General features: G+C 45.6%; 7 protein-coding genes across 10 annotated transcripts; 1 reads left to right on the forward strand and 6 right to left on the reverse strand.

Moving 5' to 3' along the window:
- Window positions 1–11,412: 11,412 nt before the first annotated feature.
- Window positions 11,413–14,503, reverse strand: LOC140222780 (uncharacterized). The gene is made up of 5 exons (XM_072293914.1): window positions 13,994–14,503; window positions 13,687–13,912; window positions 13,224–13,606; window positions 12,004–12,504; window positions 11,413–11,916 (listed from the first exon to the last, which is right to left on the reverse strand). The coding sequence occupies exons 1-5, from the start codon at window positions 14,501–14,503 to the stop codon at window positions 11,413–11,415; spliced, it is 2,124 nt and encodes a 707-aa protein (XP_072150015.1).
- A 2,749-nt stretch (window positions 14,504–17,252) lies between these two features.
- On the reverse strand, window positions 17,253–20,892 carry LOC117858657 (FRIGIDA-like protein 4a). Its single transcript, XM_034741762.2, has 3 exons — window positions 19,679–20,892; window positions 18,175–18,350; window positions 17,253–17,834 (listed from the first exon to the last, which is right to left on the reverse strand). The coding sequence occupies exons 1-3, from the start codon at window positions 20,850–20,852 to the stop codon at window positions 17,394–17,396; spliced, it is 1,791 nt and encodes a 596-aa protein (XP_034597653.1). The 5' UTR covers window positions 20,853–20,892; the 3' UTR covers window positions 17,253–17,393.
- Window positions 20,893–23,374: 2,482 nt separating this feature from the next.
- LOC117857452 (threonine--tRNA ligase, mitochondrial 1) lies at window positions 23,375–30,841 on the reverse strand. The gene is made up of 20 exons (XM_034740107.2): window positions 30,442–30,841; window positions 30,010–30,247; window positions 29,812–29,871; window positions 29,623–29,712; window positions 29,277–29,351; window positions 29,025–29,153; window positions 28,843–28,932; window positions 28,275–28,363; window positions 28,073–28,169; window positions 27,905–27,991; window positions 27,703–27,787; window positions 26,816–26,910; window positions 26,689–26,721; window positions 26,320–26,406; window positions 25,588–25,680; window positions 24,978–25,070; window positions 24,674–24,895; window positions 24,219–24,290; window positions 23,931–24,002; window positions 23,375–23,781 (listed from the first exon to the last, which is right to left on the reverse strand). The coding sequence occupies exons 1-20, from the start codon at window positions 30,762–30,764 to the stop codon at window positions 23,686–23,688; spliced, it is 2,226 nt and encodes a 741-aa protein (XP_034595998.1). The 5' UTR covers window positions 30,765–30,841; the 3' UTR covers window positions 23,375–23,685.
- Window positions 30,842–37,336: 6,495 nt separating this feature from the next.
- Window positions 37,337–38,142, reverse strand: LOC117855652 (uncharacterized). Its single transcript, XM_034738036.2, has one exon. It carries the CDS (start codon window positions 37,941–37,943, stop codon window positions 37,476–37,478), a length of 468 nt encoding a protein of 155 aa, XP_034593927.1. The 5' UTR covers window positions 37,944–38,142; the 3' UTR covers window positions 37,337–37,475.
- A 2,567-nt stretch (window positions 38,143–40,709) lies between these two features.
- Window positions 40,710–44,116, reverse strand: LOC117854597 (TSL-kinase interacting protein 1). The gene is made up of 8 exons (XM_034736826.2): window positions 43,811–44,116; window positions 42,877–43,054; window positions 42,457–42,662; window positions 42,106–42,344; window positions 41,814–42,015; window positions 41,351–41,728; window positions 41,186–41,275; window positions 40,710–41,074 (listed from the first exon to the last, which is right to left on the reverse strand). The coding sequence occupies exons 2-8, from the start codon at window positions 42,986–42,988 to the stop codon at window positions 40,946–40,948; spliced, it is 1,356 nt and encodes a 451-aa protein (XP_034592717.1). The 5' UTR covers window positions 42,989–43,054; window positions 43,811–44,116; the 3' UTR covers window positions 40,710–40,945.
- Window positions 44,117–44,387: 271 nt separating this feature from the next.
- LOC117857840 (uncharacterized) lies at window positions 44,388–46,987 on the forward strand. Of its 2 annotated transcripts, none has more exons than XM_034740721.2 (3): window positions 44,388–44,701; window positions 45,409–45,456; window positions 46,112–46,987. In XM_034740721.2, exons 1-3 carry the CDS (start codon window positions 44,543–44,545, stop codon window positions 46,484–46,486), a joined length of 582 nt encoding a protein of 193 aa, XP_034596612.1. In that variant the 5' UTR covers window positions 44,388–44,542; the 3' UTR covers window positions 46,487–46,987. The 2 variants fall into 2 exon arrangements, with proteins under 2 accessions (XP_034596612.1, XP_034596611.1); XM_034740720.2 differs by having other exon boundaries at window positions 44,390–44,701; window positions 45,409–45,489.
- Window positions 46,988–47,481: 494 nt separating this feature from the next.
- LOC117857839 (protein GIGANTEA) lies at window positions 47,482–55,936 on the reverse strand. 3 transcript variants are annotated; one of them, XM_072293639.1, is made up of 16 exons: window positions 55,775–55,936; window positions 53,978–54,128; window positions 53,714–53,895; window positions 53,537–53,614; window positions 53,397–53,451; window positions 53,168–53,310; window positions 52,801–53,075; window positions 52,459–52,517; window positions 51,758–51,998; window positions 51,536–51,686; window positions 51,200–51,409; window positions 49,211–50,707; window positions 49,033–49,101; window positions 48,634–48,852; window positions 48,269–48,355; window positions 47,482–48,169 (listed from the first exon to the last, which is right to left on the reverse strand). In XM_072293639.1, exons 3-16 carry the CDS (start codon window positions 53,798–53,800, stop codon window positions 47,858–47,860), a joined length of 3,483 nt encoding a protein of 1,160 aa, XP_072149740.1. In that variant the 5' UTR covers window positions 53,801–53,895; window positions 53,978–54,128; window positions 55,775–55,936; the 3' UTR covers window positions 47,482–47,857. The 3 variants fall into 3 exon arrangements, with proteins under 3 accessions (XP_072149740.1, XP_072149738.1, XP_072149739.1); XM_072293637.1 differs by having other exon boundaries at window positions 53,714–53,818; window positions 53,896–54,128; XM_072293638.1 differs by lacking the exon at window positions 53,978–54,128 and adding an exon at window positions 53,896–53,977 and having other exon boundaries at window positions 53,714–53,818; window positions 55,775–55,930.
- Between the last annotated feature and the right edge of the window lie 12,311 nt (window positions 55,937–68,247).

The raw sequence follows: 68,247 nt of genomic DNA on the forward strand, positions 1-68,247 counted from the left end.
CCAATGGCATTTGAATATAACTGGATTAAGAGGTTTGCACCCATGAAAAGTGAGTTCGTATATTTCTTCAATTCTTCCGTAGTACTCGACCCCATCGGAGCCTGGCGTGAAAACTCCGGTATTTGTGGTTCTTCGATTGGGCCGACTCTGCTCGTGCCTTGTTGTGTGAAACCTATATCCGTTGACGTCATAACCGGCAAACGACCTGACCCTATAGTCACAGCCATCGGCAACCTGTCTCAACTCGACATTCATAGACGCATCGGTTCGGCCCTGCAAGTACGAACAGGGCGGTTCGTTATATTAATCGTATGCACGAGAACGAGAATGTTCGCGGAAATGCAATTGTACCTTCTGTTTGAACCAAGAAATGAAATCGGGCATTCCATTTCCCGCACCCTCTTTAAGAAGAGTCTCAGCTTCGTGCGGGGCCGGTTGTCTTGATTTACGCCAGAATTGACGATGAAATTTCCTATGCCAACGAGAAAGATACGTTTAGGCAAGAGATACCATTAATACGTCGAAACAAGTTTGTCGATGACTTACATCATGTACGGCTCCACTTCAGATAGGTTGGTCAACACATACAGCATGATAGAGCGCCACTCTTCATGATTAAGGGTCTTGCGGGTCGCACCACTTGCACTTCCGAGTTGCCCTCGGAAAATGCTAAGGCTTAATTCATCTTCGCTAGCATTGTAACGAGGAGGTGGATTATGCACGCTAGGAAGGTTGTCAGCGTAGTATTTTGATGTGAAGTTTGACACCTCCTCCAAAATGTATGCCTCTGCAATGGATGCTTCAATTTTGCACTTATTCTTACATTTAGTTCGAAGAACCTTTTGACATCTCTCAATTGAGTAGCACCAACGACCCTGCACAGGCCCCCCCATTCGTGCTTCATACGGGAGGTGTAGAATCATATGCTGCATTGGATTGAAGAAGCCTGGAGGAAAGATCTTCTCCAACTTACAGAGCAACACAGGCGCCATTGTTTCCATTTCTGCAACCACGGTACGAGATAACTCCTTCGCACAAAGCCGGCGGAAGAAATTGCTCAACTCCGCTAGCACCTGCCACACATGCTCAGGGACATAGCCTCGAACCATCACCGGAAGGAGGCGCTCAAGCCATATATGGTAATCATGACTCTTGAGCCCGTTGATTCGCATAGTTGCTAAATTCACTCCCCTCTTCAAGTTCGCTGCATAGCCATCAGGGAACATTAATGTTTGGAACCATTCTAGAACCTCCCTCCTTTGGGCCCTCGTCAGAACGAAATCGGCCTTAGGCTTCCTCCACGACTTGCCAGCTCTTGGAGGCGCCATGTTTAGCTGTGGTCTGTTGCACAATGTCGCTTGATCCACTCTAGCCTTAACGTTATCCTTTGTCTTGTCAGGAATGTCCATTATTGTACCAAAAATTGCCTCGGCGATATTTTTTTCCGTGTGCATTACATCAATGTTATGTGGAACAAGGAGATCATCAAAATATGGAAGCTTCCACAAGCATGACTTCTGCGTCCAAGCATGTTGCTCGCCATATCCTAAAAAACCACCTTCTTCATTATTGAACTCAAGAGCGTCTAACTGAGCACGAACTGCGGCTCCTGTCATCATCGGCGGTGCGGGGGCTGTAACTACAACATCTTTGGTAAAGTTCTTCATGTCTCGTCTAAATGGATGGTCAGGAGGGAGGAATTGTCGATGTTTGTCGAACGAGGAATATTTGCCCCCTTTCGACAACCAAATGAACTTCAAAGATGCTTTACATACTGGGCATGGGAACTTCCCGTGAACACACCATCCGGAGAAAATCCCATATGCCGGCAAGTCATGCAGTGAGTACTGGTACCAAACATGCATCTTGAAGTTTGTCTTTGTGGATCGGTCATAGGTCCATACCCCTTCCTCCCAAGCACGGAGCAAATCATCAATCAGAGGCTCCATATACACACTCATATTATTCCCCGGATGCTCTGGAATTATCAACGACAAGAATATATTATGTCGTTGAAATAGGACGCCGGGTGGGAGATTCAATGGGATAACGAAAATGGGCCAACAGGTGTACGGGGCGGCCGCCATTCCATAGGGATTGAACCCATCAGTTGCCAACGCAACGCGTACGTTACGGGCCTCTAGAGCTTTTGCAGGATAAATCGCATCAAAGCTTCTCCAGGCTTCAGCATCGGATGGGTGTACCAGCTTCTCTGGATTATAGCGACGGCCATTTTTGTGCCATGTCATCTGTTTCGCGGATTCTTCAGACATGAAAAGCCGTTGGATCCTCGGTATGAAAGGAAGATACCGTAGAACCTTCACAGGAATTGCGAGCTGCTTTTTCTGACCGTCACCATAGTCAACCTCCAGAAATCTAGACGATTCACACTTCACACAGTATTTTGCTTCCGCATACTCTTTCCTAAATAAGATGCATCCCTTCGGGCAAGCATGTATATGCTCGTATGGCATCTTAAGTGCACGAAGGAGTTTCTGTGCCTCATACATGCTCTTTGGCAAGATGTGACCAACCGGGAGCAGGCTTCCAAAAACTGTCAACATAATATCAAACGCGTCTCGACTCAAACTAAACTGAGACTTCACAGCCATTAGGCGTGCAATGGCATCTAGCTGAGAAACCTTGGTATGGCCGTGAAGGGGTTGCTGTGCCGCAGACAACATTTCGTAATAAGCCTTAGCGGTAGCCTCTGGCTCCTCCTCCCTATGTGCCTCTTCGAAGTGTGCTTCATGAAAGTCATTTAACATGTCTCCCACCCCGGCATCATCATCAAATTCCTCGATTCGTTGTCTCAAGACCTCCTCTCTCCCACGGTCAGATTCACCATGGTAGATCCACCTGGTGTAGTCTGACGTAAATCCATTCTTCACCAGATGTTTGCCCATCTCCAGCTTGGTTTGCCGACGCATGTTTCCACATTTGCTGCACGGACACCAAGTCGATCGAGCTCCATTGACACTTGCAAACGCCCGTTCCAAGAAAGCATCCGTCTTGTCAAGCCATTCATTGGTCAATGTATTCTGACTAGTGCGACCCGTGTACATCCACTGACGATCCTCCATCCTCTACCATTTAAATAAGTAATACAAAATTCACATTGCATATACACGCTCCTATATTGTCTACTAGGTAAAGATAGGTCCTAATCCCACCCAAGGATGTGTAGGTGGGTTTAGTATCCATGGTCTACTCCGACCCGAGATAAAATTTCAGCAGCACCTCCCCGGTGTTCTCCAAATACACGTCCTTGATAGGAGATTGTGTATCTAGAGAACAACAGGGAGGTGCTGCCGAAATTTTATCTCGGGTCGGAGTAGACCATGGATACTAAACCCACCTACACATCCTCGGGCTGTCCAAAAAACGTGGACAATTCGAAACAGATACGATTATAGATATGCAAAGATCTGCATATTTCCAACCGTATCTCTTTCGAACGGGAGACGCCTAACTAGGTTACGTGATATACGAACATTATACGGAAAGAGAGGTGTAGCATGCCTCACCTTGCTATCCTGCAAAGTGACGAGTCGAGGACGGTCCTTGTAAGCCTCTCCTGCAACAAAAGAAACAAAGCACTGTTTAAGTCAAAATTCCGGCAGCATCTCCCCTGCACGGGGAGGTTTCCAAAACCTGCAACATAATAAACGGCACGATGGCCGACAACCACAATCTCACCAAAGAGTTGGCACGATGGCCAACAACCACAACCACACCTCTATTCTTTTCAACCTTTTGTAATTTCTACTATTCCTTCTTCTCGAATTTTCTAAATCCATACCTCTAATTTATAAAATAAATGCTACCTCTCTAGTATTTTCAACATTTAATTTCTAATTTCCAATTTTCATGCATACTCTAATTTATGATGTGTAGCGGCAACATAAACTTACCGGAGGGGTGACGGAGGAGCGGGCGCGGGGCGGCGGCGGGGGCGCGGCCTGGCGGCGACGGCGCGGGGCGGCCGAGGGTCGGGGCCGGGGGTCGGGGCCGGCCGGCGCGGGGCGGCCAGGGGCGGCCGGGGCCGGCGGCGGGCGTGTGCGGGGCAGGCCGGCAGCGGGACGCCCGGGGCCGGCGTTGGGCGGCCGTGGCCGGCCGCGGGCGGCGCGGGCCGGGGGCGGCCGGGGCGGCCGGGGCGGCGTCGGGCGGCCGGGGCAGGCCGCGGGCGGCGCGGGCCGGGGGCGGCCGGGGCAGGCCGCGGGCGGCGCGGGCCGCCGGGGACGGCCGGGGCGGCGTCGGGCGGCCGGGGCCGGCCGCGGGCGGCGCGGGCCAGGGGCGGCGTCGGGCGGTCGGAGCGGCGTCGGGCCGGGGCGGCGCGGGCGGCGTCGGGGCGGCGCGGGCGGCGTCGGGGCGGCGTCGGGCGGCGCGGGCGGCGTCGGGGCGGCGTCGGGCGGCGCGGGCGGCGGCGGGGCGGGCGGCGCGCGGCAGCGGCGTGGGGCGGGCTGTGCGGGCGGCGGCGTCGGGCGGCGGCGGCGGCGTGGGGCGGGCGGCGGCGTGGGGCAGGCGGCGGCGTGGGGCGGCGGCGGCGGGCGGCGCGGGCGATCAGCGGGACGGGCAGCCGGGGCGGCGCGTGCGTGTATGTGTGGTCGTGTGCGTGAGGACTTAGCCGGTTGGGTGGTTATCCGAAACCTTTGCCGAGTGCCCGTGATGTAGCACTCGGCACACCCTTTGCCGAGTGCTAGATCAAGGGCACTCGGCAAAGTGTATTTTTTCCCCGAAATTCGTACTGAGGCTGCCACGTGGACCCGGGGTCACCTTTGCCGAGTGCCCTTGATCTAGCACTCGGCATACCCTTTGCCGAGTGCTAGATCAAGAGCACTCGGCAAAGTGTATTTTTTTCCCCGAAATTCGTACTGACACTGTCACGTGGACCCGGGGTGACTTTGCCGAGTGCCCTATTTATGACACTCGGCAAACCATGTCTTTGCCGAGTGCCCTATTTCGCACTCGGCATATACCTACCTATATTGCATGTGCAACAACACTTTTAGTAATTAAAAGTATGTAAACTTTGTGTAAACCTAGTCAAATTCACTAAACATTGCGTATTCCATTTTTTAAGTAATATTGTACCATTATTTCATGGATTTATAGCTCATATTAAATTTATATCTATTAAATTCGTATACGTGCAATTACTGAATAAAAATTACCAAACGGATCTGAAAATTTCCTAAAATTTGACATGAACCTATCTATGTTCTCTATAGCCTATAAAAAAAAATTTGGACTCAATGAGAATTACATTTATCGATTCATCTCAAAATCTTACCGGATCCTTTGAACTTCTACGAATCTTCTCCGGAGATGCTTCGAATTCTAAACATCATATGTCAAAACTTGTGCGAAACCTTGTCAATTTTTTACCACAGCCTCTGCATACGAAATCATAGCATCTTGCAAAATCTCATGATTTTCAAACTTCGTTTGTATTTTTGAGAATTAAACAATCATTTGGCCACACGTTCGTAGTCGTGTTTCCTTAGCAAAATGTTCGAAATTTCTTTTCATTTTCTGGGTGAGACCTCAATTTAGACTCACTAACATGAATATGATTTTTCCACTCATATTATTCCATTATTCCAACCACCTGCAGTTCAAATTTGACTTAAATCAAAAAATTACTCTAAATGAAATTAATTGATTAAATATAGCAAACAAAACAAAAAATAGTCCATCTTCTACCATGCAGTGCCAAATGCCATACATGTGGAGTGTAAAAAGTTTGGGGGTGGAGGAGGGGAAAAAAAAAATTTTGCCGAGTGTGTCAAAAGACACTCGGCAAACTAGTGCGTTTGCCGAGTGCCAAACATTGACACTCGGCAAAGACTAACGTCCGTCACGGAGTGGCGCCGGCGGCAGCACGGGGAAGTCACGTGGGCGTCAGTTTGCCGAGTGTCAAAGTTTGCCGAGTGCCTGTTGGGTGTTTGCCGAGTGTTTTTTGGGTGGCACTCGGCAAACCGGTCGTTCGCCGAGTGTTTTATTTTTGCCGTGTGTTTTTGATGTTACACTCGGCAAAACGGTACTTCGCCGAGTGTCCGAAAAAAAGCACTCAGCGAAGTAATTACACTCGGCGACGTTAAGCTTTCCCGTAGTGCTACCTTGCTCGATGAACTAGCCTAAACACTAAACTTGATTTCAACATGCATGGTTCCTCTGGAATCATGAATCTACCTACGATATAGCCTCTTCATGAGAGATCTACGATCTGATCATCGATTTCTGTGGCAACTTGAGGTCATCGACCATCTTCGCAAGCCTCACCCGCAGCTCGGAGGCCATCGTCGTCGGTTCGTACATGTAGAGCCTGCGAGCGTCATGCGACAGCACGACCCGCTCCAGGATCGGGAAGCTGGGGATCACCGTCATCCTGTCCGTGTATTCCTTGCCGGGCAGGTGGAAGAAGGACGTCAAGTGGAGACTCCTCAGCAATGGCGAGCTGCGTGCATCGCATGGGCATGCCATGTACCTCGCCAGGAAGTCCGGGCCTGCGGGGCCGCGGTAGGACTCGCACTGGCCGCCGCCGCGGCCCACGGCGGCGCGGGCCATCGCCATCCACACGCCTCGCGGGAGGTTCTCCACGTCGGCCCTCCTCGTCTTGGCCCCGCCGTCGTCGTTGATGTCGATGTGTCGCCACAGCGCCGGCTTGCCGACCGCGATCCGCCGCCACGACGCGCAGGTGAGCTCCACGCCGAGGAGGATGTCGACGTGCCGGAGCCGGCTGAAGATAGCCAGCAGGGCGTCGTCGGGCAGAGCTGCCCAGTCTCTCGTCGCTGGTGGCGCCGGCAGCGTACTTGGAGCTGGAGGGTCCTTGCGCGAGGGCGTACGTAGACGGCGACGGCGCCGGCGGCGACGACGCGGGGGCCAAGACATCACTGGATCATCCTCCGTTAGGGTTTCGTCTTTCCTCTTCTTGGTTTCCATCGGGAAGACGCGATCGATACAAGGGGTTGACAGAGGGAATACGAGGATCTCCTGTTATATATTGGTCTTGTCGGATGATTTGTGCACAGGGCACTTTGAGAATATTTGTCCGCCTCTACTTTGAAGAAGTCCAGATACGACGTGTCCTCAACCGTTGATGCGTTGACAAAAGCTTCGAAACTCCCATGCTCACTCAATTTATTTTTAAAAAATTAGTAAGTGATGTTCTTTTAGTGATAGTCCACGTGAAGTCGATGACAAGGTGCTTCGTCAATCTCAGAATATATCAAACCAATTTCTCTCAGATATGCTCATAAGGGTATTTTTCGTGCACATGTTTATAGAGGTAGGTGTGCATAAATGAGCATAATATGAATATGAATTTCACCAGCTTTATTTTTCAAAAAAGAAAAAAAAGGATTCTATAGGAGCAGTGGAGCACAGGCTATACTAAAGAGGAGCCTTACTAATAGTACTTAGTGAAACAAGACAGGAAAATCGCGACCACTAGTACAATGGGAGCTTGGAGACCTTTGGCCGGATCAAAGGTAGGATGGGTTCCTCACGTCATCAAAGTGGGAATAGGAAGATTGACATGCAACGACTAGGGGTGTGATTGGTTGTCTTCCCTGAGGAGCCTGGCTCGCACCAGGGAACCTGGCCGGCCGGAACCAGGATGTGGGGATGCAATGGGGTCGTGTTTGGTTGTCGTTTGAGTTGAACCAGGCTGTGAAGATACGGTGATTGGTTGCACGTACGAATCTAGAATTCAAAAAACAGACGCTGTTTGGTTGGTCGCATACAGGCAGTTCGAATCACCACTTGCATTGAGAAGGTGAGGTTACCGAGGATTGAGTCTGTCCGATTGTTGCTGGCGCTCGCCGCCCAGGAGGGGTGGCCAGTGCACCACATGGATGTTAAATCCGCGTTTCTCAATGGTGAGCTGAAAGAAGAAGTCTACGTGCGCCAGCCTCCCGGCTTCGTCGTCGCTGGCCAAGAAGACAAGGTGCTGCGACTCGACAAGGCGCTCTACGGTCTCCGCCAGGCCCCACGCGCCTGGAACGCGAGGCTCGACCAAACCCTGCGCGATCTGAGTTTCAAGCACAGCGTCTCCGAGCACGCCGTGTACGCTCGCGGCCATGGCGCGTCCCGACTGCTTGTGGGCGTGTACGTCGACGACCTCGTCATCACCGGGAACGACGACAGTGAGATCGACCGGTTCAAGCACGAGATGAAGGCCCAGTTCAAGATGAGCGACCTCGGTTTGCTCAGCTTCTACCTGGGCATCGAGGTGAACCAGAGGAGCGACGGCATCTGCCTCTCCCAGACGGCGTACGCGCGCAAGGTGCTCGACAAGGCGGGGCTAGGTGACTGCAACCCTTGCTACACGCCGATGGAGCCCAGATTCAAGCTCAGCAAGAGTAGTTCAGCACCGCCAGTCGACACCACTGAGTATCGCGGAATCGTCGGTTCCCTGAGGTACCTGGTGCACACAAGGCCTGATATCACCTTTGCTGTGGGGTATGTCAGCAGATTCATGGAGGGTCCAACTACCGAGCATCTGGCGGCGGTAAAGCGGATTCTCAGATACATAGCAGGAACAATCGACTATGGCTGTCATTATAGGAAGGCCGGAGCTGAAGCAGTATTGCTAGGATACAGTGATGCAGACATGGGAGGTGATGTTGATACTCGGAAGAGCACCACCGGGGTTCTGTATTTCTTTGGATCGTGCGCAGTAAGTTGGCAATCACAGAAGCAGAAGGTTGTAGCACTCTCATCCTGTGAAGCCGAATACATTGCAGGCGCAACGGCAGCGTGCCAGGGGCTCTGGCTCTCACAGCTGCTCTCTGAACTGAAGAGCGAGCAGCGCAAATCCTTCAAGCTGAAGATGGACAGTCAATCAGCAATAGCACTCAGTAAGAACCCTGTTTTTCATGAGAGGAGTAAGCATATAGATGTCAGGTTCCATTTTATTCGTGACTGCATTGAGAAGGGGATGCTTGACGTTGAACATGTTCGCACTGAGGAGCAGCTGGCCGACATCCTGACGAAACCACTTGGGCGAGACAAGTTTTGTGAGCTGCGCGTCCAACTGGGACTTGGCAGGATCGTCAAGGAACATCAAGTTTAGGGGGTGAATTGTTAGCTTCTTTAAACTTGTGTTCAGTAGTATGTGTCTGTTAGTCGGTTAGTTTGTTTCACAAAGAGCCCAACTGTCCGGCTTAACTGGAGGTTGAGCGCGTCCTGTAATCTCGCCGGCGTGCACGCCGTGGCGAGTGATGTCCGGGGTCACGCGGCACGAACTGGTGTGTGGGATGGCACACGCAGCTAACAGATCGTGGCGCGCGCATGCAGGGAGGTTAGCCTCCTTTTTCGTTTTTCAGTTTGTAAACGCTAGTATAAATAAAGGCTAAGACAGAAAGCGTCGCGTGCAGTTTGCGACACCAAGTTCCAGAGTTCATCCTCCATTCTTCTTTGAGTGCTGTTTGATCTTGGCCGGAGTGAGTCCGGCTGAACAAAGTTTGAGGAAAGTAGAGTTTGTAACTAAACTAAAATTACTTAGACTTTGAAACTAAAACCACAATTATTACAGATTGAACTAAGATAATTAAAGCCTCTAATAACATGAACATATATTTACAGTCCCATTGGGCTTTGTTGATAATAGGTGGAGGTTGCGCCGGTAGCTCAGTAGGTTGAAATTTGGCACCATGAAAAGCTTCCATCGCTTCGTCTTTGGTCTTGTACTTCTTGTAGCATGCTCCCTTGAATCCATTGACCTGATCATAGCAAGCCTCCCAACTGCAGTAGACTCCAGTGTGACGACCAACAGTGACAACGTACCACGCCATGTGTTCTGGAAAATGGACGAAACAAAGTATCATTGGCCTTACAAATAAGATGACAACAAGTGCTACATTTCTGAGAACAAGTGCTAAGTATCATTGGCAAACAACAAGTGGTACATTTCAGAGAACAAGTGCTAAGTATCATTGGCAAATAACAAGTGGTACATTTCAGAGAACAACTGCTAAATATCATTGGCAAAGGAAGTAGGTACATGACAACAATTAGCACAGCACAAAGTCGAATTGTATAGTGTAATGAAAACTGACAAGTGCTGACTGAAAAAAAAATGACACATCATTGGCAAAGGGCTAATGCTCAGATTCAGGAACATGTTAGAGGAAGTAGCAAAATGACAGTAATGAGGAAAACACAAAGTCCAACCAAATAACCTGACAAGTGCTAATTTACAGAAAAAAGATTGACAGATCATTGGCATAGGGGTCATGCTCAGATTCAGGTAGAGGTTAAAGGAAGTAGCAAAATGACAGCAATTACAACTCTACAAAGTCCAATTGTACTTACAAATAGTACAGACAACAAGTGCTAAATTTCAGAAAAAATAATGACATATCATTGGCAAAGGGCTCATGCTCAGATCCTTAGATGAAATAATGTTGCAAAATGACATGATTTAGGACATAATTGAGATAAATGACTGAATCAGGAATGTAATGCTGATGATAAAAGGCCAATGACCTGAAATTCTGAATTATATGCAAGAACAAGTGCTAAAATGACATTAATGGGGACAACAGAAGCTATGCAACATCAAAACAGCAGGAACATTGACAAGGCAGCACAAGTACCTGCACAAACTTGGGCATATGGCATGACATGAAAGCAACAAAGAAAGGGCAGGCACTACAGCACCTCATAGGCAATGGCCATATGCTCAGAAAAAAAATGACAGATCATTGGCAAAGGGCTAATGCTCAGATTCAGGAACAGGTTAAAGGAACAGGTTAAAGGAACTAGCTCAAAGTAGCATTGGCCTTAGAAATAACCAGAATGTAGCACAGGTGCTGCATTAGATGAAATAATGTTGCAAAATGACATGTTTTAGGACATAATTGAGATAAATGACTGAATCAGGAATGCACTGATCATGATAACAGGCCAATGACCGCAAATTGTGAATTATATGCAAGTAGAAGTGCTAAAATGACAGTAATGAGGAAAACAGAAGCTATGCACCATCAAAACAACAGCAACATTGACAAGGCAGCACAAGTACCTGCACAAACTTAGGCATATGGCATGACATGAAAGCAACAGAGCAAGGGCAGGCACTAGATCAGCATCATAGCACCATCATAGGCAATGGGCACATGCTCAGTCATCACCAGTCACACAGTCATCACATCTGATGAATCATTGTTCAGTCACAACTCATCTACCAGGAGGCACCTAACAGAACAGGGTCAGCCAGACTGCACAAAAGAATCAAGGAGTGGACCAGGAGGCTCATGCACAAAAAGAAGCCACCATCTGATCAGCAGTCACTGCACAAAAGAATAGTCACTACACAAAAGTAGGCCTGTTCACTAGAGCCTCAGTCCATGTAGAAGTGCTTTGCCAAGTAGGTCTTCAACCACAGCACCCTGTGGGAATCATTCATCTTGACAAATGCAGTACCATGAGCCTTGTTGCCAAGAAGGAATCATTCATCTTGACAAATGCAGTACCATGAGCCTTGTTGCCAAGAAGGTGTTCATAGGCAGACATCAGTTCTTCATCAGTGAAACCAGGCATGAACATGATAGCATCATAGAGATCAGGGTGCACATCCTCTACCTTGGTCTGAATAATGGCATTGGCAACATTGTTAACAGCTTCAGTCATACCTTGCATCACCAAAATGTCCCCCTCACTAAGCATGGACCTCTTCCTCTTGTTCCCTCCTTCTGAACCCAGAGGACCAGCAGGTTGTCCCTTACCTGCCATATCATCCAGCTTAATGTGGTCATTCTCTGAATCTGCAAAGTCAGAAGGGGACCCCAAAGGTTCACTGGATCCCATAACATATTTCCCTGTTGCCAACCCATTCCCAAAGATCACCTCCATCTGCTGGTAGTTCTCAATGGGCTTGTTCAACAGCTCAGCATCCTTTGGGTGTGCCTGAAATGCAAAGAACAGAAGCTATTAGTTCATATTGACAGCTAGCACAAACAATGTATAATAAGCAGTGCAAAAAATGACACTTACCTGCACATGGCCCTTGTAGTGGTCATCCTCCAAAGTGATCATGAAGTTGTCATCATCCCACAGTGCACCACTCAGCTCTCTCAGCTTGATCACCCTGACCCACCTCTGTCTCCACTTCCTCAAGTGGTTGTAGACCTGAGTCCCTGTGACCTCAAGCCCTGAGAACTCAACCACACTCTTGGCAACTTGGTTCAAGTGCACTTCCTTGAACCCTTTGTCAGTTCTGACACCAGTAGAGATCAGTTCACAGAAGCGGCGTAGCACAAATGCTGACATCACATTAGTCCACCTCATGGCAGCCCTGGGTTGCTGCCCAGCACCACCATGTCCTGCAGCCAGGCCTCCAGCAGCTGCTGCAGCCTGGGCACCAGCTTCAGGTGCAGCCTGGGCAGCAGGTTGAGCTGCACCCTGGCCGCCAGCAGCTGCGGCAGCCTGGCCACCAGCATGGATGGCAGCTTGGGCAGCAACCTCAGCAGCCTCAAGTTCCTCCAGCAGGTCAAACTAACCATTCACTTGTGCCATGTCCTAGTAAACATCATTGCATGTTGCCCATTGCCTCAGGAACCAGTAAAACATCATTGCATACAGCCCAATGCCTTATGTACAAGCAATATGTATAGAACAATGCATATACAAACAATAATAACATAGCATCATTGCATATAGCCCAAAGCCTCAAGGACAACTACCAGCAATAACAGATCATCATAGCACATAGCCCAAAGCCTCATGGACAACTACCAGGAATAACAGATCATCATTGCATATAGCCCTAAGCCTCATGCACAACTACCAGCAAGCATATATCATCATAGCACACTTGTCCAAGAGTCAAAGTAAGGAAGAAACAGGAGTAACAGGTCATCATAGCATTGTTGTCCAAGCCTCAAAGTGAGAAAGAAAGAGGAATAGCACAAACATCATAGCATTGTTGTCCAAGCCTCAAAGTGAGATAGAAAGAGGAATAACACAAACATCATAGCATTGTTGTCCAAGCCTCAAACTGAGATAGAAAGAGGAATAACAGATCATCATAGAATTGTTGCCCAAGCCTCAATGTGACAAACAAACAGGAATCACATAACATCATAGAGCAGTTGTCCAAAGTTTCAAGGTACAAAGGGAACATAACATTACAACACAGTACCAAAGTTATCCAATGCCTACAAATGTGCATTACCCCTACTAGCCCACATTTCATTAGCCCATTCATCTCTAACAGAAGCCCAAGCTGCATTGTCATCAACAGGGACCCCATGTCCATTAACAGAATTAGGCTCCCATGTGGACTCAAGAGGAATAACCTCATCAGGTCCATGCCCCAGAATCCAATTATGTAAGATGCAACAAGCAAGGACCAACTTCACTTGTGTCTTGAATGGATGAAAAGGTTTGTTGTCAATAATGCGAAATCTATTTTTTAAAGCCCCAAAAGCCCTTTCAACCGTAACACGCAGACTAGAATGCCTCAAATTGAACAGCTCCCTTGGATTGGTTGGGTAATTTCTACCACCAAACTCATTAAGATGATATCTAGTACCCCTGTAAGGAGGTAGGAATCCAGGACGGCATGCATATCCAGCATCTACCAGATAGAACTTCCCTAGAAAGATTATAAACATGTATTAGTCCTACAGTCAACTAGTTTGTAACTAGGTTTAAGGAACTAATTTAGTTAATTACCTTCTGGAACCCTTAAACCATCCTCTCTCTCTAGTGCATCTGCTAGAATGGTGGCATCATGTGCAGAACCCTCCCAGCCAGCCAACACATAAGTGAACTTCAAATCAAAGTCCACTGCAGCTAGGACATTTTGAGTTGTATAGTGTTTCCTCCCCCTAAATGCTGATTGCATCTTAGCTGGGACTCTAGCATAGATGTGAGTGCCATCTATAGCCCCAACACAATCCTACATAAACCCAACAACACAATCATCTACAAAAATTTTACTGAATTATGCATTATGTGTGTCATAAGGATACTAAGTTACCTTGAAATATGGGTACCATCTTGAGCTGTTTCTAATCTTAAGAGGTGTCTCAGTTGATGGAGCCTTAATGATCTCATGCCTAAGTTCACCAATTGCATACAACACCTCTTTGAAATGTCTACTTACTGTCTCTACAGATCTCCTCCAACTTTGATGGATAACTCTAAACCTTTGGTTATGCCCAACAACATGGAGAAACATAGCAACTTGCTCTTCTACACTGCTATGTATGGTATCTCTAAGCAACTCCCTGCCCCTAAGCAAATTACATAGCCTAAAGAAAGGGGCTCTTCTCATACGAAGCATGTTTACACACTCTACATCATTACAGTTATATATTCTGTCCAAATTTTTTTGCCTTTCCTCGTCCATAGCACTCATGGGGGCATAACTAATCTGCGGACGTGAGGGTTTAGCCAGCCTAAGCCTATTCAGGAAGAATGCATACATGCCAGCCACTAGAGCAGCTGCATGAATAATAAACATGCGTCTCTTGTCTTCAAGACCCATCTATATGAATAACATGCAAAAATAAGGGTCACTGACTTGGGCAACAGATCCTCAGAAGTACATATAAACACATCACTGGCATGGGCAACAGAAGCTCACATAAAAGTATAAACATCATTGGCATGGACAACAGAAGCTCAGATGAAAATGTATAAACATCACAGTCATGGACAACAAGGCTCAGATCAGTATGTAAAGACATCATTGACAAGGACAACAAGGCTCAGGTCATTATATGAAAACATCACTGACAGCACAGTGATGCCTCAAATGACTATTGTAAAACATCAGTGACATGGACAACAATAATAAGATCAACATAGAAGTCATCATTGACATGAACAACAATGCTCAGACCAATCTAAAAACATATCATTGACATGGAAAACATGCTCCTATCCATATAAACGCATCAACCTCAACAACAAGTGTGCTCAGAGTATGCTCACATATCAAACAACACTGGTACCAATGATTTGAACCACCTACTAACCATCGACAGCATGGTTTTAGGGTACCATGCGCATGCACAGAGGGGCAAGGGCTAAGATATTTTACCGCAACAACAGCAACAGGGAGATAAGCGTGTCAGAGGACGGGGAACTCAGCTCCGCAACCGAACCACGAACAGATCAGCGGCTTCCGGAGGAGGAGGGGTGAGATCGGGAAACCTAGCAACCAAACAAAATAAAGATCCACTCAGAACACAACTTCTTATTATAGATCGGGTGCCGAAACTTCAAAAAATAAGAAACGAACCATAAAGAAATCAGATCGGGTCCTTCAACTCAAGAATCGTACCTAGGAACAACCGAAGAACTCAGATCCAGTGGGGGACTGCGTGTGTCACATAAGAAAAGGACCGGTCAGTGGGATCATCGTACCCTAGGGTTACGGTTTTGACGAAATCCGAACAAAGGATGCAAAAAAACTTGCCTGGGCCAACAGATCCGTCAACAACTCCAACCTAAGAACCAAAACAAACACATGGGGGTGGTAGATCAGGCCTCCGCAGATCCGAAAGAACAACGACAGTGGGCAAGGCTGGAACCCTAACCTGCGAGCCGCCGGTGGAGGAACAAATCTGCGCGAGATGGAAGGGGAAGGGGAAGGGTCGGGGTCGACCTTTATGCCCGCGGGATGGCGCGAAATCGCCCGGTAACCCTAGCCAAGGCGCGAAAGCTTCCCGCGTGCACGCGCCCAAAGCTTTTTCGCCCGCCGCGCGCTCGCCTTGCACGCGCCGCCGCACCCGCGGAGCCTGGCTCTGGGGAGAAGCTCGAATCGGCCGCACCACGGGAGCCAGGCTCCCAGGGTCTTTTTGCATCCGCCGAACCAGGCCCAGCGGACGGCCCAGCTAACCAATCAGGCATGTCTCGCACGCGGGGAGCCCGGTTCCGGGTAAATGCGAGGAACCAATCACACCCTAGGTTGCGCTCCAGCCATGCCCTCATTAATTATTTCAAATCCAAAATTAATTAATTTGGATCAAGCTATTTTTTTTCTAACTTGGTTATCTCTATCCAGGTCAAGATCAATTGTAGTCACGGTCGGATTTAGCCCGATAGGCTCGAGATGGGTAGATTTGCTCATTCTAGCTAAGAATCATGGTTGATACCATGACCCCATTCTTTTACCCTTCTTCTCCAGACATTTTCTGTTTTCCTTCTTTTTACAATTTTTAAAAATACTTTCACACAGCATAAGTTAGTTAAATAACCTTTTACAAAAAATAAAATTATTTAAACATTTTAAAAAAATATAAATTACATTTTTGAAAATGCTGGTTGAATAACTTTATTTGATTATTTGGAAAAGTTATTAATGTCATTTGAATAGTTTTTATTAAATGTTATTTGGATAGCTTGCTGCCCTGTAAGAGTTATTTGGATTTCTTTTGTCCGTTTGGATAGATTCTCTGAAAAACGAAGGAAAAAAGTGAGAGGAAGAAAAGTGTTGAAGAAATATGAGAGGAGAAAGACCATGTTCCGGATCTTATATCAAAAGCGAATGAAATGCAAGAATGATGCACTAGGGGCCTGATCGAGCCTAGCTCGTACCTTGCAGCCAGGCCCCTGGTGGCCAGGCTCAACGCATGCAGAGCGGCGGTGATTGGTTACCTACATCTATCAACTGACGCGAGATGATGATTGGTTACCCGCTTGTACATGCCTCCAGGCCTTTTCAACTCACAGCATGCGCACACCGGAGCCAGACCTTGCATCATCGGAGCTACCGTATTTGCGGAGCCAGGCTTAGAGCAGCATTTTGCATCCTGGGAACCCAGCTCTGGCACTCCTCCGAGTAACCAATCATGCACAAGTCGTATCTCCAAGGCCTGGCTGCGGTAAAACCAGCCAACCAATCACCCCCTAGGTGAAGCCCCTTCTTGCAGGAATTACAGGAATAAGCTATTGAAGAAGTTAAATAAATTATGCTTCAGCTGCACAGCACAGCCTGCAGCCCAACCAGCAACAGCCAAATAATACCTGCCCAGCCTCATTTTGTGTCGCAAAGAAAATGCAGAGGAACCGTTGCCCGCTGGCTGCAGCCGCAGCGCAGCTGCAAACAGCTGTTCCGATCAGTTATATTGGAATGAGTTAACACCGAATAGCATCACCTGATGGCCTGGTCCGTCGGATCAGATGTGTAATCCCATGATAGTTGATAGGAAATTATCGCGGCACTGCATCTTCGCCACAGTAATGGACAACACATAGCTCAATTTTATCAAAGAAAACACAGCACGATAGAATGTATACTACACAAGCTTCAATATCTTGCATCCGTCGAAAATCAAGAACAAGTATGCTTGAATAACATTAAGTATACATGATCCATCAGCCAGAAACAAGGAAAATTAGTAACAACTAATTAACAAATACAACCCCTCCTAACGACGGAACGGTTGCTGCGTGCCACCAGCTGCAAAGTTCGGGGATCCAGCATATGATGCTCCAGGTCCACCGTATGGCACGCCGCCTCGTCGCCCAGGCACATAGTATGGTGGCGCGCCTGCTGGGTTTATGTATCCAGCATGAGCTGCGTAGTTGAAGGAACGTGAGACTGGGTTCTGGAAGGATGGGCCAAAGCTTGAGCCTGATCCCCTTGCAGCCTTGGCAGGAGGGAAGGGGTAAGGTCCAGCTGCACCCCGGGATCGCTTGTTTTGGAATCTGCTTGGGCCACCTGGCTTCTTCCTCTCCACCTTCTCTTTCTCAAGCTTTGCTAGTTTCTTCCTTATACCATCGATGCTAAACACTGACTGTAGATGGCAGGATTCAACACATCTGATGACAGACCTGTATGCATTGCCCTCCAGGTTGTTTGCCTCTTCCTGGGAAAAAAAAAATGAGTCCATCTTGAGTGCGCGTAATTAGTTAAAAATTTTAAAGAACACAGAGGTCAGAGGGACTACATGGTTTAATAGTCAAGATTTTCAAACAGAACTAAAGTACTTCCACAATAAAGGGTTTTACTTCTCTCATAATCCATAAATAGACTAACAAGATTACAAGACTCCTCAGTCACAGGTATTCAGGCAGAAATAAGGCCCCCGTGCCTCACATTGAATGATTTGCTAATCAATCAACAACCAAGTGATTGGAACAAGAGCAGTAGAGAAATTCTTACAAACTACAAAGTGATTGGAACAAGAGCAGTAAAGGAATTCTTACAAGTGCAGAACTGGAATGTCTTCCACTTTTCAACACAGCCTGAGCCTTGTCACCGGAATCCCGCATATAAGCTTTGAGGAGAGGCACAGGTGGAAATTTCTCGAGCAAATCAGCCTCATGGGCAACATATATAGCATCTACAGCATTCCCTGACTTGATGAGTTCCTCAACAATATCTGAAAAGAAGCACCAAAGTAGCTTTTGTCAACTCTTATTTGTCATTTAAACCCCACTCATTTTCAGACACAATAAAATGAGTAAAGTACTAAAGGAAAGTGTCAGATATTACAATATCTGCATATATTTTGAGGAAAGGTTTCTTCAATTTTTTCCAAAAAGATTAAAAGTTTCCTTCCATTTAAAGTATGCACTATGCCACTACCTTAGTCTGGTTAACATACTGTGGAAGAACATATTGTTCAGTAAACAAACCTAAGACTGGGAACAGATTATAATTCAACTTGAAACTGTGCTAGCTTTTAGTCCATCAAAAAGCACGCTTCTGAGAAAAGTTATTAAGGGTGCGTTTGGTAGAGCTCCCAGAGCTGATTCTCTGTTGAATCCAGCAGGAGCTCTGCCAAACAGTTTTTCAGAGAGAAGTGATTCTCTGCTGATTCTGTGAAGTGATTCTCTGAAATGAACTAAGAGGCTGGGAACTGGAAAAAGTAGCTTCTCCTGATTCTGTGAAGTGATTCTCCATCCTGATTTTAAGAGTTGGAAAAAGTAGCTTCTCCTGATTCTGTGAAGTGATTCTCCGTCCTGATTTTAAGAGTTTATGCTAGAGAATTAAAGAGAAACACTTTCAGCCATAGAATCACTTCTCTCGGAGAATCAGCTCCCACAGAGAATCAGAATCAGATGGAGCTCTACCAAACAGACCCTTAAAGCATAAGCACAGCTGAACAGCTTCAGTTTAAACTGCGCGATGACAAACTCCAACCATGTTCTGTATACGAAGGACACATTATAAGACACCCTTGAAATCATGATGCTTTCAGTTCAAATGAAATCTCATGATGATTCAAGTAGTTTATATTTGGAATTCCTTTATATTTTTCTAAAGCTCTAAAAAAACTATATCAGTGCTGTTTCGGCACCAATGATAACATGATCACAAAGTAAATTTGGGTATGCTTCACCTTCACGTGATTATTTAGATCCAGAAATCAAAACACTAATGCAAGCACGCAGAGAAACTGAAGCATACTCCAGCTAGGCTGACAAGAATCATTTATAGTGTGGTCTTCATATGAACATAAACCTGTCACAAATTATGGTTACGTCTCTTCCTCATTCTTGAACAAAGATTGTCAACTTGTAAAGTTAACCCAAGAAATAGCTAAAATCATGGTTCGCAAATTTCTTCTAACTAATATAACAAGCATAATTCTGCAACGAGCACACAATCAGTCAATCACAACTCAAAGAACAGCAGTCTGGTCCTGAATCAGATGATAAATCAAACTTATAGTGTAATGAACAAACAAGGTTAATTGATCATCACCTCCGAGACTGTCCTCGAATCCAAGCACGCATGCAATCCTGGCAAGCTCCCTCTTCCGCCCATTCGCAACAAACAGCCTCCTCAAGAATTCCCCATCAAACTTATCCTTCAATCCAAATGCTGCTACCATCTGCAGGAATATCTGCGCCTCTGGTTGCTCCGGTGCACCTTTATGACCATCTCCCTTCTTCCCCTCCTTCGTCTCCTCTCCCACTCCCTTCTCTTCCTCCAGTCCTGTTTTCTCTGCCCCTTCTCCCTCTTCAGACACCTTTCCCTCTGCCTCTTCTCCCTTCACCTCCTTTGCTTCCTTCTCTAGTTCCTCATGCTCCTCTGCTTCCTCTGGGTCCTCCTCCCCTTCATCCCCTGACCCAAGAACCACCTCCTCCGGGTCCTCCTCTTCCTCCTCTTCTTCTGCATCTCCACGCTCTTCTTTCTTCTCCTCTGCTCCTGAATTCCCCACCCCATCCGCTTCAGCCATCTCCACCTCCTGGTTCTCAGGTATCAATTTGTCCATATTGATCCCAAAACGCTCTTGCCACTCCTTGGTGACTGCAACCGCCCTCTCAACCAACGTGTCTCCTATCTCCGGTGGCTTCCGGCTATCGGAATCGAACAATGAGCGCAGCAGCATGCCGAGCACCCAGAATTGGTCCTCGCCGGTGCCCTCTCCAGCGGCTAAGAAATCGCTAACCACGTCGAGGACGAGACGGGGCGGGTCGACCGCGGAGGCAACGGCGGGGCCGGCCTCCCTCCGCAGCGCGGTGAGCTCCCGGCGGCGCGCAGCCATGAAACGCCAGAGCGCGGCGGCGTCCATGCGGCGGCATATCCACCGAAGGGCGCCCCGGATGTCGGCGGGAGGCGGCGCGGAGGACTCCGCCTCGGCCTCAGCCACGGAGGCGGAGAGCGCGGCGGAGGCCTCGGCGAGGCGTGCCGGGATGGCGGCCTCGCGGGTCTCGAGCCCCGCGAGGGACTCGGAGGTGGAGGCGTCGGCGGCGGCTAGGGCTTCCTCGAGGGCGGCGGAGCGGGAGGCGAGGTCCTCGTCGAGCGAGGCGAAGTGCGCGAGGGCGCGGGACCAGGCGCCCTGGCAGTCGGCGAGTAGCTGCTGCTGGGAGTCGAGGTGGGCCAGGAGGCGCCGAACCTCGCCGGCGGCGGCGGAACCCTCGGCGGTCGCCATGGCGGTGAGGGCTGCGGGTCGGGAGGCTTCAGATGGGAAGAGGCAGTTTAATATTTTTTTATTTTTTTTTTTGGAGGGGGAAGAGGCAGTTTAGATGGACTCGATTTCGTTCCGTGGAGATGGAAGTGGGCTTTGTTTTGGATTTGCCTTTGGATCTAAATGGGCCTATTCATCTTGATATTGTTGGGCTTGGGCTTGTCGCGCCGACAAAGATGGAGAAGATGTTTTGGGTACGGCATTGGGCTGTAATGGGCTCTTTCGGGAATAACATTGGGCTGTAAAGAGAACACACTTTGGGCCTTGTTTACTTCCCTCCAAATTCCCAACTTTAGCACTATGCAAAAAGAAGATTCCCCATCACATCAAACTTGCGGTACATGCATGGAGTACTAAATGTAGATGAAATCAAAAACTAATTGCACAGTTTTGTTGTACTTACGAATCTTTTGAGCCTAATTAGTCAATATTTGGATAATAATTCACAAATACAAACGAAATGCTATAGTTGCGCATTTATGGCAAAATGCCAATTTTGCCACTCCCAAATTGGGAACTAAACAAGGCCATGATTTCAAGAACACAGAATATAGTAGGAGTGCAGGCGACATTACTTTTATTTCAAGAACACACTTTTATTTCAAGAACACAGAGTACATTGGAGTGCAAGGAGGAAACAGAGAGTCACACAGCTCCCAAACAAACCGAAAGGCAAGGCCAAAACCAAAAACTACCCACTAGTACTGGCTAAATCCTCAAATCATCTTTTTTTAAACAAACGTTCTCAAAATGACAAGAAAGTCCCCAACTGCAAATATGGCATATCTTTATAAGTTTACCAGATTTGCATCTTTTTTTCTTTTATAACACTGGAGCTTCCATGCCTCGACAAAATGGAGCAACGTCCATGAATAGCCAAATAATAGTGTCCGCTGACGTGTGAGCGCAACAGAATGAAATGGCTGCTAGTACTGCACGCTGAGTCAGCGGATGCCCTCTGCAACTGCAAGCACAGACAGGACTGAGCTAGCTGCCACTGCCATCATAAATTCGCAACGTCATTGCGAACCCTGTTCCCAAGTCTCTTCCACGAGACCATGAGCTGTAGCTGTGATTGAAGTCTCCAACCGTGTGCTCCACAAAAGAAATTATTGAGCAGAAAATCCAGCTATTTTTCCTTTTTCTCCCTTCTTTTTTCTTCTTCAATCAAGAATAAAAAGTTAAAAACCTTTCTGGTTGCTTATCCAACGCCTGAACGCCTTGCCGGGCTTGGGTACCGATTCTGCCTGTCAACTTGGAACCAAAAAAACGAGCTCTTACGAACTACTGGATTCGCCAACTATTAATTCAGAGGCACTTGGTTGTTGCTCCACATTTTCATAATTCTTTAGTCATACAGAGAAAACTGAACGTCCAACAGCAGTGAAGAACCGGTTTGCCCAAAGATGAAATCTTTATGATTAATCTGAACCCATCCAAACACTTCAAAGTTTCTGAACATAGGGATGAACGTGCCGAACTGAACTGACCACGTATCCCCGTCACTTACCAGACAAAAGCAGGACGCTTTACTTGTGTTGTGATCAAGAAAAGGTGCTGATCGATAATGGCTGAGGATTAGAATAAGACCGAATCATCGAAAGGAGCAGTGGATTCATCAGTACATGGCTTTCACATGATCATCACACGAGAGGAGATCGCACATGCTGTATGTGCACCACTCTTGCAGGCATCTGCAGGCAGCAACAGCCGAAGAATTTCCTTATTCATGCAAGTTGCATTTTCTTCACTGCTTTGATGACACTTCGTCAGGATTAGGACAGGCTAAGATTCTGGTCCCTGTAATTTAGAGCTGATGAATAACTGATTAACTGTTAAACTAATCAATCGGTATCTTTTTATTAAAAAAATATCATCCATCGATTTCTTTTTAATAAAAAGAACAGCTTATGCATTGCGCATAAGCTTCCCAGAGCAGGAAATTTGCTTGGATCTTGAAGCGACAATATCACAATACCAATTTACCAAGGGTCTTTCACCAATTCTTGACATATTAAAAAAATCCTATTTTGCTTACGTGTGAACATTACAGCATACGCTGACTTCTACTGCACACTGGGTCAGCCGAGTCAGCTGATACCCACTGCATTCAGAGCTAGCTAGCTGCCTAGCTAGCTGGTAGCTGCCATCATATTCATTGCGTTATCGTCATTTCGAGCCTGTTCCCAAGTCTCTTCCATCTTCCATGTCATGAGCTGCGCCTCCGTCCTCTACAACGAAAAAACCTAGCTTGTTGCCCGTCCGCTTCAGAAGTTGAAGTTGGGATGCCATGCCAAATGCGATGACCATGGTGAACCCAACTCAGGATCCAGGAGCCGCGTTCGAGCGCGCGGTCTGCGCGGGTGCCTCACCTCCTCTTAAATGACGGGCCAGTGCTCCTGGCAACTTTCCAAAAAAAAAAAAGGACCCAGGAGCGAGCCGGTACTGACTACCGACTGAAGCATGCTAACGTTGCCAAATGTTAATTCAGTTCATAAACACGTGATTCCTACTTGTTAAATTGTAGGCACTTGACTGCTCCACATATTCTTTTCAGGCCCTTTGCCCAAATAGGAACTCGCCAATCATCTACAGAATTGAGCAAATAAACTCTGAAACCGACCCAGCCAGGCTTCTGAAACTGAAGCAGCAAAATTGTAGGGGCTAACTTCGAACACAGTCATGTTTGTGCGGGACTGAACTGTGAGCGTAGAATTTGATGCAATTCACTACAAACTCAGTCAAAATCACGAATGGGGAGTTAATGACTTGAGAAACAAATTATGGAGCGTCGTTATCATTTGAAAGCTGCTATTTCCTCCCTGAAACGTGTGATGAGACCATCAAGACTCATCGTGGCTAGGCCATCACTACCTCTTACCCTAACGGATACCTGCAATATACAAGCGAGCCACATAATTCAGCATTTTACATGAACCAGCAAGGGATTCTATTATGCTTGCATCAATATCTGAGGACGCTACTCATATGAAATTATATGGCATGTGTAAGAAAAAGTGGCATGAGGAAAAGGAGACGTACATTTCCAGTCTCTGCCTCTTGAGCACCTACAACAAGAGTGTAGTTGAATTGGGCTACTTGGGCTTCCCGTACCTGCAACATATGAACCAAGTACTTAAACATGAAGAAAAATGACATGAATTATAAATGCTATTACATAACAACCATCTTTTATGCAACACATGAAACAGGCACAGATTGCAACATAATTCCTTATTTTTGTGATTCGAGATTTTTTGTTTAAAAAGGATGAGAAAACGAATATAAAAAAAACAAAAGAAACTGCTAAAAAAGAGTACTGGGAAGTACCTTCTTTTGGATTGTTCTGTCACTCATGTCAATGTCAACATGAAAACCAGCTTCATGTAGCCTGGCAAGAACCTGATATGAGAAAACCAAATGATCAGTCAGCAAGTTTGTAAAATAAGCAAGGTTCAGCTTGCCTAAAGCTGTAAAAGGGAATACATTGGGAACATATATATTACATGAAACCCATATGGATACCATAGTAAGTTAAAGCTATCAAAGGTTGAGTTATAACAAGCATAAATGAAGTTGGTTTGTCATCAACCAACTCAAAGTTAGTAATTTATTGTTTGAATTAGAGACAAAAACTAAGCAACTTCACAATGCTAACTGGAAAGAACCATCTAAAATACTATTTAACCGGTGAGGACCAAGTGGGATATAACTCACAGCATTTTTTTACATTAGCTACCACAGAGAAGAACTAAGAAGTTCAAGTCAGTTTCTAGATAATTTACCTGTTTTGCATATTCCACTGAACCAGAAGATACAGAGCAAACAATGGCCTGGCGAGGGCTTAGCCACAAGGGCCATTTACCATTGTAATGCTCCAAAAGAATGGCAAACATCCTTTCAACAGATCCTAGGATTGCCCTGTGTATCATCACAGGCCTTTCAATTTTGGCTTCATCCTCGGCAGAGTAACTCAGCTTGAAGCGAAGGGGGAGCTGAAAATCCAGCTGTAACAGATAATATAGGTTAGATACAAGATTTTTTTAGAAAAAGTTCTACAGTTAGTGACAGAATAACGTTCAAGGGAACCTGTAGGGTTGCACATTGAAATTTCCTCTTGAGGGCATCAAACACACCAATATCAATTTTGGGACCATAGAAAGCACCATCTCCTTCATTAATCTGCATTCAGACATCTACATAAGTCCTCTGAATACGAAGCAATGCCATGGCTAAACAATTTTGCACTTCCACGTAGAGCAACAGGAATAAAGGAAGCACACTCTTGTATAGGAACTAAAACAATCAGAGTATTAAGCGTGATGGCAAGATTACAATACTTCAGTCACAAGATGAACTGAAAACAACATAGTTTTAAGTGTCAAATTGCTAACAGATACCGACATTAATTTTTTTTTAAAGCTAATAAGACGTTAATGTGATCCATCACCAGAGATCAGCAAGAAATATTAATCCCCCACCCCACCCACCCACCCCACCCACCCCCAAAGGATTGGACTTGCTAGTGTCAGTGAATCCAAAGAATCATGATACACACACGATCAAGTTTATAGGATTTTAAGAGAATAATTTAGTCAAAACCCACTTTACTGCACCAAAATAATGAATAGCATACAGATGCACTGAGGCATGGAAACATTAAGGGGAAAATGGCTCTTTGTAGTCTTTCTGTAGGTACCTGCCATGGCATCCCAAATTCATTCAAGGCTTCTGTCAGTTGTTGCTCGGCTTTGTTCCAGGTTTCAATGTCACCTAAATACTTCTCTGGCCTCTGGAAAAATGATACTATGATCAGAGTATGAACTAAGAACCATCAAGTCTTCAGTGTTATCAGAAATTATTATATCTTAGCACTTTGCCCCAAAGATAGTGTCATAACACGCAATCCAATAGCAAAGATGCAAAAGCAATGGCAGTCACAATGTAACATACAAACTCAGTAATTTTGCAAAGAATAGGTCTTTTGGATCACCATAAGACAATATATCGATCCAGTCAAGCTATCCAGAATTAAAGAGAATAATTCAAATGCTAGAACAGAGATTGGGACATACTATCACGAACTTTGCCAACTCCATGTTATCCATATATAAAAAAGACACAATCAACAACCATGAATATTGAATAAACTAGAATAATTGCCCAGATTTGGTTCTGAAAGAGAAGTATGTGCCCATAGTGACATTGCCACATTGGTATCACAGATTCACGGGTAATCCTTCGATTAGCACATATAAGAAAATAAAAAGGAAAAAGAACAAGGCACCATATAAGTGAACTTCATCATGCATGTTAAACTTGCAGCTTAAAGCCCTCAATGTGTCATCAATTTGTGCCAATTTTAAAACATGGATTCTGATTCCTAACTTATAAATGCATCAGTATAGGAAAAGAATAGAAGAATACATACCGTAGACAACTCCAACTCATATTTGAAGCCAAATATCTCATAAACATAATTGATGAACTCCAAAACACCCTTAACTTCATCCTTGATCTGCAACAAAAACAAACTTTTTAACAAAGGCAACAATACAGGGAAAGCTGTCCAACTAATCAAAACCACCAGAGTCAGAAAAAGGAAACAGTTAGCATACTATACAGCTTGCTAATGCAAATTAAAATGTATGCAGGGTGCTGGTTTTAAACATGTAAAAGCAATTATTATAACAGCATACACGTTTATATAAATTATAGTATGATTAATTACTAAAGAAAAAATGATAAGATTCATTCTAGAGGATAGTAAACACGTATGGTCTAGACAAATAAAGCTTACTTGGTCCTCTCTGCAAAAGATATGAGCATCATCCTGCCAGAAATGTAAACATCAAAATATAAGTTAGTATGGACAGAACAAAATCATTAAATATAACTGAAAACTCACAGAACAGCAATAACCTTACCTGCTGGAATCTCCTAACACGTGTCAAACCTGTAAGTGCACCACTAAGCTCGTTTCTATGAAGAACTCCAAAATCAGCCATGCGAAGAGGCAACTCTGTAGAGCATTTCAAAAAAGAAAGCAAGCATTTCACAAGGTTTGTCAAAATCAACAAATGCATGAGGATGATGAAAAAAAGTATGGTCCCCTCAAAAATGAAGATACTAAAAGAGGATGATTGGAGCAGCAACAATAAAGCTTAAATTGTGCATGTGGTGCCATTTGGAGTTAGCATCAGTGACAGCGCTGAGTACAGACTTCTTTGGATCCAATCTAGCTTTGACCCAAGTTTTCTTAGGCACAAGTTTAATATGAGTTGGTTCGATTGCATAACATTGTTAAGCCCTATCTATCTCATTGAAGGCAAGTCGTGAAATTATATCCAATACCAGAACGGCAAAACCCCCTGTAAGCATTCTATCTTGTTCAACACAGTTCATAGTTTTTGGAGTCGAATACATCAGTTGTTTCAATTGCGACGTGCCCATAGTGTTCCTTACCCATCTAATGTAGATATTTCCATGATTTTGAGTACTTGATAAAACGTGCTCAAATTTAATCTCTCCACAATTATAGAGCTCAAGTGCTTTTACCTAGAAAAGTGAGCCTAAAAGAACATAAAAAATGTGATGTAGAAAAGCTCCAAGTACTAAATGATGATGACACAAAGCACCAAAGATTAATAATAAAATACTGAACTAAGGATATAACAAGGAAATAGACGAAGCGTTACATTTGGCAGGAAACATTAATTCAGAAAGGAGAAGTTTTAAGGCATTATTGTGAAGCAGCATGCTTCACTTAAAAAAAGCAATTTAGAATACAATATCGAATTAGGAAGACCCTAACCTCTGTATGAACGAACTCTATTATTAAACATTAGACAGTGGCCAGGGCAATTCATTGGCTTCAGTCCAAACTCCTGTTTCTCAATCTGGAGAATCAATCCGACAAGCAACCAGCAAGAAGTTAGTAATTCAGGAGTCTATGACAAATGTAAAATAAAATTTGACACTTATGATTCTGCTGTATCAGCTGTGAATGCGCTTACCTCAAAAACGAACATATTCTCCTTGTAGTTTGCAGCATGTCCAGAAGTTTCCCAAAGTTGCATATTGTAAATATTTGGGCTCAACACCTATAAGACATGCATAAGGAACAGAAATAATGGAATTACACAGCAACGCCTATAATCTCACCGAGTAAATAACCAACATACCTCTTGGTATCCTCTATCTCTATACTGCTGTCGCATAAAGTCCATCAGTTTGTTATATACCCTAGCACCATGTGGAAGGAAGAAGCAGCTTCCAGGGCTGCATAATTGTAAATACAATCAGCAATTCACCATTAACCGAAGATATTGGATCGAGATATGAAAGAAAGAGAAGAGAAAATCATAAAGGGGTGATATAAGGTACCTAAGTGGATGGAAAAAGAAGAGTTCCTGCGCCAGCCCTAGTGTCCTATGATCACGTTTCTTAGCCTCCTCTAAGAAATGTTTATATTCCTGCAAAGTATCATGTAATAAACATAGATGCAAAAAATTAGAACAGTGAAATGAAAAATGTAAATATATCATTCAGGGACATATTATCATGATAAAAGATCAACAAAATGTGTCCTATCTTCATATAATCATATTAAAACAGATATTTTATCTGAACTAAACTATACTAGATTCATGCTTCACAGAGATATGCTCACTAACAGTTTTACAAGATTACCATTACAGCATGTTGTGCAAATATCCCCAACCCTAGGCACCAAAAGCCACAAGGAGATCATAGATAAAGTTTTAAGGTACCGATTGTCATATCATCATGAGTGTAAAACTTTCTTGTTTAGTCAGCTGCAACAAATAATTTACACTGGTATCTAAAATGAGAAAATAGAGACATGTTCAGCAGGGTTATAGATTAGGAATAAGTTTACAATTGTCCATATCATTGGCGATAACATTATAGCAGGAATTATATGCTGTAATACCTTGAGGCGTTTAGAATCGGGGAAAGAAATTCCATATACTCTCTGCAGGCTTTCGCGGTCAGCTTTTCCTCTCCAATATGATGATGACGCCTGAATATTTACATGCAGGTTTAAATCTGAAATGGCCAATTCGACTAAAAAGAGAATTTGGAGGTTAGTGCATAACCAAAGAATCATTTTACCTTCAGACAGGCGAAAGCTTTGACGAATGAAGTATTCGGGATGTGTGGTCCACGGCATAGATCAACTAAAGGACCACATCTATATACTGTAATGGTCTTGTCCTCGGGCAACTCATTAATGATTTCAACCTAAACATGTTAGATCAATTTAATTTTATTTTTAGAAACGAATGGAGCTTACATAGATTTGACATAAGCAGCAAAAAAGATATAGAAGAATGGAACAAACAAGACAGGAGCAAGGAAGGTTGCCTTAAATTTATTTTCAGCGAACATTTCAAGAGCTTCTGCCCTGCTGACCTCAATGCGTTCAAATGGCTGCTTTTCCTGCACCAAGTAAGCTCTCATAGTTTAAAAATACAATGTTTCTTGCCAGAGTACTTCACTTATGCCAAAAGAAAAACAATGCAATACATGATTACCAATTCCAAAATTTGGTATCCAATTAACACAACATTAGAAATTCCATAATTTGGAATCATCATATGTACTTTTTTATTCACAGAAGGTGCATTGAAATCAAGCATCCAGGTAGATAGTGCCCACAAAACAAGCTCAACATAAACTTAAATGAAATGAGTTAAAGCTCACAGCATACCGCAACAGCCTTTTGAGCTTGGCTTTCAATGATACCAAAGTGCTCCTCATTCAATGTCAGATCATTGTAGTAAGCATCATAGTAGAAACCCTTAATATGTTAAGAGGAGACATTAGAAAACAGTTCAACCACTGAAAAGATGGTTTAGCTAATTTACTAAGCTGATTGATCCTCAGATCATTCTCATACCTCTCCTCTTGTAGTGCAAGGCCCAATGCACAGCTTGCAGCCATATACTCTCTCAAGAGACTGCAAATTTACATATGTAATTAGTGATAATTGAATTGTCACGTACAGATACTGAAACTCATTTGACGAATAAGCATACAATAACCATGTGTAAATAAAAGAACATGCTCAAAGACGACGTGCAAAACACCAACCCACCTCTCCAAGAATATGAGCACTTGAGTGCCAGAAGGTGTCACGGCCTTCATTGCTATCAAACTTGAACAATTGCAATTTACAGTCACCTTCCAGTGGCCTCCCCATATCCCAGAGTGTTTCGTCCACTTTAGCTATCAAACAACTAGCTGCCAATCCACTTGATATCTCCTTAGCAATATCCATTGGCGTTGTTATCAGCTTCTTCCCTTCCTTGATAGCGCCATCAGGTAGAGTTACCCTGAAGAACATAACCCCAAACAATGCTCAATCAAAAGTGAAAATCCAGGCGTAATATGAAACGAGCGAACAACAGGGGAGTTCATGTTCCATAGTGACATACGAATTTCCAAAGTAAACTTAAGTGCGAATTATGGCTCAAGCCATGGCTCTAATTCGATAGCAATCACGTAGGCAGATCGTGAGAGCACTCACTTGATAAGCTCGCCGCCGATGTTGAGCCGCTCGAGGGCCTGCCTTGCCTGGATCTCCTCGAACTTGCGGATCCTCGTCTGCGTGACGGCTTCCAGGTAGGAGTCGTCGCGCGTGACGACCAGGGCCGAAGCCGCGGCGGGAGCCTTGGCCTTGGCCTTCCCCTTCCCCTTCGCGTCCTTCCCGGCTGCAGAGCTCTCACCCATCCCGTCGGCGGCGGGGAGGTGGTGGAGGAAGAGGCGGGCGGGACGGAGAGGCGGCGAGGGGAGGAAGTGGGGGGTGTGCTGCCGGACGAGCGAGAGGCCTCGCCGGAGGCACACTAGCATAAAGTGGATTTGAGCGGAGGCGGCGGCGGAGGCGTCGACCTAGCGGATGCGTAAGCTCCGCGACCGGTTTCGGACAGGTTATGTAATTGCATTTAGGTCGTAAAATGGCCCTATTTATCTTTTTTTTCCGAACAACAATGGGCCTATTTCTTACAGGGTTTATAGCTGTGAAAAATTGGGCTTGGATGTTTAAGGCCCATTTCTGGCCAAGCTGGCATTACGGGATTCTATCCATCTTCGAGAAGAAATTATTCAACTTGTCTTCCACTGTTTGAGATTCGTGCGCAGTACAACGAGCGAACCAGATCGGAGTGGACACTAACACACGAGGGTTTGGGTGGAGCTGTGGATAGATGTCGGTGCATGGGTGGGTGGCTCCATACATGGTTGGTTGCTTTTGCATGGCGGTGCATGAGTGAGATTTCTTTTAGATTCAAAACTTTCATCTCATTTTTCTCCTAGACTGTAAATGTGTTTTAGATTCCGATTGAACCATAATATTTGTTGGAATTAATACTATAAAAGATCCAGTATAACTATGTTTTTTTGTATTTTTAAAAATTAATATTTTAGATGAACTATCTCAAAATTTTTAAGTAAAAAAGTTGGTGAACGTAAAAAAAATGTTTGCATTTGTTGGATAAAAAAAATTGGTGCGCGTAAAAAATTGTTGAGAAATAATGTTGATAAGTGTAAAAAGTTAACAAAAAATATTGGTAATATTTTTTGTACATATTTTTTTATAAAGTGTTGATATATTTGTTATTTAAATCAACACTCAAAAAGCCATATTTCAACATTTTTATATTATTTCAACATTTTTTATTTCAACATAAAAAATGTTGAATCAATTTATATTAAATATTGAGTTTGATTTCAACTATTGTTGAATGATCATAAAAATGTTGAATTATTTTAGTTGAATGAGATTTCAACTATTGTTGAATAATATAAAAAAAATGTTGAATAAAAATGTTGAATCAGTTTACATGAGTAGATTTCAACTATCGTTGAACCAGATCAAAAAAATATTGAATAAAAATGTTGAATCAGTTTACCAAGTATTTTTTTAATCAGATTAGAAAAATATTAGAGAAAATGTTAAAATAAAATGTTGAGTTACATCTCAACTATTGTTGAATCGGATCAGAAAAATGCTGAATATTATTATATTGCTCCGTTGCGCTGCCTGCATGCACTCCTACGCTGCTGACTGTGGGTTAGCATTAACTGGATCTTGTTTGGACTTTAAAGGTAATAATCCTATCTATCTTTTGGAAGACATATAGGAGCACCCGCTGGCATTATCGTAATCTGGGAAAAAAATACTGACACCGTCTTTCAGATCTTTGTAAGTAATTTTAAGACCTCTGGATCCCATTTTTTCACGTATTCAAAATTTAAAAATCGGCATATTTTCACGCCTCGACAAAAAGGAAGCAAGTAAGCAACCACTATCAACACTGTTGTGGTAGCAGACAGAAACACTATTCGCTGACGTGTGAGCATAACTGAATACGCTGGCCGCTAGCACTGCACACTTATACCCACTGCAAGCTCAGGATAGCTGCCATCATAATCCGTTCTGTTCCCAGGTCGATCTCTTCCATGAGCTGTACCTCTCTGACTGAGGTCTTCAAAGGGAAAACCAGCTGTTTTTATTTATTTCTTTTTTTTGAAGAATAAATCTATCTGGTTGCTAATCCAACTCATTGCCGGCTTGAGGAATTTCAGATGCTATGATAAACCCAGCTCACTCCTTGCGACTGTTTCTGCCCATCAGCTTGGACTAGATGAACGAGCCAGTGCAAACTTCCGAAACATGAGTTGGAGTTGGATGGCCTACATTTTCAGAATTCTTCCGTCATCCAACCTGAGAGTGATGCACATGAACACAAATCTGCAATACGACTGGGACCTCATCCAACAATTTCAAAGTTTTTAAAACCGCACCTTTTCGATCCCTTTTGAATTTCTTTTGAACATGGCCATGAATGTGTGTAGAGCTGAAGTGGGCACTAAGCCCATCAATTACCGGTCAAGAAGAGGGCACTTTCTTCGATCAAGGAAAGGTGGGCGAGGATTAGAATACGATGGAATGGATCAGGTGGGCAGGCGGCGGCCGAATCATTGGCGATTAACGTGTTGCCCACAAGCCGGCCAGCGAGTTTAAGGTATCCAAAGGGGGCAGCGGACTCATCAGCACAAGGCTTTTCACATGATCACATGAGAGGAGATCGCACAAGACCACTCTTGCAGGCATCTGCAAGCAGCAGCAGCAAAAGCATTTCCTTGTTCATGCAAGTTGCATTTTCTTCACCGCTTTGACGACACTTCGTCAGGAGTAGCACAGCCCAAGATTCCGATCTCTCTATTAATTAGAGCAGATGAATAACTGCTAAACTGATGACCGGTATTTTTCTTTAAGAAAAACCATCGATCCAATATTTCTTTTTATAAAAAGATAAACTGATCTATCAACGAGGGCTTCTGCATTGCGCATAAGCTTCCTGGTTCCAGAAAACGGCGCGCGATACGCACCTATAGAAAGATGTTAACCTGAAACAATAATGCAATGCGAACTTATTATCTTACTATGCTCAACGATCATTCGAGCACTGTATATTTTTTCTTATAAATTCAGTAGATATAGCTAATGAATTGATGTGCAATATTAAGCTGATTCTTGATTTTGATAAAAATCTATACCTAATATTAAAGAAAGGATGTTTCTTTCAACTGTCAACCGTCGTGAACATTTTGCAAATAAGCGTTTCGTGAAATCAACCCGCAGTCTACATCGTCCCCATTTTGCACAAAAACCCCTGACCTTTCGTGAAATCAACCCGCAACCCTTGGTTGTTCCTGTCATATTTTACGAAAAGCCCCCTAAACTTTCATCGAATCAACCCGCAGTCCCCTCTCCTTTTCCTCCTCTCCCCGGTTGTAGGCGCCTGCCGGCCGCCCCACGCCCGGCTCCCTCCACACGAAGGACAGCGATGGGGAGGAGGGCCGGATGCCGTCGAGCTAGCGAGGTAAGGAGAAGGCCGGGCGGGCCGTGCCACGCGAGATCCGGCTCGACCTCGGTTGCGGGCGAGCTCGACGTAGTGGAGAAGGGGCTTCGGTGGGCGAAGGCGATCGCTGCCGCCGCCGACGGCCGCCCCACGCTCGGCTCCCTCCGTACCTCTCCATCGCACCCCTTCCTCCTCCCTCCGGTGACGGCGCCCCTTCCTCCTTGCGCGCCCCGCATCCTCGGCGACCTCTTCCACGACAGGCCGACGAGCAGCGCAGCTAGGGGCGTGCTTCCCTCGCTAGGTTAGGCAATGAGTGGCGTGGCGAGGTCGCACGAGCAGCCACCAGAGCCGTGCGGCGGCGGCTCCGACGTGGGCCGCGGGTGGAGGAGCCAGGGGAGAAGAAAGAATCAAGTTTTGGGGAGAAATTGCAGTGGCGCCGGAGAGGATGGCCATCTGCAACTGTCTTGTTTCGATTGGGAAGGGCAGAGAAGGGAGAGGAGCTGATAGCACTTGCGGCTGCAGCTGATTGCTGCTACCTGTCAGAGGACTCCCGCGCGGCTGCGCCACCTGCTCGCCCGCCACGGTCGTCCGCGCTAGAGCTGCCTCAGCCGCACTGCCGGCCTGTACGAACCAACCTCCAATGGAAACCAATCTGAGAGAGGGAGCAGCTCGTCGTCATCGCCGGTTGTCGGCCGCAAGCTTCCGAATTTGGACGAATAAATCGGAGGTGGCGGAATGAGCGGGTGAGGTCTGGAAAGGAATGAGTGGTGAGGAAGAAATGCGACGCAGGGGGAGGATAAGGTTTGCAGAGGCCGAGATGGGGCCGTGAGGAACAAACGTGCTGCTTCGGGGGGATAAGATTGTACCTTGTGTGTGATATATCCATAAGATGATAAATGAGTATACGGCCGTGCAGTCCGAAAAAAAGCTGGTTAGTTAGGGATGTTTGGTTTCAGGCATAAATGAACGCTAATTCACGAGACGAATATATTAAGCCTGATTAATTCATGATTGACCGCTCAGAGCTGTGCCCGTCCCCGCTTCCGTCGGTTCCATGTGTGGGTCCTACGTAATAAACAGATGGCATATATTACTATACTTGCAAAGAGAGGACTACTAGGAACAACGCACCAACATATTGTGAAGCGAAGCCAACATATTAGGAACAAGCGAATAATAACATGAGAGAAGTAAGAATCCGTAGCAACGCACGGGTATTTTTGCTAGTATAAAATAAAATTAGCAATGAAGGAATAATTCAATCATATTTTATTTTACGAGTTTATGACTTGAAAGCAAAGTTTTAAAAGTAGTAGGGCTACCACATAGTATACAAGTTTAGTTATTATTTTATACATTAGGAAAAAATTAAATATATTTTATACTTTTCACACAATATAACTGCAAATAATAGAAAAAATCCGTCATTGATATTTAAAAAAACATCAGGATCCACTCAATAGTACCACGGATCCCACCTAAATAGTGCATGGGTTCCACGTGGATCCTACCTAAATAATGCGTGGGTCCCATGTGGGCCAAGGATGGATGAGCAGGCTCCGAACCTAGGAGTTCTAGTATGTGTATATAGATTTGCATGAAGCTTGAAGGGACAATTGGAAAGGATCTTTCACCATTTCTCTTCTCGGCAGATAAGAAAAGTTCAACAAAACCTAAAGTTCGCATGGTCTTAAAATATGGTTCCTTTTTTCTGAATCAATCTGGCTGATAACAATGTGGCCCTAAGCTAGTTGATGAAAAGCAAAAATGGGTGAAGAAAGTTGGAAACGCCATGGATCTTTCGTAGGCAATCATGGATGGCGCCGCGCTGATTGCTGATGCACGCGATCAAACATTCAACAGAGGACACCCCCTGGCTCCCATGTGACAGCCGCCTGATGACCACCTGCTAAACTAATCCCAGATCGTCGTCTTCCCCAATCGATTTCCTTGTAGTGACGCAGAGATGCATGGGCAGACGCATGGTCACATGCACACCAGTGTGGCACAGGTACTTGCAATGCAACTCCATCATGGCAAAAGCTAGTAGCCAGTAGCCATTGACATGGCTGGTAGCTCTGCGTGCACTTTGCTACTAGCTTCCTAGCAAGTTCTGTTTTGGCCTGGTTCTAGTTGTCATCTCTCATCTAAAGACAAAATAAGGAGGAGGTACACATAGATGTTAGCTAATTGATTTCAACACAAGTTATTTTTAACAGATGAACGACATGTTTCCCGTTACTAGTCTCGAATACTGTAGCTGGACTTACATTATGCAAGATGTCTTCGTATATGTCGGGATCGACAATTCGGAACTGTGCAGTGAATCACTGTGCAAATACATGCATGCTTCTTGTTCCTGTTTGGTTCACTGTATCTGTATAGAGTTCATTGTGCTGTCGAAGGCAGCAACAGATTTGAGGTTAGAACAGAGGGTCGACAGAGGAGGGATCCAATGAACCTGCAAATATAATATTATATTGGATCAGGATCAGTGTAAAGAGTTAACTGAAAATGCATCAACTCAAAGCTGCAGATGTTAGAACTTGAGATATCCTCACTCCTGGTTAAGATGCCCAATAACTGGCAATGCAAGATGGTGCCAGTTTGTGGGGATAAAATATGTTGTCCAACAGTTAGCTTGCTCAATGCATGAATCCACCACTTGCCTTAAACAAAAGACAGGTATAGAACAATTGCACGAAGATGAAGTGCCTACGAAAAGAATGCTGAAAGATTCCTTCTTGTTGCGTTGCGTATGTCTTTTTAAGATGATGGGCACACCAAGATTGCTTCTTCTAGAATATAGGCTGTGACCTCTCGCTGTCAAGGAGAGAGGGACAATTGGTTAAGCAGCAACAATGGCGTGATGCTAGCCTCACATCACGTCACGTCTCATGCGGATGAGTTTGGACACATGGATTTTTCTCAACGAGATTACATTTGGGTGAAAACACTTTCCTGTCCCTTCTGCAATTTTTTCCACTCTACGCTGCGAAAATGGGAGCTACACATCGCTCTTGATTTGAAGGTGATGGCGTGTGGGGTTTTCCCTGAAAATGGTCAAATTCTGGCAGCATCTTTTTATGAGATTCTTAGTATGGTCAAATTTGCAAGCGTTTGGTGCATTGAAAAAGGGGCAAACGGGGGGCAGAGCAGACTCCGATCAACTTCACATGCAACGACAACATCGCCTAATGTCCAAGAAATATGTTTGACCAAGCAAGTTTAGAATACTATGCAATTGGATTAGCAAGTATATACTAGTATATAGGTACTTTGAATTTGTGATCTTTTGGATCTTATCCCAAAAGATCCCTAAAACTGACAACCAGTTTCTGGTAACCTTCAGTAACAAAATGATCTTTTCAAGATTCTTCTGAAACGAACTTAACTATCATTCACATGTTTGGTTATCAAATCCTGGGGTTGTGAAACCTATTCACATGTTTTCTGTGATTTTGCTGTGTCCATAAATGCGTGCCATTGGGTGGTTTTTAATAAATGGAAAAGTACAAAATTTGGCCAAAATCGATGAAAATTTGTTGGAGAAATCGATGGCACGAAAAAACTGACTGCATATACAGATGGGATCGATGCTTCTGTTTTCACAATTTACGGCTCCAAAATTGTCAAAGACGAAAGAGAAAAGAAAAAATCGAGCCGCCGGCGACCGGCCGGCGGTTTGATAAAGCCTCTACACGGCGACCCTCTGCAGCACCCTGGAGGGGACGGCGAAGCGCGCGGAGAAGGATCGCGAGAGGTTCTCTGGCTCCACCCACGCCGCGCCGTCGTCGAAGTTCTGCGCGTAGCTGTACGCGTCGTAGGGCTCCCGGTGCGGCGGCGCCGCCGCCGGCACGCAGCCGGTGGTGCAGAGCAGGATCCGCTTCTTCTCCCGCATGATGCGGCGCCACAGGCCCCTCAGCCTCGCGCGCGCGGACAGCCGCTGGGTCCCGGCGGGGTAGTGCCCGTCGACCTTGTCGTACGCGGCGGCGCCGCCGCCGGAGGAGGAGTGGAAGATGTCGTCGTAGTAGTAGTAGTCGTCGCCGTCAAGGTCGAAGCCGCCGCGGACGAAACCCCGGCGGGAGATGGAGGGGGCGCAGGAGCAGGAGGCCTGGCGCTGGAACCGCGGGCTGTAGCCGCCGCCGCCGCCGCCGCCGTCCATGGCGAGGGAAGTGGTTGGGGGGAGGAGAGATTGCTGTGGGGAACTGGGAAGGGAAGCGGGAGGGGGAGTGGCCGCGCCGCCCGCGCTCGCCGTGCGTATATATGGGAAGAGGGAGACTGGTGTGGACGGTGGGTGGTTTTTGGGATCAAGATGGAATTTTTATTAGGGCTCCTTAATTATGCGTTGACTAATTTCTTCATCCTAGACTGATTACAATTTACCTGTGGATCCATTATTTCATTTCGCTTGTCATTCAAACAATTCACAGGCTATGCATATTTGTGTGCAAATGTAAGACTTCAAATTACAGCTAGCAAATTATCTTTGCTCTCTACGTGAAGTATTTGATCATTTTTTTTATAGCATAGTTGCTAAGTACCCTTTGGAGATATACTCCTTACAGTTGGCTAATCAATGTCTTCTCAGTATGAAATCTTCTTGTTTATACTTAGTCTCTAAGATAAGATACAGCTACACGCGTTATATCTATAATTTCAAATGTTTCTTCAGTCAAAAAGATTTTAAGGTATGCTTTGCATGGGTATAAATCCGAATACAAAAAACGTTGGATCCAATTTTAAATTGGCTGTCTAAAGTTGCAACAAGCGCACAAAATCAAACTATCTTGCGTGGTTTATTCTGAAGACTTGTTTCCTACTCTATATGCTTTTGGACGTCACCTTTTAGAAAAATCAAAGCACCAAATAAGAAAATTTGTTCACACGGAAATATAGCTATTCTTTTCGAGCCGAATATGCGTTCACATAGAAGTTTTTTAGTGGAATTTATCATGCACACTTCAATTTGTGGAGTAAACAAACCAAAGAATTTCAGTTGTGAGGTAAAGACTAAGCTTAAGTTGATAAAAGAAAAGCATGTTTAATGTGAGTTTATTTGGACTATCTCCTCACGTTATATATAATTCTTTCAATTTTTCGTCTTCTATTAAAAATAACAATAGATGTGCAGTAAGATGATAGCATCAAACTCGAAATAAAAAAAAGTAGAACGAGTATGTGACAATTGAAAAACAGTCTCTAGCCACAAGACGTAGGTGTGACATTTGTTAGTGTCTGTACTCTGTAGGCAAGAAATTAACTCCATGCAGCTTCTTACCTAACATGTTACTATGTTAGTACTAGGCTAAACTTTTCCACGAAAAGAACACAGCACATTTTGGCGCATGCTCAGTCTAGATTGGCGGTTTGTCTTGACGCCAATTGCTCATCATTACCCATTGAGTACTGGATTACTTTGATATCAAGAGATTGATCATTTCATGATTGCCAGCTACCTCCAAATCCAGTTGTACCCAATGTACTTTTTGCTCATAAAAATCCTCATTCTTGAACACACATGCTTGTTCTATGTGGTGGCCGTTCTCCTCTGTATGTATCTTCAGCCATTCTATTTGCCAGTCCATTATACTACTCCATACTAATCCTTCTCCTGCCAAGTGGTGAAGCAGCATTAAGGCTTAAAGCCTTCAGTTAGGCCTACCGTTTGGCAGGTCCAGCTTAGCCAATCATGGATTTAATTGGAGGGTCAAATTGATTAGACCCTGTTAATTAAATCATTGCCACTGCTGTTTCACCAGACAGAAATAGGGTACCATTGCAGTTGCATCAGCTTGCTTTATTATGAAAACGAAACGAGCTAGACTGGACACATACGTAGGATGTAATATGTACTAGCACGTCGTCTGGGTTTATGAATGGCAGGTGAGAGCGAGGGAGACGGCAGTTACGGGTTCCTGTCACTATAATTCTCGATCACTTTTAAATTCCGGGGAAGTTTGGTTTGGTGAATCACATCAAATGTTTATTTTACCTTAAAAAACGAACAAATGATGAATCCTATCAAGGTTGCTTGAATCAATTTTTTTTAAAAAAGAAGTGCTTGTCAATTTGGGGTGGCATCGTTGATGGATGAGTATGATCGGGTGACACCAGAAAAGAAAAGAATAGCGGCTGCTGTTCAGACTCTTCAGAGCGCCGAATTTGACTAGTGGCAGAAGCATGTGTTCCCTGCGTCGCATGCAGATCTCCAGGCAACTTGGCAACTTGCAACGAGCCTCTCTCTATCTCTGAAGCTGATTCTGTGTGCGTATTCAATTAGGGGGAGGATCTGAAATCTGATGGGTCAAACGAAGCAGGCCAAATTCGTGAGCGTAGCAACTTGCAACCGAAACATTTTCAAACTTGCTTGACTCGAGATTGCTGGAGTGGAGCCGAGTCATGCCATTTGCTTTCACAAGAGAGGCGGGGAGAAAGGTGGGCGAATTCATGATGGATGGCTGTTCAGACCTCTCTGTCCCAAGAACTGCTCCCAATCAGGTCAGGCCACAAGGGTCAAGGACTCGAGGGTGAACGGCTCAACTGGTAGACAAACTTCAGTTGGAAATTGCTTCTAAAACGAACGTGCAATGTTCAGCAATGCTCACAGACACCCAACAAAGCAGCGAGATCGAAATACTATCTTCTTTGAAAATATCCGAAGAATAGATTAATCAAACAGGCTAGGCCCTCACCCTCAGGCAGGAAGTTGCTGAAATGGTAAGCTCGAGTCCTCAACTTTGAGCGTGTTTTGGTTAGTTCTTTGTCTCTTTGACTGAAAAGGGAGTAACAAGCATATGCAACCCGCCAACCCCTAGCAATTGACATTTCAGAGAAGTAGCCAGATTACCACTTGTTATTGCACTAATGCCTCAGATGATCAATGCTCCCAATGGCAGGTGTGTACTTGACAAAGAGCAAGGTGTGATGATTGATGAAAATGACAAGAGCCAAGACAAATAGATTATTGACAACTTCAAAATATATATTTCTTCCAAGTATCAAAGTAGAAATAAGTAAAATGTTTACATGACTAAGATGGGCAATTTATCTACATAAGCCGCTTCAGCAAGACCAAAATAATTAGTTCTCTCAATGAAACAGAAACCCAGTTGACCTATACCTTCACCTTGGCCATACAATTAACCCTGCGTCCTTGTCTGAGATTTAGGAAACAGAGAAGTTCTGGAATGCATCCAGGCTGTTTGCGAGTAAGCCGCTGAGCCCTAAACTGTCAGTTCCAATCAAGAATCCAGAGAAAGATGATCCATGTTCTGGGTCACCAGTGGACTCATGCTGAAAGTAAATAGGTCACAATATATATAAGAATCACATCAGCAGTCAAAGGATCAAAGAAGCTCATCACGTCAAGTATAACAATGCTTGCTAGGGATCTAGGATCTTTACCACTGAGGTCTCTGGCTTTGCATTAAGATCACTGCCCAATACTGATGGCTCAGTGCTTGCTTCCCTTTCTTTACCATTAGTAGAGCATTGCTGAAGAAACAAAGGCTGATAAGCAACACATAAAGTTTTTTTTTTTAAAAAAAGACAACATTATGAGAACTATACCTGATCATCATCTGTGCCAGTTTCTGGAATTGCACCCAAGACAGAAGAGGTCATAGCAGCACCACCGTTGCCAGGAATTGAACTTGATACCCTTCTCGAAGCTTGATTCTGGAAGGCAAATGCGTGGCAAGTGTCTTCAGCTTCCCAAAGGGATGGATTTGACACCCTTGGCTGGCTACTAGCTTGCTGGCAGGCAATCAGAGAAGCAATAGCAGCATCAAATGAATCACATGTAGCAGGGATCTGAATACTTGGGTTATTTTGTGAAGGCAATTGCTTGCTGTCTTGAGAAGGTGTAGCTTCAGATAACAGCGCACCAAAGCTTATATTGGATATGGAGTCAAGCCATGAAAGTGGTGCCACTTTGCTTTGATTATCCTGTTTTGGAATCATGTACAAAATATCAGAATTCAAGCAAAGATACTACTAATGTTGCAACAAACACATAACATCTGATACTCACCACCTGTTGCACTGCATTTGTGTTATCCACAATGGATGGAGTCACAAAGTTACTAGGAAATTCACTCAAACCAGTCATATGTTTCTCTTCAGTGAAAACAAGATCCGGAGCCTTGACACCAATAGTCTTGTCTGCAGACTGCACTGATGCCAAAGATGGTCCACTGCTTTGTTGCTTCAGATTGGGCCCAAACCAACCATACCTTCATAATAAAATGTAATATTAAAAAGTCAGTTTTATAATTAATGCGCATGGACAGAAAAAAAACTTTTTTATGGAAAACAAACTGAACCTTAAGCGAAATGTTGAAGGGCTGCCAACTGCAACATGCACATCAGCAGCTGTGCAAGAATCCTTAAGCGTCCATTTTGCACTGCTAGCTATGATATCCACTCTAGTACCATTAGGGAAGAGCATGAGCTCGCCTTTTGCACACTGAGAATTACCCCACTTTGTGTTCAGATGCTGTACAACTGAGGATATCTTCTTTCGAGGAGCCAAAATCAATTCCAGATAAGGGTTGTGTTTTTCCTGTCAAATTGAATGAAGCAATAAGCCATGCAAATACAAGAGAGAAAACCTTCAAACAAGAAGATTGCATACAGTGCTTATATGAAGCTCTTGCAGAACCTGAGGAACTCACTTGCTGCATGATCTTTTGAATGTTCTCATCTATCGGGAAAAGTTGGAGCTTGATCTTTCCAGAGTGATTAGGTGGCCGAGCAGAAAACTTCTTAGAATCACTGGATGGTGATTCCATAAGACCGCCAGTTGTTAATGCTATCTTGCTTTCAGTATATGATTCAGGTGAGAAACCTGCACCCTTTCTGCGTTTAGCAGCAATATTGCCTGAAAATGATGTCCTCGGTAAGCTTCAAAACTCAAAAATATCCTTCTGACATATTATCAGCAACTTAACAGGTTATGCAAATGTTTCAGTTTAACTGCGCCTACCAAGAAGCACTTACTTTCATACTTCAACTTTAGTCTACGTTCAATTATAATTTCATTGTATAACTAGATATCCAGAGAGGGCAGGAAACTGATAATGCCAACATATTACCTGATGATTTGTTGATATGTGCACCAGCTTTCAGGCTTGGCAACTTATTGCAAGTAGATTTGGTATTTGCTCCTGTTTCAGGAGCATTACATCGATGCTTATGAGCTTTCATTGTTTTCCAATACTCAGCAGCAGCTATCCAATTTAATATTCCTCTTGAAAAAGTTAGACACTTGTCCTGCAGATAGCAAGTTGAACGATCATTTAGCTAGCCCAATTGAGTTTCATTTGGTTCATTTAATGGCTTAGACTTCATGGTCAGAAGAGGAGCCTTTTCACTAAGAGGCCAGATTAGGCTGGCTATCTCAAATAAGAAAATAGATCATCAACGCAGCACTGAACAAACTAAAATCCAAACAGCAGAAAGTGATTTCTACCTGATTTTATGAAAAACACCAGTAGTCCGTAAACAAGTATCAGCTTGTTGGAGTGCAACACTTATAGGTCACACTGTAATGAAATATTTTATTATCTATTGCGACAGAACGAAAATGCAGACTCCCTACAGTACCAAGATTCGAGATAACTGTTTAACACAACTTCTGAATTTTCATGCACAAAACGAAGCAATTCGTCAGAAATTATGATTTCTAACAAACAAAATCTTCCATGCACCATGGCATTCGTCGGATACGTTCTACAGTACAAGAGATTTTCCCACAATTCGACTACACTAAGAAATTGCTTCATTTCTGGATTAAGAAAAACAGGCGAAGGGAAAAGGAATGAACGTGAAACCTGATTCCTTCCCCAGTCCAAAGCATGAGAGCACAAATTCGCCAGTCAAAACCTAAACCTAACTGTCCTGATCCCCAAACTCTACTCAGCACCGGCAATTCAGAGCCCCGAAATCACACGAATCACGCGGGTCCTCACCGCACGAACCCGGCGCCCGCACAATCGCAACATCTCGAGGGGGGCAGAAGAGGCATACCTGAGATCGAAACCCTAGATCTCGCCGCCCCGAGCACAAAGTGGCGAAACCCTAGCTCCGCCCGACGAGGCCCCGCCGGAGCGTCGGGCTCCGCAGAGGAAGACGCGGAGGCCACTGGCCCAGAGCGGCGCCGGAGACGAGCCCCGCGGAAGGCCCCTTACCGCCGGCGGCAGGGCGCCGAAGGCTCCAGCGAGGCTGCGCCGGCGCGGGCGCGCGGACGGAATGGGAGGAGGAGGCGAGCCCGCGCGAGAGAGGGAGACGGCGAAATTTTCAGGGGAAATTTTTGAACACTGGTGGCCTCGCTTGCCGCCTCCACTCGACCACTTCCTTATCAGCGCCAACTTCTTCTTGTTGTATTCGGACACGTAGGAATGTGTCTCTCTGTACGCGTAGAGGCGTGCTGGGCCGGGACTCTCTACGAAGTCGGTATGCGGGCCCATTAATTAAATCAGCGGTATACTGGGCCCAGAGAGAGTGTACCCCAAGCCCATTTCTCAGCTTTGGACTCGTGTAAATCGTGCCCACGTGGCGGCTTGGCGCTTTGCCCTCTTCCCCGCCGGCGCGGTGCACCAACACCCGGTCCACGGAGGTGGCGTGGAGCAGCGCCACTTGCAATTGTTGCGACACCATCGCCACACCTCTCCGCTTCGCACGCGATTGCTCCCCCGCCTCCCTGCCCGTCGCCGTTGCCGCCGCCTTCTCTCCGGCTCAGGGGGTGGGGGAGAGCCTTAGATGGCGGCGAACGCGGCGAAGAAGAGGAGGCCGGAGGAAGAGGTGGAGGAGGAGATGCACCTGGCGTTCCGGGGCGCCGCGAACGCGCTGTCCCAGGTGTACACGCATGCCGTGGCGCACCAGAAGGCGTCCTTCCTCGCGGGCGAGCGCCGGGCCATGGTGCGTTCCCCTCAGTCCTCGCTTGGAGAATCCCCCCTCTGATCGGTGGTCTGCATCGCGCGGAAACTGCGATCTTGGCGCGAGTTCTTCGGGCGGGTTGGGATCAGATTACGAGGAGGGTAGGGGGAGATGAGATCTTTGTTCGAGTTCTTTAGAGTTTTGATTGTAGCATATGATGGGGAATTTGTTGATTTTGCTGAATTTTAGCGGAGAATTCAGTATGGGATTGTGGAATGTGAGCGAAACGTGCTGGCTGTTTGTCAGGTTTACATGCTGCAGTTGATTAATAACATGATGCTCTGTTAATCTGCAAAGAAGAAGGGTTTATTGCGCAATAGTTTTGGATAGTGTTAAATTCCGAATTATGAGTAGGTTGCTCTCACCAATTTTTTCGGCGATATCTGCATAACAAGGAGGCAATTTGGTGGGACAGAGTAGGTGCCGATCTTTGGATGGTGAGGGCAGCGTCGGGGAAATGCCATAAATTGATGATACATTTTTGCTATTAGGGTTCTGAAATTGGTTAGAACACAGGGTAATCGAGGCATAATTGTGGGCTGCTTGCCTTGGAAGAAAAATGGCTACTGTGTTCTAGGGATGCTCTGTCTGAGACTTCTGATTGTCATGAAGAAGCTTGTCCATTTCTATTCTTCAACTTAACCACAGCTATCATTGATTAACCAGTTCTCTTCATGGATCTTTGACAGGAAAATGTCTATCGATGGTTGTCCAGTCAGCATGAAGAAGCTTCAGAGGTGCCTGTTGCTGCTGTACTTACATACTTGCAGGTTATATGAATAACTTGTCTGGCAATTTTCCTAACACTTGTTATCCTTACCGACACATAATATGGAGGGAGTATTATGTGTTGAGAGACTGGTTCGTTGTCACTGTTTTTCACTTTCGGTTTATGACCTGATGCTAGTAATAACAGTTGAACTTGGTAGAACTTAAAAAAGTTAAAACATGTGCATAGCACAGGAGTTATTAGGACATTAATTAGCAAGAATATTCTGACTCTAGTAAGCCTGAAGAATATAATCGTACAGTAAATGTGACTGTCCAAAGACATGATTCTAGCACATCTTCTACAACAGTGTTGCTCGGATCTTTCTGTGCCTTGTTAAGCTCCACAAGTGTTGCTGAGAGTAAACTATGAAACTGTTGCAAAATAATTTTACAACTTATATGTAAGCTTAATGCTGACCATCACTGAGACTCATGTATCTATACACCAAAAAACTATTTTCTGTCAAATGTAATTTTAAAGCCGTTGCCTGTTGGTATTGAAACCGTCTCTTCCTTGAGACCTCTTAACAGATAGAATTGTTCCCTTTTTATGTGTTGTTGCTGCTGCTTTGGCAGTATCCATATGCCCCAAGTCCTTGATGCTTTCTCTTCTTTACACAGAATGAGATTGAGCACCGCACAGAGGAAACCCTTGCATCTCCACAACATCCAGGCCCACAGCCAGCATGTAACTTTCCTGCTGCAAATGATCACTGCAATCCCTTCTCATTTGGAAACATAGCTGCTGCACTTGACTCTCGGATGGATGAAACTGACCAGACAAGAAATGCTGGCATCTCAAATGCTCTTCCCTGCCCTTTACAGCAAAATTTCCACTCGAATCATTTGAGTCAGTCTTCAGGGTATTGTCCCATGAACTCATTGCCCAATGGAAATGGGCCACAGAACAACCATTTATCCGAAAATCAGGACTTCGTGCATTACAATTCGATTGATGCCGCCGTGGATATGCATTATGATGGTCAATGGAGGTGAGAACCATATGAAGATTTGATAGTTGTTTATATCGGTCCATTCAAGTCTTCAAGGTCTGATCTTCATTGGCTGGAGCCTTCAAAATCTTATATTTATTGGCTGAGGGAGCCCCATCGGTTTGTGATGATTTGGTTGTCATCTATGACTCGGTTGCCACCAGTGATGCGTCTTCGTGCAAAGCTCCTGAAAACAGAATTACAAAATTGTAGGCATTATCAACCCTTTCTGACAGAATGTACATGACAAAAATCCTCTTTTGAGGACAAATATGTTGACTGCCAGATTGGAAGCAGCATAGTGGTTCGTTACTGCCGCCTTCGGTGTAAGACGGTTCTTTTTGTACCAAGTGCAAAAGCTCTAACAAGGAGAGGTGCAAAGTCATGTTTTGGTTATGAGTAGTTTAGGTGATGGTTTGTTGTTTACGAATCTACTTGCAGCATCCTGTGTAAACTGCATTTGTGCAGGAGCATTGTTTCATCAAAAAAAAAAAATTCTACTTTATGAATGTGACCATAAAGTCGTCTACCCTTTTTTTCAAAGAGATATTGAAGTTTAGAAACGCAAACATATTTGAATGAGCATTCTCGGGAACACGGAGCACTTGTTGTAAATGAACTTCCGAATTCTCGCACAGCAAAGATTGGTCATGGTTCCTGTGTTCTTGCATGATTCCCATTTTCTCTGACAGGTTACTCAGAGCAGCTACTTTGATTATGCTTGGACTCAACCAACAGCTAGGACTCAACCACCGAGATCTGAATCTTTTCATACCGTGTGATACAAGGAAAGTGTGAACGCCACAAGCTGCTGGATCGGTTTTTCGTGAATTTAGCGGATGATCAGGTCTGTAACTCAAACACAGCACAATAGGCTTTTCTTTTGGAACTGCCTGGAGCCAGTGCTGCATAATCACATGCCAACTGCTACCGCTAGATCAAAATGAGCAAAAAAATAACAATAACACCGCGCTGATGCCTGGTTCCCAAATGTGCAGATTCAATCGGAAGCTGTGGGGATATGTATATTTATAGGCGAGTTCTTGCTCCCGGTTGTAGCAGTAAAACGAAAAGATATGTTCCGCTTCTCCAGTAACCAGATTGAAACAAAGTTACAGGCTTACATGCATACAGGTTACGTACAACACAAGCAGTTACATATGCTTGAACATCTAACGTCAGATTGAAATCAAATCGCACCATGGGAGCAAAGGCCCCGTATATGCTTTGGAAACACCACCTAATATCAGTACCATGTAAATAAGCCAGCAAGTCATCCCTGATCGAGAAAGATTAGCATCCTACTCGCTGACCCTGCAGCGACTGCCTGCCGTCAGCCCCGTGGCCGCCGATGTCAGCTCCAGGAATGGCCTTGTCAGCAAGGGAGGGGGCAGCCGAGCTCCTTAGCCGCTGCACTGAGGAAGGCAAGCGTCAGCCCAGTGGCGCGGCGGCTGTGAGCTTCCCACTCTATGCACCTCTCCACGTCCGCCTGCCAGTTGATGGATGCTGCTAGGCACCGGTAGGACGAGTTCTGAATACCGTTCCGTTGTTGTTCTCCTTGGATGATCTTGCTGGGGGTTATGTGTCCGTTGTTCAAGATGTCGCGAAGGACAGACATGCTGAGTGCGCGCACATGTGCACTTGGGTGAGAAAGGCAGCGGATCGTGGGTGATAGACGGCACTGCAAGTCATAGTTAGTTAGCATGCTGTGCTGTGAAGGATGCATGAGTCATGAGTGTTATTCTAATGATTGGGTAGGAGATCAGAGAAGAGAGCATGCCTTCAGCAGATTAGAGAGGCCATCAGCAACTGATAAACCTGAATCTCCCCATTCAATAATGAGATGGACTGCTCGAGCGGTTACTTCCAGAAGCTGCATGTATTCATCAGCAAGCATATGGAAAATGTAAGTTGATGGTGTCTAATGACAGCAGAATAGAACAGGTGATTTTGTTACTCCCTCCGTTTCAAATTGTAGGTCATTTTGGCTTTTCTAGGTTCATAGGTGTTTGTATGCATCTAGACATACACTATATTTAGATGCATAGCAAAAACTATGCACCTAGAAAAGCCAAAACGACCTACAATTTGGGACAGAGGGAGTAATTGTATTCTCCAGTGAAGAAATCTGATGACTGAAAGAGATGTCACCTCAAGTTGTGGTAAAGTACAAGCTTCACCGTCGACAAGCATTCCATCAGTAGCACGAAGTAGAAGGTCTGAAGCACTAGCAAGAATCACCAATGCTTCTGGGCTATCATGGTTCCTCATAAGCTCAGCTATAAGCTTCACTATTCGCTGGTTGACTCTCCACATCTTCTGACCTTGCTCGTCATCTCTAGCAATCCAAGGTTGTAAGTCTTTGTCAGCCTGCGAAACAAATATGCGTCAAGAAAGATGACATAGGATATCGTATAATAGTACATCTTCATGTATAGGCATCATAGTAAAAGAAAATGCCTGTTTTGAAATAAATTAATCAAGAACAAAAGCTAATTTTTGAACCAAATTTAGTTTTGATCAAACATGTGAATACAGCAATATCTTGACCTGTAGAACAATAGCAGCTGAAGCTTTGGTTGGTGAGGCTGAAACGACATCACAAAGCGCATCTACAACCTACACATCAGAAACAAGGATTGTCATTCATCCGTATTCTATAATGCTAACAACAATATTGATGACTTCACACCACTATTTAGCTATGATTATAAGCACACATACATACCTTTCTCCATCCTTGGTGAGCTGATGTACTTTCTGCAGACATCTGCATTTCAGGAGAAGCTATGAGCTTCTGCCAGAGCAATGAGACAACAGAGAAGCACAGTTCTTGTTTCTCTGACAATACAGATCTTAGGAGAGTTTGAGAACCTCGGTAACCCCCATTCCGATCCATGGTAAGGAAGTTTGCTAAATCAGATGCTTCCACCTGTAAGCTTGCAATGGCTTTCCCAGATGTACTTGCAACATTGCCATTTCGAACCTCCTCTGCACATTTCAAGAGTGGCCTTGAGAAACCATTTTTCTTATGTGAGGTTGAACCATTCTTGTTTTCCAACTTGCCACTATCCGATGAACTGGTACTGTTTTCCTCTGAGTCTTGTTGATTATCCTTCTTTACTGGTGTAAGGGTCAGGTGAGCTTCAAGAGGCTCAGCTTTGTTCACAATGGAGGACACTGTTTTACCATGCAAGTCAATCAAATGGTAAAGGGATGATGCCCTGGTAGAAATCCCAGTATCCCACTTGCATCGCATCAGTGAAGAGAGTGCATTTAGGCATGGCCTGGATCTACGAAATAACTCAGAAACATGAGCAGCAACCATAGCTGCTGCAACTATTTCATTTGAGCTATAGCTCCATGAGGTACCAACTGATGATGGCTTCAGGGAGAAAAGAGCTTCCAAGATGCCAAGTATTCTGCGAGTATGAAGAATTGCTGAGCTGATGCTATTGTGTAGCTCTTTATTGATCCCATTAGTTTTTCCAGGTACAATAATCTTCATGGAATCCTTTAAATTTGAATGTGAACCATTCTTAGAAATGAAAGGGAACAACTGAAGCTCACAAGACAAGGCACAAACTGCAGCTAAAACATATGAATCAAATGTAGCAACAGGCCCTTGTCTCTTCTTACATCTGTTTCTTCCATTTGTTAATCTTGAGTCCTCGGTGACTTCCTCAGAAGAATGGTTATCACTACCAGTCGGTCTTTTGCTGCCCCCCGGCAAAGCTTGATGACTGACACAAACAGTTAACACCACAAATAGTAATCGGGAGGCAAGATCCATTGAGGCGCAGGATTCAACAAAGAGTGAATGTATCATTGTGCGGAGTTCGGCGACAGCAAGGTTCTTGGATTGACTTCTTGGTTTTCTAGATTGTTCCAAGGTTTCGGAAGGAAAAGTTCTCCTGAGTATAGCTTCAACTGTTGCCACAAATATCCTCATCAGGCATGCTTCAGATGGACTTCCACGAGGTAGATACTCGAATACTTTTAATAATGGCAAGTACAGGCTCCATGACAGTGTAGGTGGTTGAAGCGGGGCAGCTACGACAATTTCAGGTAAATCAACTGCTGATGAACTTAGAGGTAGCAAACCATAGGCAGCTTCCCAGATGGTACATATTCTCCACTCAACATCAGGGCCATGAGCACACAACAAGGAAGCAATTCCTTGTGCAGTGGCATCGATAGTGGCTTCGGATGCAGGAACTTCCAACTTCGGGTAGTTGAAGGCCCAAGCGAGAAAATTAACATGCAAAATAGAAAAGGCAGCAACAAGTCAGGGAAGCTAATTTCCAACTTTCGGTCATGTAACTGAATATTGTAAAGGGCTAGAATATTGGTCAAAGCCTCAACGGACATCCTATATCACCAAATAATTTTTAGGGAACCGGAGGAACATGTCATATAAGCGGGTATAAATGTTGCAGTTTTCTATTTGAGGTGCACATAAATTCATTATAGATGTTTTGTCAGTTAACATTGTATTGGCTGATCAAGTACCCTAAATAACCATGTATAGGGTCTCTGTCTTGAAATTAGTTTGATGATAATAAACTAGCTCAAAAATGCTGGGTAGAGAATGTGGTTAGCTGTCATTTCACTAAACAAGCTTTTCAGCACCCATACTACTCAAATTTGAGAAAGGTGGTTGAAGGAAAATGAGTTCATAAATGTGAAATAAATGGGTGCAGAATATATTGCATACCTGCCTCTTATAAGATGATACATAGCCACCCAATGGTTCATGATGTACTTCAACTCCTTCGGCATGTCCCAGTGGTGGAAAAAGTAGTGTTGGTTGGGAAAGTATGCGGAAAAGCAAAGCAGCAGCGGTATCAGCAGCAATACCGGCTCTCATTGACATTGCAGTTCCAATTGCTCGCAAGAAATGCAGATGCATCCAATTCTTTGGAAGCTATAAGAAAAATAAATGCCACAGTCAATGAAGATTTAAACCAAAAGATGATGGTTGGACAATTTTATATCATGAGGCAACTTGATAATTTTGCTCCCCAAAGATAAACTATTAAATATGCCATACCCGCATGCCAGTAGCATAATCTTCTGCTGCTCTAAGTAGTTCAACTAGTTGCACTGCTGCATCCAGTGCATCAGGAGCCCATGATGGAGGTGCTTCGAGAAGACCAAAAAGCAGCCTCTGCGTAGCACTTGGAGTAGCAATTGCATAGTATCTGACAGGAAAATAAACCATCAATAAATTATCTGGGAAGTTGATTAAGCATAATAGTGGATTGGAGCTTGCCTATGGAACAAGCGAGCAAATGGTTCCAGAGGGGGAAGGCCAGCCACCAAATGCTCATCCAACGCCGGCGTTGGTGGAGGTAGCAGAAGTGCAGGAACAGCTGCTGCTGTTAAATTTGCTGTCTCATAACGAGCTACCTCCTCATCACAGACACTTAATATAACTCCAGCTCCATTGGCAACAGCCCATCTGGGGGTGGATGGCATAAGTTGTGGGTGCTTCCCAGATCCTCGGCTGCAAGCTAAATCACCCAGATATGTGTTACTCTAGCTTTTTTGCATACATAACAAACATTAGCATCAAGTATAAGAATAAATATTGTGCTCCACATTACAGAAAAGGGAAAGTATGCTCAAATGATTTGTTAGCGAACCATAGAATCAGGGACATATGTTGTCACTTAAAAATCCAAACATATAGTAAAGGATCAGTATTATGATTTACGGGTGGATATTGATTATCTTCCTTTGCATCTATTGATTATTGATCTGTCTATAGTTTATCCTTGTGGGATTTCAGAATACAAAAGTTGTGCTCCAGAATTCAGAATCCAACTTTCCAGTTAGATCACAGTAAGGAACCCCTACTGTTTTTACTCAAAAAAATATCTATTTAGATATGCTATATCTACATAAAGAAAAACAATAAATTTATTGTTACTATAATTCTGCAAAAAAAAATAGGTTGTTGATTTTACTAACCAGTAGTTGGAGGCTTCAATTCTCCACCGGCAGCATATTTTCCCATTACACCACCGCACCTGATATTGAAAGGAAACACAGAGTGATTAGTCTCAATTACAAAGTAGGTGTCCAAACACTTCAATTTTCAGCAGAGAATATATGTTCCAACAAGCTTAAAAGCATTTTGCAGAAGAGAACTAAAACTCCCATTGTTGTATCTGCATACATCACAGTAACCATATATTACAGAAGTATGTGTCTCGCAAAATTCTCTGTTCTTTGTTTCCTTGTTTGCATTGTGCGGGTATATGTATAATAAATGTCAGCAAACAGAAAATGAATATGAATATTATTACTCACCATCTAAAGTAGTCGCTTCTAATGCCTAAAGGTGCAGCTAGTAATATGTCAGTGATCCATGGAGTTAGTGGCCTCAATGGCTTCCGGTCAGGTTCAGTTCCTGGAGAATCATCAGATTTTTTATCTGTGGAATCACTGGATGTTGCCTGATCGGATGTGCTGCTACATTCAGCTTCACGATGTTGGCGCTCAACTTTGAATATTGGCCTATTGTAGTGGGTTAAGACTCTAAGAATTTCTCCACATGCCAAGGCCCACTGCTCTGAGTACTCTTTCTGCAGTCGAAAAAGAAAGGCTCATGAGACAGTATAGAAGTAATAATGAAATGCACTTGAATCTAGCACTAGCAGGATAGTAAGGGCCTTACCTCAGAAGTATGACTAAACAAAGAGATGAAGGAGCTGAATGGGGCACCATGTCTATCATAGCACAGAGTCCCATCTATGATACGTGAAAGAATTGGATGTACAACGGCATGACCATGCTCGGGATGATGAAGAACAAAAGTTGCTGTATGATGTAAGGAAAAATAATATGTCAGACCCTTTCTTGAATTTCCTGTTCAGTGACATTTTTTTATCAGAAGTTTGTATTACCCAATACTTCATCTACCAAGCGTTTTTCTTTTGACGGGTAGCAACTTTGAATGAGCTGCACCAAAAAAAAAGATATACAAGTTAAACACATTTGGTATGCATTTTGCCACAACAAATACTAAGTGTACAAGATGTGGTACCTGTGCTACATCTTCAGGGAATTGCTCGCTGTCAGCTGTAAACTGGCCAAAGTACTCAACGTAGGCCAAAATTTGTGCCTTCAAAAAAGAAACGCGGCCAGAGAAGTTTGCAATCTACATTAGGTATCTTGAAAATTATATCATAGATAACAAAATTCAACTAGCAAACAAAGATACCTGCTTCTGTGCCACATCCTGGGGTGGAGGGCAGAACAGTGATGTGAACTGGAGCCCATCGATCCACTTCTCATTTGAAGCTGACATACTTGGTAGCTCAAGAGCCTGCCCAAGAAGCTAGAAAGGCTCTCAAAGGGAAAGAAAGAAACTACAGAAACTGCTGCACTAAACAGTAAGAGCACCTGTAATCAACACCGAGTTGAAGTTGCCAGTCAGTTCATCCATCTATGCCACCAAGATCCAACTCTTAGCAATGCTACTTGCCTTGAAACAAAGAAACTTTCAGTAAGACACAAGTTCTTCTAAGAGTACTGTGTTAACTTCTTCAATCAACCCCCACAGAGGGGGGATCTGCATCCCCCAACGTGAACAAGTATCATATCAACCAATCCCAAACATAGTTGCTTCAAAATCTCTGCATTAGAAAAAAGAAATAGCAAAAAAGAATGGGGGAAAATGATGAATATTAGCAATTAATGTTTAAGAAATACAGGAACTGACAAAAGAATGAAGATGGAGCTAACAGAGAAAATGTGTACAAAATGTTAATAAAACATTTTCATTAAATATACAAATAAAAAATTGATCAAAAAAAGTTCTTAACAAGATAAAGGAGTGAGAAATTTCCACTGGGTATTCTTAAGGTAATAATTGTCGTAACCTATGTAACTGGACAAGTTGATACAAATCAAGATACAATTCACTCACCATATAAATGATACAAACATGTACATTTGAGTTTATTTACGTGCATCCTTATCTGTTTTGTTACATGAAACCAACTTGTATATTTTGGTGCCCACAAAGTACAAGGGCTCATGAGTGGAAAGTGGCAACTAAATTTGACTAGTAGCGACCATGATAATTTCCCTTCGTTCTTGACATCTCACATATAATAAAGTAAAAATGATTAGATATTTAGATCCATCCAATCTAAATAGAAACTAGCCTGTTAAATATACCAAATTTTCAATTAAGTTGGACCGCAGCAAAACCCCTAGCATATCAAGCTATCAGTTTCTTATCCACAGCATCCTTGAAGTAACTGAGTATGGGATCAATTATGCATCAAGATAAACACGTCACAAAGTTTCAAAAAGATAACTCCACAGAAATATCTATTTGATACTTTCTTTTGATATTTCTGATTCTAAAAATTCTATGTGGTTGCGATTACAAAAGGGCAATGGTAACTTTTACTTACTAGTGCTAGATGGATTAGATAGTATTTGGTAAACCATTTTCAAACAGCAATTACTATCCCATCAGACATTTCAGCGCTGCAATCCAAAAAGGACGCTTAACCAACAGTTCTGGATCACATAAATGAAGAACAATTTGGTAAACATGTTTTTTTTAAAGATATTCGAGGTGAACTGGAGATCAACAATTACACTTCAGAAAGTTCACACAGGTTCCTGCATCTAAAAACTTGTCCATGAAGGCCCTGGAGTTTCGAAAATTCAACTTATCAGCCAAGTCCCTGTACTGGTTAACAATCCAGAGGAATAGAATGCCTAATTTGGAGGTCCAAGGTAATATTTTTTTCCATTTTTGATACAGTCAAGCGAACAGATTAACCAAAGGAGATAAATTAAATAAAGGATTGAAAACGGTAATTATCTGCCGCTCCGCTCTAATTACCAATTCTGCACACTTTGTTGCCGTGAACATAATTTTACACGCTAGGCCCATCTCAAACCCATACTATTCTCAATCAACGAGCTAAGGCGCTAGTAGCCGAAATACAACCTCCAAAAAATCGTAGTAAATTGCATCCCCCACGCGTCGATCCGCCGAGTACGGTAACAACAATCAGCTCAACCTCGCCGCCAAAATTTAAACTCTTCGTCGTCTAATCCTCAGCGTCTCTAGTAAATCTATCAGCGGAACCCCGCCTAAACCACCTTAACAAAGAATTATCCACAAATCCTCCCGACCGATTCGTACCAGTAACCGCGAACGGTAGCCGTAAATCACCGGGCAAAACCGTAGTAAATACGGCGCGGAAAAAACGAAAACCCGTCCAGAAAAAAATCCGAGAAAAATCAGGAGCATTACCTCGACGGGGCGCGCTCTAATCCGAGGCTCTCCGCGGCGAGCCGGCGGCGTCCGTGCTCAGATTTCGCGGCGGGCGGCGGGTGAGGAGGAGGGGAGGAGAGAGAAACGGCGAGGAGCGAGGAGAGGCGAGAAAAAGATTTTTTCGCGATGCGGGGGTGGTGGTGGTGCGGCCGCGTTATTTCACTGGCGCGGCACAAGTGGAGGCCCACGCGGCGCACCAGAGTCACTGACATGTAGACATCGGGTTTCACGGGGCCCACGCGTCGGTTGGCTATGGGCAGGTGGGTGCACGCGGGTGCGGGGAGGGAGATACTTATTCGGGAATGCCGCCTCCTGGCGCTGCTGACATGGCCTTGATATTTTCGGGGGCGGGCATGGCATGGATGCATCGTGCCATGGGGCCATGACCCCCCATGCCATGCACCATCGCATGCCCATGGAAATTGCGATTTGGGCCTCCGTTTGTGAGGGAATTGTGAACAGCCCCGGTGTTTGGTGCTTCCCTGCCTGCTTTTTTCAGTGGTTGAACAAGGTGATTGAACTTTGTGATTTGGTGGTGGTGAATAATGCTACGTACGGTAGCAGTATACGTCCGTGGCCTGCATGTGGACGAGCATAGATTGTTTCTTGTTTTTCTTTACACAAATATTTGATGGTAGTTTGAAAGCTGTATACTCGCAATACTGTGTTTACCTATGATTAAATAGAGAAAATGTCACTTGAACTTGGAAATAGCTGTTTCTCCTTAATAAAAAGTTGATATATGCTCATCTAAGCATCTAACCACTGATGTTTTTGAACACAAGTTGATTTACCACCTCTTCTGTGTCACTGGTGAAAAAGGTGGCACCTCAATTGTATCAACTAAATCATGATATAACGAAGTTCATGCACACAATAGATTTTTTTTGCTGCTACGAACAAATTAACATCATTGTATTTAGTTTAAGTTTAAAAAAAGAGTTTTTTATATATTGTTGATATTGTTTGGACATCGAAGTTGACATGCATGGTGCAGGTGCTGCGTATGAAGATGTGAGACAACAACGCAAGCATATGGGGTGCAGATGCATTTATGATGTTTTGCCAAGGATGAACCAACAAAAGAAGAAATGGCTTCATTACGGGGAGTGTTTGGATACCAGGTGCTAAACTTTAGCAGTGTCACATCGAATGTTCGAATACTAATTATGAGAACTAAACATGAGCTAATTATAAAACTAATTGCAAAACCCTGTGCTAATTCGTGAGATGAATCTATTAAGCCTAAATAATTCGTCATTAGCAAATGGTTACTGTAGCACCACATTGTCAAATCAGGACTAATTAGGCTTAATAGATTCGTCTCGCGAATTAGACTCCATCTGTGCAATTAGTTTTGTAATTAGCCTATGTTGTAATACTACTAATTAGTATCCAAACATCCGATGTGATATGTGCTAAACTTTAGTGGGGTGTATCCAAACACCCCCGTAATATTGGTAAGGAAATATTGATAAGGGCAAGACAACGTGAGGATGAACTTGTTAGGCCGTTGGCCGTCGGATGTGCAGAGGTGCCATCGGACGGTTAAAACGAGAAGCGTGCTTTGGCAATGGACATCGTCTTCACTTTACCCAGTGAGAACATGGCGGATGACGTCATGGGGCGGCAGGTTGGACGATTAGTAGATGACGAGCGGTGATAATTGGACGGTGGTGCGATGCGACCATTACCATTTTTTTATCATTTGTCCGCTATCATGGTGGGCCCAGCCTTGTATAATTGCGATTAGATCTGCGATTAGCTTTCCTTTGGAGGCTTAGCAAAGGTATGAGCTGGTTGTTTGTATGTTCTTACTTTTTCGAGGGTGCATATGGTGGTTACACTACTGTGCGAGGAATGCAAAGGGCTGATGGACCTGTCCATGAAAATGATACATACTCCCTCTGTTTTTCTTTATATGATGTTCTGACGAAAATTTGTACCTGCTTTCGGACAATACACAACTGAGACACATAGACGGAAAAATCTACAGCTAATATGTATACTTTTCAGTTATTAAATAACGACAAACAGTTTCGGCGATTATCTCGACCAATGTGCCTAATAAAGATGACTAATGACAGCATCTATAGTTAGTGCAAGCGAAACTCCGCACCATTTAGTTTAGTCTTAACTAGATCATAACACCAACATAGGACCAAACAATATTTTCCAAAAATATAACTGGCTCTACGAGGCCCGTATAGACGCATGCCATGTCATGAATTCATGATGGTGGATTATTCTGCATTACTCCATGATGATGTACTTGAGTAACTGCTTGATCACTATAACGGGTTGGGACTTGGGAAGGAAGATTAGTGTTCGTTCATTGTTTCTCTCCAAAAATGCGACGAGTGTTATTATATAGCCTCAGAGCATCTGGCACATGCCAGATCAGCATGCTACCGAGTTGAACACAGAGACATTTGTTATCAGGAGAATAATCCATGTTGTTTCCATTGCAAAACCAAAACCACGTACTGCACGACAGTAAGACATCAGACGGCGACGGGAAAGATAAACAAAAGATACTAGTACAGCATATCAACGGAGTTACGTACGTGCTAAGACTCCATCATTATGCTCCGAAAGAATCTCAGGTCAAATATCCAAGGCACCTTCTGCCTCTTCCGAAGTGTCTAGAACCAAGGCTCCGCTATCTTTACACTGCCGGCTGCCGTGACTGGATTGGCGTGCACGTCAGCGGGTGGTGGACTCCGTCGCCGAGCAGCTACTGTCCCAGGATTCGTCCGATCAGCAATGGACGGCCCCCAGGTGTCCACGACTCCCAGTTGACCCCCATCGTGGGCGGTCGCGCGGGGCCCGTCGGCGGGGTACGTGTCGAGGGGGTGACGGCCCAGGTGGGCGCTGTCGGGGCGCGGGGCCCGCCACTGCGCGTATCTCGCTCGGCAAAGGTGAAAGCTGATTTTTTTTTAAAAAAAAGTGAAAGCTGAAGACAAATCTTCGAGCTGGCCAGCTGGAGCGGCCACATGTGGAGTAGCAGGAGTACTTGCTTGGGAGTTGGGAGTTGAAACGATGCTCAAGTGAAGCGATGGGCCAAATGCCCGGCGAGGTCGATGGCCGCGCATGTGCGACACTATCACGCTACGTGGCACACGGTCCTTTCGGTTACCGGTCGGCGTGAATCGCCAGGAGCAGATCGGCAGCCAGCGACCGGGTGTGGTCCGTCAGCCGTACGTCTCTGAGAGGATCAAAGAGCAAATCTTTGAGCTGGGCCAGCATCTCGTTCGATCTTTCTTTCAACCAGGCAGCACCGACTCGTGTTGTTTCTCGCCGGAAAAAAAGCTCGCCGTCCTTTCGCGACTGGCACGGACGGCCCCGGCCCGGCCTGGGGAACCGCACGTCAGCGTTGCCGGATGCGGCCACCGCTGCCGCGTCGTCGGCGCTGGGCGGCCACCACGAGTCCCGAACCCCCAGAAACGGGACGGGGGAGGCGCGCCGGCTCACGGCTGTTCTCTGTGGCCCGGAATGCCGCGACGTGTTCGTGCTCGCAGCCGCCCACCGAGACCGTTACGCGAGAAGCATCTCAGGCTCATTCTCGGCCACAGCAACCGCCGCCGGCGAACTCGGGTCCGCGGTTGCGGGCTCGCCGCCGCGACGTCATCCCGTGTCGGGATGGAAGCGGAAGTGGTCTGCGATGAGGCGATGAAGCCGCGGCGCGCGGCCAGCAGGCAACAAGGCAAGTGGTGGGTGGCTCGGCCCTCGTGGGCGCGGGCGCGGGCGCGGCGGCCAATGGGAGCGGAGGAAAGGATATTTCCTCGCGCCGGCGGACGTGTCAGCCCGCGCGACGGGCGGGAGTATTAATTTATTAGTTCTTCGTGGGGACGCTGCCGTCTCGGGCCCACGCGCCAGGGTCCCAGGGATGCTGCCTGGACGTGGTGGTATGGGCATGGTATGGGCGCGTGGCACGGCCGACTGGCACCATGGGAAGTGGTGTGGGGGCCCGCGTGCGGTCCACGAGGAGTGGTGGACCGGTCACGGTGGACCGTGTTCACGAGCACACGAGGTAAGACTTTGTCGCGCACTTCATTCAAAAAAAAAAGATTTTGTCACGCTGCCCCTCGCGTTCGCAATTATTTTCCTTTACTCTTCCTTCTTTTTTTTCACTTTTTTATTTTTTAAAAAAGCCTCGTTTTGCTTGTGCAGGATTAATTTCCACCAAAACCCTTTCAATAAGTTTTATTTACAAGGAAAAGACAAGGAGATCGGTAGATAAATGGATAGCCTGAGTTCAGGCCCGTACCTACGTTTTTGTGGCCCTGGTGCAAAATATAAAGTGGGGCCTATATTTATAAAATGCAAATAGCTAAAATGCACGTAGACTTCCTCATGTAATACCATAAGTATTCATACAAAACGATTAAATGACAAATCTTACTTACTGATAAGTTCTTAGCTTCCATTAAAAAGCATCATTCTTCTAGTATTCTTCGAAATAGGCGCAGTATTACATTACCTGCACCTTCTCAGCGAATCACGTGATCATGCCTTCACGCGGTAGCTTCTGTTGTGAAGAAGTCAGACCTGCCGTCAGAGCCCTAGAGGTGGAGTCGCTGCCTACATGCAGGGTTGATTGCGGCGGTAGCTTTGTAGAATCGCAGTTCGCGCACAGCTCGGCGAGACGGCAACTCGGCAAGATTGCGGCGGCTAGCGGCGCTCATGCAATCTGGCGATTAGATTTAGAATCCTAATCGACAGACGGCAGCCTGCAGGCCAGGCCTGCTAATCGGAGTATCGGTCTATCGGACGGTTATGGACTCCTGGTCCGGCAACACGCAATGAGCCAATGACGCAACAGATTCTTCAGGCCAAAAAATCAAAAAGTTGCATGCAGGCGTGGTCCGTTGGTCGCATGCAGAATTGCAGATGCAGGCAGGAACAAAGTTACAGAGACCACCAGGCACCAGACTACCAGAGGGAGGTCCACACATGGGGGCCCCAAAATTGGAGGCCTGGTGCAGTCGGCCCACTTGCCATGGGCGATGTACGGGCCTGCCTGAGTTACTACTTACCACTGGTCCAAGGAGCAGCAGGACGAGAAGTAGGTGGTGGACGCACAACGAAGAGCCTTGTCAGCCAGTTTAATCAGTGGATGGAATCATGGTTCATGAAGTGCGAGCTCTGTACTTGCCCCTTCTTTGAGGAGCCATCCCCGGGGGGGGGGGGGAGGGGACCGAGTTGAAGGAAACATGGTTTGCCTTTTGTTAGCGACTGTAACTATCCTTGTTTATGAAAAAAAAGCACTAATCAGTGCGTGTGGCTTTCAAAGAGTTGACTTGGATCCATGTGATTTGTTTAATACCCATATACGTATAAGAGGAAGTGTACATGCAATGCAGGAACCTTGGAGATCCTACAAAGCAGGTCACACTAGAACGCAAATCAAGAACGCGAGGAGCAAAGAGAATCCTCAGTCGTCATCTCGTCGAGCATGGAATTTTTCCACGCCAACATGAGTGGGTTTGTTGGGCCGGGCTGAGTGGAAAAGGTCGGCACAAAACTCGTGGACCGGTGATCCACGTCGATCGGGCCGCAGTCCAGCCCATGAGCGGTTGGTCTAAACGAACAGGGCAAAATAATTGCGATCTTCATAATTTCCTCAACACAGAACAACCCATTTTCTAAAGTTACATGATTAAACATCAATATAATTATCGAGCAACAAACAGTTGGCACTGGCAGCAAGGCTCTACAACAATTAACTCAACCGGGGGGGGGGGGACTTTCCCCATGACATATGTTCTCACAGCCTAGAGCGCTCTCTGGGCTTCCACGATCTGACTCCACATCATGGTGCATTCGCTAGATTTGCCGAGATAGCACCTACCAGCACCATAAGTGATGGAACATTCTCAAGGACATGGTATGTCAGCTCAATCATGCTCCTTGCAGAGCAGAAGCCACTTATCTTCAGAGTCTTGAGTTTCTCATGACGGTGTCGCGGCATCTGTCTCGGATTAAAGTGTTGTTCAAAGACTGAGACATGCTTCATGCAATGCTGAGATACTTGCATAGGGACTCTCTCTCTCTAGTTTCTCTCTCTAACCCATGCGACGCGGACGCTCACCGCCGGTGGCCACTCCGGCCCCGGCGTCACCCCTCCCACCCGCCGGAGACCATCCAGGTCAAGCATCCACACACATCCCCAGTGTAGCTGTAGATCTGCATGGAAGGATTCGAATCTGAGAAGGGTCGCGAAGGGGAAGAGGAGTCAGATCCAGCGCTTCCTCCACTTGCGGTCGCTGCCATTGTGGCTCAGGTCGCATCTTCGGTGGCGGGGACCTCCCCCCACCACGGTCACCCCCACGCACCACCTCATCCCCACTGAATCCCTCAGCCCCCTACCATCGGCAGCTTGAGGGACCGTCAGGGGAGACCCCCCGTATGGTTCAAGTATAGTGCTTCATCTTCTTCCTCGTTTGATGGCCACGATTCGCTGCCAAGGTCGCCCACAGTCGCTTGGCGGAAGGGGAAGGCGGTTGCAATGGACATCTCACCGGTGCCTTCATCTCGTCGAGGTCCTTCCCCTGGTGGCTTCATGGCTGACGCCCAGAGGGGATGGGATTCCACCGCAGGTAGCTTGGCTCGCCGGTCAAGTTCGTGGCTTCCGCAGGAACATGAGCGGGTAGCCGCCGTCATTGCCCGCTCCTCAGGTCGTGGTTCAGAGATTCCTACCGCCAGTCATGACAGGCCCTTTGGCGATGGCTGGGTGGAGGTCTGCCACCTTCGGAGCCAGCATCGGGAACACCCCACTCAGCGCTCCGTTCCCCGACCGGTCCCTGCTGACCTTGTGGGTCGATGCTTCAATTGTCTCGCCACTGACCATGTCACGGCAGTCTGCAGAAACCCGTCCCGCTATCTCCGTTGCAGGCGGGAAGGACGCAGGTCGCGGCAATGCAGGAAGGGTCGCTTGCCGCTGCCACCTCGAGATCGCTCACCGCCTCCACCGTATCGAGCTCCAGCTCCGGTGATGACTGCAACTCAACCTCAACATTGGGCCAGACGGGGACACTCAACGTCTTCTGATGCTACAAGGTCTGCACATTCCCAATCCACGGGACCCTCCTGCTATCCTCCTGCAATTCGTGCTCCTCCGTCGCCAAGCCGTGATGACATGTCCATTCCATCTTCACCGCCATCGCCAAGACCCTATGGTGTCCTGTCGTGCCGCCCGACCAAAAAGATTTGTGTGATTCCCAGGTCACAGGCGATCAATGAATGTGATTTGTGCTTGCCATCTTGTGCGTTGGTTCTGATGATTGGAGGCAATTGACCAAAGGTGTCCACCCTGCAAGTTGGAATGGTTCTAGAAGAATTTCTTAACCTGCTTCCAGAAGATTACAACATCCAGCGCTCTAACCCTGAGGACTTTATGGTGGAATTCAGCACACCAACTAGCATGGAAAGGATCTTACACTCGCACCTGCCACCAAAAGCTCCAATTCAACTGATATGGAGAAGATGGCGTCGTCAATCCATGGCGAGATTGGTATCCTTGCGCTTCAGAGTTCTAATAGAATTAAGAGGAATTCCCGCACATGCACGGAATGTAAACACAACGTAGACCATCCTGGGCACTACTTGTGCTGAACTGGTAGAAGCTCCGGTGCAGATTGACAGGAGCAACAACAACGCCAATCTTTATGTGGCCTGCTGGTGCATGCATCCTGACTAGGTTCCATGGGAGAAGTTAATTTTCATTCCTGAGCCTCCATCACCATACATTGAATGTGGTCTATTTTTGAAGCCCCATGAACTCATCCACTCTAAGCAGGATGGTCTTTGGTACATAGTACACATAAATAGTTGAAGTGCAGGAATGGAACTTACCCAATGATTCATCTGATGACGACACTCCACCTGATAATTATAGCAGTTCTGGAGACGAAGATTACCCAGGTTTCTCGTAGCGCAATAGAAACAACCCTTGGCTAAAGAAAACAAGGTTTGATAACAAGCAGGGTGGCTCTGGTGGTGGACCCTTGGTCCTGGCTGGGGACCGCCATTTGCATCGATGGCGGTGGCCCCACTAGCAAGGGCCTGGTCCGTATCCATGCCATTGAGGTTTGGTCGCCATAGACAAGGCAAAGATCCAACGGGCCACCAGGGCATGTACCGATTCCACTGCACCACCAAGTTGTTTTGTAAAATCAACTCGGTGTGTCATTTTTCTGAGAAAGGTCAGGAAGACGGGCTGCTTGATGCAATGAGGAATATGAAGTTCAGTGAGCCTACTAGGGACTTGGCAGTCGACCCGATGGCATTGGAGGTAGATCTTGCTTCCAGAATCCATAACTTCACTACAAGCTTTGCACCTGAACTAAAGACAGCCGCCACAAATCCTGGAGATGCTTTTTTACCTGGGTTGCAGCTAAGGGGGTCACCTCGTGCTTTTGATCTGATGAGACTGGAGATGGAATTGAGTCTTCCCCCTGGAGCCGTTACCATCATTGGAACTTGACAGTGGGTCAATCGCTGAACCAGGATTGATGCTGGAGGAAACGGCGAGGTTGCACCACGTGGTTGTTGAACCACCCCTCAAGGCTGAAGCAGAGACAACCGTTGATAGGTCACTCTAGCCATCGAGCCCTCACCATGGCATCGACCACGGGTCGATAAATCTCGAAGTGGTACATTTCGAAGACATCCCGTTAGCTGAGTTGCCACCGTCCCCAACACATAGCAACTTTGTAACATTCACCAGAGGCTCCTCTATTGCCATCCCACTACATTTTCCTCCTGAGGATTCAACGCCTGTAAAGAATGTCACAACTGACTTCGCACATTCCGTCTGCAAGGCGGGGTCACCGGTCGCGCTTCAGTCAGCTCTGCTGAGGAGAAAAGCACGCACACCACCAACGACAACTCCAGCAATTAGAAGAAGCGAGAGGCTCGCCAAGAAGTCGCGTTACCGGACCACCAAGCCAACACTACAAGCACATAACGTGCTAATGAAAAAACTGAGCATTTCTTCCAGGACCGGGCCACTGGATGCCGCGGCCTTCACGCGCTTCCTGGAGGTCTTCACTGCCACTCTCTCAGTCTCCTAATGTGAAGCACTTGACGAACTGATCCCAGATGGTGGGCCGCTTTTCAAAGCACGGTAGTTAACATTGAGCCTTGAGCTCGCTAGTTGCTTCAACCCTTATAGGTCGCCTAAACTTGTTAATATGAATGCTGAAAACATGCTAATCTGGAACTTGAGGGGGCTTAATGCTAGAGTTAGATAAGATGTAGTCCGCCAATTGGTCGCTCAGGAGCATATCTCACTCATCACCTTGCAAGAAACCAAACTTGATGTATGTAATGATGCACTAATTAGGGAGTTGCTAGGAGTTAATTATGACTCTTACACCTTACCTGCGTTGTACACCTGTGGTGGGATTATATTGGCGTGGAGAAAAGAGGCCTGTGCAGTGTCCAATCTGCTGCTCCTTGAGAACTCGTTAACTGCTAAGGTGAAGCTATTCTCATCAGGTGAGGACTGGTGGCTCACCTGTGTATACGGAGCTCAATCAGATGGAGACAAATTGCGCTTTCTAGCGGAGCTCCATGAGCTCAGAGTAGGTTGCACCAGCACCTGGATGATATGTGGCAACTTTAACCTCATATACAAGGCGGAGGACAAGAACAATTCACAGTTAGACTGTAGGATTATGGGTCGCTTCCAACGCCTACTAGACGATTTGGAGTTACAAGAACTACACCTACACGGCAGGCTCTTCACGTGGAGCAATGAATGGGCTGACCCAACTCTAGAGCGCATTGATAGAGTTTTCATCTCCGAGGATTGGGCAATAGATTTACTGATCACTACTTGCACGCTCTCTCATCACAATGCTCTGATCATGCACTGTTGCTATTGCAAACTAGCTTCCCGTTCAATGCTTTCCGGCGGTTCTTTTTTGAGAACATTTGGCCCAAATACGATGGTTACCTTCAGAACGTGGAGTAGGCATGGACGTGCCCTTGGCCAGATGCTGACATTTTTCGCACACTGGATTACAAGCTTCAAAACACCGACTTTAGCAAGCCATTGCGAAAGAATTAGTATACAGGTTTGATAAAGCTCAAGATCACAGACCACTCGCACCTCATGAACGTACTCTTTGAAACAAAATGAAGATGAAATGCCTAGGCTTAGCATCTATGTTGAGAACAATTATGAGACAGAGATCTCGGGTTACCTACCTTGCGGAAGGTGATGCAAACACTAAATTTTTTCACCTGCAAGCATGCAACGGAAATCGGAAGAACCACATTCAAGCATTGACAGTAGGTGATCTGGAGGTTGTTCATGAGGAGGCTAAGGCAGATGTGGTTTTCCAACATTTTAATGCTTTGCTTGGGACTCCGACCTCGCCAACAGTTTCATTATACTTCCAGCGCTTGGGCATCGCGTCGATCAACATGGAGTTAACTGATTGTTGTTTCTCCAAGGAAGAAGTGTGGAAAACCATACATCTCCCACTTGACAAGGCACCGAGCCCTGACGGGTTGTAACATCCGCGGAAATCACCAACTAAACTCACCCGTTAAAAATCGTCTTTAAAATCTTTTTACCGCTGAGCTCCCGGAAATCAGAAATCTTCCCGGCAATTTCGCCGTCCCGGCACCTAAGCCGACTCCTATCTTCTACCTGTGCCCGTAAATCTCGCCGCGTGCCATCGTCAGACCGCCCCGCGCGTGCTCCGGCCGCGTGCCGCGAACGCCGCCGGTTCCTCTCTTTTTCTTTCTCTTTTTCCCTCCCCTTTTCTTTTTCTTTTTCCTTCTTCCTTTCTTCCTCCTCCTTCTTTCTTCTTCCTTCCTTCTTCTCTTTCCTCTCTCCTTCTTCTTCCTGGTTACTGGCGCCACTCCTCCCGGCTGGCTCCACCTCCACCAACCGGACCCCCCCAGCCTTAACTTCCCCGGTCGCTGGGCCGCTCCGGCGCCCGGGCCCCGCCGCGCCCGCGCCTGGCGCGTGGTGCCGGACCGCCCGGCCCCAGCAGGCGCCGCACGTCACTGGCGCCGGCGTGGCTGCCGGCCCCGGCCCGCCCGCGCGGCGTGCCCGCCACGCCACGTCCCGGCCCCGCTCCACGACGCCACCCGCACGCCACCGCCGGCCCCTACCGCTCTCCGGCACCGCCCGCCGCACGCCATCGCCGGCCCCACCGCGCCACTGGCCGCCCCCATCTCACCGGCTATAAAAGGGAGCTGCCCCGGCCGCCCCTCTCCCCGCACCGCGCCACGCCTCGGCAACCTCCCCCACGCCCGACCACCGCCGCCGCCACCCGAGGGCCCCCGTGCCGAGCCGCCGCCGCATAGCCACTGCCGCCGCCGATAGCCACCCCGGCCGCACCCCTTCCCTACCCCAAATCTTCAAGGTGAGTAGCAAAATGGGGCCTCCACGAGCTCCTCCACCTTTCCCCGCCGCCCATCCTCGCCGCCGGCGAGCCTAGGCCGCCGCCCCTAGGCCGGCCGTGCCTCCCTCTCCCTCTCCATTGTGCACTGTGCGCCCAAGGGGAAGAAGAAGGTCCCAATTCCGATCTAACCCCAACAAATCCACTATTCGCAAAATAGTCCATCCACCACTCTGATAAACCTATTCGCAGATAAGCCCTTCCACCTCCAAAAGTATTTACCAATAGGTCCCTAGTTTATTATGAATCAGTCCTAAACCTCCGTTTAAGCCCCTAATTCATGTTTAACCCGTCATTTCATGCGCCAAACTTCCTCCAATTAATCCCAAATTTCACCACATCATCCTCCAGAATACTTTCGCCGATCCATATCCAAAATTCCCAAAAATAATCTTTCTACCTATTTTCCGTTCACGTTTTCTGTTCGGAGCTCACGGTTAAAAACCGATCGTTCTTTTATTTATTTGTGTGTCCGTTTGTGTGTGCCGTAGATCGCGGATTGCCCTAGGAGGATCCCGAGGAGGAGTTTGACCGCGAGCCTGAGCCTGAGGACCAACAGCACGAGCCGGAACTCCCGGAAGGCTTTGAAGACGGCAAGTCCAATCTCACCCTTTGATGCGTATTTAATACCTAGTTTTCAAACACAACCTATTGGCCTGTTTTACAAAATGCATATTATTTCATCGCAAGACATGGTTGGATAACCACCCCTTGATTGTTATTAACATTCCTTGTTATCCTATGGTTGTCTCTAAATATGATTCGCTCTATTTGGTCGATAGCCACTGCTAGAATGCTTAGGAAATTACTACTCCAATACAATCACCACTACAATTATGTTTTCGAAAAATAAACGTGTGTGTGTGTGCAAATAAGGAAAATGACTTTCTGGGTTCAAGGAAAAGGATATGTGGATAGGATGGGTGGATATTCCTTGTGTGGGATGCCAGGGTGTGGTGCTCGTACCTCGGTGGTTGAGCAATGTCGGGAGATATCCATCTTGTCATGATTAAGGACCGAGTTGAT

This window comes from Setaria viridis, chromosome 5 (genome assembly GCF_005286985.2).
Source record: "Setaria viridis chromosome 5, Setaria_viridis_v4.0, whole genome shotgun sequence".
Taxonomy (NCBI): Eukaryota; Viridiplantae; Streptophyta; class Magnoliopsida; order Poales; family Poaceae; genus Setaria; species Setaria viridis.

Excerpts from the sequence above, each read along its gene's own strand:
- LOC140222780 (XM_072293914.1), bottom strand. The coding sequence starts at position 14,503 with ATGGGTCTTGAAGACAAGAGACGCATGTTTATTATTCATGCAGCTGCT. Across the intron at positions 13,607-13,686 it reads TGGTTTAAGGGTTCCAGAAG|GGAAGTTCTATCTGGTAGAT; the intron begins GTAATTAACTAA and ends TAATCTTTCTAG. Across the intron at positions 11,917-12,003 it reads ACTACAAGGGCCATGTGCAG|GCACACCCAAAGGATGCTGA; the intron begins GTAAGTGTCATT and ends TTTGCATTTCAG.
- LOC117858657 (XM_034741762.2), bottom strand. The coding sequence starts at position 20,852 with ATGGCGACCGCCGAGGGTTCCGCCGCCGCCGGCGAGGTTCGGCGCCTC. Across the intron at positions 18,351-19,678 it reads ATTCGAGGACAGTCTCGGAG|ATATTGTTGAGGAACTCATC; the intron begins GTGATGATCAAT and ends GCTTCTTTTCAG. Across the intron at positions 17,835-18,174 it reads GACATTCCAGTTCTGCACTT|GAAGAGGCAAACAACCTGGA; the intron begins GTAAGAATTCCT and ends TTTTTTTCCCAG.
- LOC117857452 (XM_034740107.2), bottom strand. The coding sequence starts at position 30,764 with ATGCTAGTGTGCCTCCGGCGAGGCCTCTCGCTCGTCCGGCAGCACACC. Across the intron at positions 29,713-29,811 it reads CTTGCACTACAAGAGGAGAG|GGTTTCTACTATGATGCTTA; the intron begins GTATGAGAATGA and ends TAACATATTAAG. Across the intron at positions 25,681-26,319 it reads ATGAGTTGGAGTTGTCTACG|AGGCCAGAGAAGTATTTAGG; the intron begins GTATGTATTCTT and ends TCATTTTTCCAG.
- LOC117855652 (XM_034738036.2), bottom strand. The coding sequence starts at position 37,943 with ATGGACGGCGGCGGCGGCGGCGGCGGCTACAGCCCGCGGTTCCAGCGC.
- LOC117854597 (XM_034736826.2), bottom strand. The coding sequence starts at position 42,988 with ATGAAAGCTCATAAGCATCGATGTAATGCTCCTGAAACAGGAGCAAAT. Across the intron at positions 42,663-42,876 it reads ACATATCAACAAATCATCAG|GCAATATTGCTGCTAAACGC; the intron begins GTAATATGTTGG and ends CATCATTTTCAG. Across the intron at positions 42,016-42,105 it reads CCTTCAACATTTCGCTTAAG|GTATGGTTGGTTTGGGCCCA; the intron begins GTTCAGTTTGTT and ends TTTATTATGAAG.
- LOC117857840 (XM_034740720.2), top strand. The coding sequence starts at position 44,543 with ATGGCGGCGAACGCGGCGAAGAAGAGGAGGCCGGAGGAAGAGGTGGAG. Across the intron at positions 44,702-45,408 it reads CGGGCGAGCGCCGGGCCATG|GAAAATGTCTATCGATGGTT; the intron begins GTGCGTTCCCCT and ends GATCTTTGACAG. Across the intron at positions 45,490-46,111 it reads CTGTACTTACATACTTGCAG|AATGAGATTGAGCACCGCAC; the intron begins GTTATATGAATA and ends TTCTTTACACAG.
- LOC117857839 (XM_072293639.1), bottom strand. The coding sequence starts at position 53,800 with ATGTCAGCTTCAAATGAGAAGTGGATCGATGGGCTCCAGTTCACATCA. Across the intron at positions 53,615-53,713 it reads AGGATGTGGCACAGAAGCAG|GCACAAATTTTGGCCTACGT; the intron begins GTATCTTTGTTT and ends TCTTTTTTGAAG. Across the intron at positions 53,076-53,167 it reads TGTTTAGTCATACTTCTGAG|AAAGAGTACTCAGAGCAGTG; the intron begins GTAAGGCCCTTA and ends TTTCGACTGCAG.